The sequence below is a fragment of the Pituophis catenifer genome, unplaced genomic scaffold (genome assembly GCF_029215685.1).
Source record: "Pituophis catenifer annectens isolate HBS135680 unplaced genomic scaffold, rPitCat1.0.hap2 SCAF_1, whole genome shotgun sequence".
NCBI classification, from domain to species: Eukaryota; Metazoa; Chordata; class Lepidosauria; order Squamata; family Colubridae; genus Pituophis; species Pituophis catenifer.
Window position 1 is genome coordinate 155,783,369 of NW_027256881.1, and position 59,270 is coordinate 155,842,638.

A 59,270-nucleotide genomic window follows, 5' to 3' on the forward strand; every position below is an offset into this window, starting at 1 on the left:
TGTCGGATCCAGGGACGGCTTCTTGAGGAGAGGCCTCACCACCGCCTCTTTCAAGGCGGTGGGGAAGTAACCCTCACTCAACGAAGCGTTGATAACACCCTGGAGCCAGCCTCATGTAACCTCCCGGGAAGCCAGTACCAACCAGGAGGGACACGGGTCCAGTAAACATGTGGCCGCACTAAGTCTTCCCAAAATCCTGTCCACATCATCGGGAGTCACAGCATCAAACTCCTCCCAGATAACATTCTCAAGACTATTCCTCATCACCCTGCCCTGATCTACCCAGTCAGAGTCCAAATCCCCCCGGATCTGGGTGATTTTGTCATACAGGTATTGTCCGAAATCCTCCGCCCTACCTTCCAAGGGATCCTCCCGCACTCCCGGATGGAGCAGGGAGCGGGTTACCCTTAACAGGGTGGCCGGATGATTCCCTGATGACGCAATAGAGGCGGAAAAGTAATTAAACTTTGCCGTCTTTATCGCCACTAGGTAGGCCTTAATATGCGACCTTACCAGTGTTCGATCAGATTCAGCGAGACTGGCCCTCCGACCTCTCTCCAGGTGTCTTTTCCGGTGCTTCATTTCCCTCAGCTCCTCCGTGAACCAAGGAGCCGCCCGGGATCAGCACCGTATCAGAGGCCGCAAAGGCACGACTCGGTCCAAGGCCCCACCAGCCGCCCGATCCCAGGCAAATACCAGGTCCTCGGCCGAGTCATGTGCTAGATCCTCAGGAAATAGCCCAAGCTCCATTTGGAACCTATCAGGATCCATCAGGCGCCTGGGGCGGATCCATCTAATTGGGTCCGCCTCCCTGCGGCGAGGGGTAGCAGTTTGAAGATCCAGGCGGAGGAGCGAGTGGTCAGTCCATGACAAGGGTTCCATATCTATATCCCCTATAACAAGACCACTCAACCACTGGCCAGAGACAAAAATCAAGTCCAGAGTGTGACCTCCCCTGTGAGTAGGGCCATGAACTAATTGGGTCAGGTCCATGGCCGTCATGGAAGCTATGAACTCCCAAGCCACCTCAGACGTTTCACCGACGTATGGCAAGTTGAAATCACCCATGACTAAAAGCCTGGGTGTATCTACTGCCACCGTGGCTATCACATCGAGTAGCTCAGGTAGGGCTGTTGCCACGCGGCAGGGAACCAGGTACGTAAGCAACAAACCCATCTGAACCCCACGACCCCACCTCACAAGGAGGGACTCACATCCGGCTATCTGAGGCACAGTGGTCTCCCTCGCACCCAGATCCTCATTAATAATAACCGCCACCCCCCCGCCCCTCCCCTGGGCCCTTGGCTGATGGAATGCTCTGAAGCCTGGTGGGCACATTTCAACCAGAGGGACCCTGCCTTCCGGGCCCAACCAGGTCTCCGTAATACCCGCCAGGTCCGCTCCTCCCTCTTGTATAAGATCGTGAATGAGGGGGGCCTTATTTATCACGGACCTAGCGTTGCATAACATCAGCCGAAGGCACAGATCCTGAGTGTCTAAGCCACCTAGTCTCCGAGAGGAGCCGTGGGGACCGGGGCAAGCAATTGCTCTCAAACAGCGAGTGCGAGCCCCCAACACATGATATGGTCCCCTGCTCCCGCCATATCTGCTCCTCCCATCTACCGTGCTGATGGTACAGACCTCATAGGTATCGTCCCCCATCCCTTTCCCAATCCCTCGACCAGCACCCCCCGAATCGTTACCCTGTGCCGGGCTCGGCTCCGACCCTGGTGGATTTCCCCCCCATCCCCCAGAGTCTTCTTCCCAATTTCTCTAGAAAGATCATTACAAACCCCCCTCCCAGAACCCCTTAAAATCTTTAAAAATTTCCCTAGAAAACCCCACAAATTCTTCCTTGCTCCATGCCATCTCTCTGGACTCCAAAGTCCGTCATCGAGATAGGCCCTCGATAATGTGGAGGGCCAAACCTGCGAGAGGGGAGAATCTCGCAGGGCGAGGAGTTCCGACACCGAATACATATAATCATCAGGGGAGCCAAGGTCCAAGGGTAGGGGGACCACCGATGTTACAAACATAGGGAAAATTCCAATCCATGGTCAGGCCGCCAAGCTCCATTGTCCTCTCACGACAATGGCAAAGGAGGTGCGTATCATTCGACCCCGGACGTTTCCAGGGCAGCCATGCTCTCACCTAGGCCACCCATGGAAACTCTGATGGAAACCCGGGTGTGAAGATAGCCATATTCCGCCTCCAACGTCCTTACGTCCATAGAACCAGTATCCCTCCTGGGATTAGTAGCATCCGGGAGTCCAAGTATCCTGCTCAGAAGGAGGTTTAAGTTCGTAAATTCACGTCAAAGAGATTTTACATGGCAGGGAGTTCAGACAAGCTTGTTAGAAAAGGGGGAAAATTAGGAATAATTCAGCAGGCCAAGATAGATGGGTAGCTGTAGCCGTAATAAGGCCCATAGGCCTAAACTCGGTCCAAAGGAAGGAGGAGGGAGGGGAAATTCAAACCGCATAAGTTTGTAGTCATTTTCCGACCCCTGTAAATCCCTCAACCTCCCAGTCTGATGGATAATGCTGCCCTATTTCATTCCCCCGCATCCAGCTCGTCCTGGAGGGGGGTGTCTCTGGGTCTCCATGGAGGTAACCCTTCCCCCGAGGGTCCAACACTCTCCAATCACCCAGGACTCGGTCTAAGGCTGCCGCTGAAGAATCCTATGCTGTCAGTATTCAGGTCTGCAGGCCTTTGGGAGCTGCCCCGACATCAGCCGCCATCACCGCGGTTGCCGCCGCCATCGCCATCGGCCTCCCCACGGACATCCCCAGCCACCCCCTGCCTCTACAGATCTTCCTCGAGGCATCCAGGAGCGTGGGGAACCCCCGTAGGGGCCTCAAACGTCGACGTCGTCCAGGGGCCGCCACCACCGCTACCACGACCGCCCGTAGCTGCCAGTGCTAGCGCCGCTCCCCACAGGCCGCATCCATTCACGCCCTCACCCGCCAGCGTTTCGACGTCGTCCTCCTCGGAGCTGGGGTGGTCCGGAGAGCTAACAAAGCTCTCAACGGGATCTCCAGATGCTCTTTTACCCGAACGGGGGGTCATAGATGTTCAAAATGACTGCCGCGAGGTCCCCCAAGCCAAGGCATCACCCCCCGAAGATCCAGGATTCAGCGCTGGGGCGCCATCTTGGACATGCGCAGAAGATGGATGTCAACAGATGTCTATCCTTCATTAAATTTATTATTCATTAAATTCCTTCCTGTGATTTTTATTTGTTAAAGATTTTTACAAAAATAAAAGATAAACAAGAAAAAATATATGGAGTTTTTAAAAGAAGATAGATAAAAGAAAAACAACAAACTTGAATGTTAAAATAAACATAAAACAATAACTCTTAGGAGAATTGATTCCTATGTGATTGCAAGGACTGCCCTATCTTGGTTTCAAAAGTTCAAACAATCATTAGATAGCAGAAAGATAGAAAATTGATTTTTGGAGCTCAGATGTAGTTGCCCTCCTATTGCCATATTACTACAAGATAGAAAACATGACTTGGATTTATAGCTATAAATACAACATACAGTTTAAGTCAGGGGTGAAATTCACTTACCTTCCCTACCAGTTCACCAATGTGTGCGCTCCGCTCCCCCACACTGTCATCTGTGCATGCACAAAGCCTTCTACACACGTGCAGAGCTTAAAATGTAGCAAAAAAGTGACATCATGACGTCTGCGCAGGTGGGCGGAGCCTTCCGCAGCAGCCACTACCGGTTCGCCCAAGCCGGATAGAACCTGCTGAATTTCACCCCTGGTTTAAGTATATAGTAAACTATTCTTGAGTTCCTTGTCTGCCTTTATTTTCATCATTTTGGGATTTTTCTTTCAATATTAATTTCCATCTCAATTGAGTAATTATCTTAGCTGGTCATGAAATGGTACTTAGCCTCTGTAATTTGAAAACTAGTTTTTTAGAATGGTTTCAGATCTTATTTTTGAGGCGAGTTTATAAGTAGACTATTTTTTTTCAGAAAATCAGCAGGGATCACAGCTATAAACTCATACAAGGAATTAAGTTTGATGTCAAGAAATGTTTGAGATAATAGTTTGAACAAAATGTACCATAGTTTATTAAATAATTTTATATATACATTGATGGCCCAAGAATTAATTCTTTCTTAGAAGATATTTGCAACACATACAGGTAGTCCTCAATTTATGACCACAATTGAGTTTAAATTAAAACAGCTGGAGAGTTTTTTGTTTTTGTTGCAAAAACCCAAGAATAATAACTGCAGAAAATGGAGAAATGGAGATTTGCAGCCCAAACTTTTCATATATATTAAAATTCAAATCCCACTTATTAGAACATAATCCTGTATGATGAAAGACTGCGGTCTTTTACTCTTCATGTTTGCTATCTTATTTATTTCACCATTTTTTCTTAGTTGTGATAGTAACTTCAGAAACATCTTTCACAAGCAATCCTATGATATTTACTGAAAGGACAGTTTAATTTGACTTTTTCTCAAGAGTAACATTGTAACATGTTTGTAAGAATAAGCTAGCAAATTAATTTTCTCTGTTTAACTAATTCTGCAAATTTTAAAAAGTAAAGAACCATTGAATTTTCATTGTTTGAGTCATCTGTGATAAGGAAACCAGTCCTTCTATATAGGGCTCAGTTCAGAGGTGAAATCTGAACCAGTTTACTACCGGTTCGTTGGCTGCACATGCGCACTGCGTGTGCATGTGCAGTGTACATCATGCAAGCCAAAAGGAGGCATGGGGAAAGTAGAACAGCACGGGGGTGGGTGGGTGTTGATCAGCTGTGGCGCGCAATTTTTTTTTTACTTTTAAAAGCATTTTTTTACAACCTATTTGGCTGAATGGGTTGTAAAAAAATGCTTTTAAAAGTAAAAAAAAAGGCTCTGACGATCGCGTGGCTCAGCTGAGCTCGTCAGAGCTTTTTTTACCTTTTAAAAACATTTTTTAAAAGAAGCGGCAAGCAGGCAACCGGGCGATTGGATGGGCATGGGTGAGGGGGCAGAGATTTTTGCTACCGGTTCTCCAAACCACCTGCCGCCATCGCTACTGGATCGGCTGATCCATTCCGAACCGGGAGCATTTCACCCCTGGCTCAGTTTAAATTCTTCCCTTAGGCCTTTTGCATCTTGACCTGTAACTCTAGCCACTTTTTGTCTAAATGACAAATCAAAGTGCCTGAAAAGAGGTTCTGGTATTATGAATAAAATCTCTGCATGTTTTAGGTCTTCACCTTCCTGGTACTCCATGAATATTGGCACCAGGGTTTTTGCTATTTTTCCAGGTCTCATTGTGTCAGTAATATCTATATGATCCAAAAAATTCTACACCGTTGTATTTGTTTTTGTTGAACAAGACATCTATTTTTAAAAAGGCCGGTATTACGCAGTTTCTATTTGGCTATGCCCTGAGTAAAAACAAAAGAATCACTCATTTATTTTATTGTTTTAGCATTCGCAAGTTAAGTTGTGGTTTAAGTGTTTAAGACTCTCCTCATGAATTCATGAAACTCGTATAAGAATTATAAAATATTTTCTGTAAATAGTTCTAATATATTTCTAGCTATATATTAATTAGAGAGTATTCCTGCTTTTCCTTTTTTGCTGTTTTCTAAATAGATTAGTATCTTGTGTTCAAACCTTTTTGAAGAAGGATCATGTAATTATTAAATTTTGTTAATTTTTTCATGGTTATAGCTTCAAATATATGGGTTATTATTTCTGTTTAACTGCCACATGGTGTGTATATGAGCTCTTAATTGATCAGGAGACCCATTTTACACCAAGTCTAAAAATGAAGTCTTTATGGTGTTTTGAGTAATATAATTTTATTATTTTTATTTAAGAGTTACAGATGTGTCTCAACAGATAATAATACCTAATTGGTTTTGCCTGACCTGAGATGCTAAGCAGGTCTGTGCCTGGTTATTACTTAGATAGAGATAACCTGAGAATCCCAATGTTATCTTTACAAAGACAGAGACATTTTATAAGTATTTGAGTGGGGGTAATTGGATAATCTAGAATACGTATACTAGTTGAATTAACCAAGTCATATTCTATCTACAAATCAGATGTCTTTGCTGTATAATATTTAACCTGCTTGTATTGGCCTTATGTTTAAAAAAATAAATCATCATGACAATTTAGTATGCCAACATTATGAAATAGAGATAGTCCTTGACTAATAACCATTTATTTAATGACCGATCGAAGTTATAATGGCACTAAAAAAAAGTGACTGTATGCAAATTATCCCTATAGCCAAGTGATCAGACTTTGGGTGGTTGGCAACCAGCATGATTGCATCATCCTGGGGTCCTGGGATTGTTATTTGTCACATTCCTATTTCTGACAAGCAAAGCCAATGGGGAAAGCCAGATTCAATTAATGACTGCATTATTCACTGAACAACTGTAGTGATTCACTTAACAATAATAGCAAAAAAAAAAGTTATAAAATGGGGCATAATCCACTTAACACCTGTCTTCCTTAGCAAAAGAAATTATGGGCTCAATTGTGGTTATAACTTGAGGATTTCCTGTATTACATTGACTCTTTTATCTTCCAGGTGCTAAATATTCATAAAACAATTTATTTGGGCCATGAAGGAAAATCTTAAACTGTTGTTATTTCTAGTCTAGCTATATTTAGTATGATTGGTTGAAACACTATCTGGAATTGATTTTCATTAATAAATGTATCTATTTAAATAAATTGCTTTGAAAATGTAAAATTCACATGGAGCATGATTTTATCCTATATTTACTTAAAAGATATTAGTAAATAAGGTGAACTGATTTCTGGTGCTTAATCTTATAATGCAATACATAGCATATGGTTCAATTCAGTGTGCTTTATTCCTAAATAAGTGGGCAAAGAACTGACTCTTCAGGAGGACTCTGATTTGAATTCAAACTTAAGTCATTCTGTTTTACATCAGTTGACATTTATTGAGTTAGGGCTATTCATGACTAAATTTATGCCAGATTGATTTTAGTTGCTCTATTCCAAGTATGAATAACCTGGATGCAACTTGTAGTAAATATCCAATTGAAAAATAATTTTATACAATTGTGTTTTAAACCCTTTGTCTTAGCAACAGTGGAAGGTGCTGCTCTCTGGACATGTCCATACCAGCGGAACCGGCCTTCTCTCATCTTCTCTGTAATTGGTGCCACACCAAAATGCTGTTGCATTTGTGATGTGGTCAAGAAGGGAGATGTTTGCTATCCAATGGAGCATTCGCATTTCCATGGCATGGAGATAGCTTTCGGTCCCTGTTGTTGCTGCCCAGGATTCAGTGCCATACAGTGCAATAGGGCAGATGGTTGTCTTGTAAATCTTAGATTTAAGACAAATTGGCATTCGTCTGTCACATAAAACATCCATGAGTTATCACCAACGCATCCAGGCTGCATTCACCCTTGCTCGCACCTCGCCATTGATGTCGCCATTGCCTTGGAGATGGGATCCCAGATACCGAAAAATATCCACCTTCTTTAGGTTTCTCGATTGATTTGAAGCATTTGAGGAGTGGTAACAGTCTCTAAGTACTCAGTTTTCTTGATGTTGAGGCAGAGTCCACAGTGGTTTAGATGATCATTCCATGTTTGGACTCGCTGCTGTAGTTTGTCTCTGGTGGTGGAAGCGAGCATAACATAACATACAGCATAGTCCAGGGTGCGTTCTGCTGCAGGTCATGTGTGATGGTATCCATAACCAATATAAACAGAAGTAGTGACAGTGAAGAACAATGTCTGAATATACAGGTACATGGAAATGCAAGAATATGCTGGAGTGGACTAGATGATGTGCTAAAACCCAAAAAAGATCAAAATATGACTGATGGATCATCAGGACACGGAGTTCCATGATCAAGAACTACCCAAGAACAGTTAGACCCCTCCTCAAATTGTGTTCTGTGTATTGTGTATGTGTATTGCACTTCATGACAAGATTGATTTATACCAGCTGTTCAGAGTTCAACACTTTAAAGGTACAGAATAAGAGATTAAGAGTTATGTGCATCTAATCTAGAAGTGAGTGAAGTATGTAAGAGTGTAATAGTGTATCTCACTATTTTATTGCTATTTGCTTGCTATTTTGTTTGCTATTTTTTCCCACATTGGGAAATCTTTGTGGAATCATGAAGCTACAAGATATCTTTTGGTAATTATCTAATTATTAATGTAGATCATCTCCCTGTTAAATTGTGATGAATTTAAAGCAATTAATGTTGGAGCAAAAAGGGAATATTTTTGTTTGGTGCTGAAAGGACAGCACCAATCTTCCTCATAGATTGGATGGGAGAAGGAAACAGAAGTTGGCACAAGTCCTCTTAGTGTTTACATTAGAGTATAGTCTTAAAATACCCTCTAAATTTTGTTGTTTTCTAAATGTTTCTCTAGGCAACCTTTCACTTAACTTTAATCTAGAAGATATCATGAGCAGGTAATATCTCTCATATCCTGCACCATCTCCATTTCTCAAATGCTATTCTTCCCTCGACCATGTAAGAAGACAACCTTCACCACAATCATTGGGTATGTCATTCCACAGGAAGACATGTAGTTTAGTGAAGGCTGTCTTCTGGAGATGGTGCTGGATATGAGATCTTACCTACTCGTATCTTCTAGATTAAAGATAAGTGAAAGGTTGCTACAGAAACTACATTTAGAAAGCAACAAAATTCTGCCTCCGAAGAGGATGAGTTAAGAATACCCTGACATTTTAAGATATAATTACAGTTTGGCACTCTAGGGAAATTTGGATTGTTGATAATTATGCATGTCTGTTGTTACTTGGACGCTGCTTTTGTTCTGTAAAGCAAACATGCTATTATTTTTGGGTCAACAGCTATTTCTTCAACCAGCTTTAAAATACTTTCAAAAAATTACCTTGAGTATGTGCCTGCACATTATAATTACATTTATAATGGCATATATTCATTTGCATTTGTTTATTCTGATGTTTTTCAGGAACAAAAACTACAGTTCTTTCTGCTTTTGTTAGGTCTATTTGTTCATGAGACCCATATGTTGAAATCGGTGAGTGTAAAATTTGGAACTTGGAATTTGAGCTCCATAATATTATTGCTAGAAACTGCCAGTTGATAATAGCTTTAAAAGAGTGCTGTCCTATTGGTGGCTAACAAATTCTCTGCTATTATATCAACATTAAATGACTGTTGCATTCTTAACTATAGTGGGTATTCTATAGGACTTGCAAATTATGACTGTGTATAACCTCTCAGATTATCTTGATGAACTGAGTGAAACTTATCTCATTAATATACTTCCAAGAATATGATCTTTAATGCTTGCATTTTAAACTATTTTGGGTTTCTATCATTCTATCTGTCTACAGTATCTACCTGTCCAGATCATTCCACTTCAGGATGGAGGCATCTTCACAATTTATGGACTGTAATCTACTATATTGATCAAAGGCAGGCTAATAGATAGGTAGCCTTTTTTTAGAGCTAGGAGAGAATGACTGGTTCTAAGTTGCTCAGCCAATATCCATATGTCTCCCAGCTCCTAACTCACACACATGTGCACACCCATATGCACACATGTAATACAGGTAGTCCTAAACTTAAAACAGTTCATTTAGTGACAGTTCAAAGTTACAACAGCACTGAAAAAAGTGACTTATGTGTATGATGTTTTTCACATGATTATTGCAGCATCATTGCAGCATGATCACATGATCAAAATTCAGATGCTTGGCAACTAGTTCATATTTATGACATTTGTAGTGTCCTGGGGTCATGCTGATCACATGACCTTCTGACAAGCCAAGTCAATGGGGAATCCAGATTCACTTAACAACCAAGAAAAGTCATAAAATGGAGCAAGGCTTACTTAACAAATGTTTCACTTAGCAACATAAATTTTGGGCTCAATTGTTGTAACTTGAGGACAACCTATAATTTACATTTAAATTCAATCTTTTAAAAAATAGGAACTATTGCATTAGATGCAGGGAAATAATGGTGGATTGTTGTGATTTTTTTAAAAAATCCAATTCATATTGATTTGATTTGATTTCTATAGCTGCAGTGTACATCATAAAAACCTAAAACAACAATACAGTACAAACTTAAATATACATGGCCGCTGAGTATAATTATTGCCATAGATGTTAATATAACCAAGAAATGGAGTCCTTAACATATTCAGGGCTCCCTCCAGGCCCAAGCACATAACCATGTCTTCAGAAGAGTTAGGATCATCCTAATCTTTGAAGGGAGAATATTCCAGAGGGTAGGGGCTTTAGCAGAGTAGGTACATCTCCTAGTGCCCTAGTCCCTGCCAGCCGACATTCCTTGGCTGATGGGACTTATAACATGCCCAACCTGCATGAGTAGAAACATCTCTAGAATAGGCAGTCATTTAGATAGCCTGGTTCAAAGCCATGAAGGGCTTTAAAGATGACAACCAGCATTTTGAATTATACCCGGAAGCTCACTGGTAGCCAATGCAGCTCATGTAGCACGAGTGTTAAATATGTTGAATATCCAACACAATTTACCACCTGTGCAGTCACATTCTCCACCAGCTGAAGCTTCCGAATGCTCTTCAAGGGCAGCACCATGTAGAGTGCATTGCAGTAATTCAGATGAGAGGTCACAAGGGTATGTGTGAATATGAACAAAGCCTCCTGATCCAGGAACAGGCACAACTGGCTTACAACACTCTGTGCAAAGGCCCTCCTAGCCATAGCTGCCACCTTGCAGGAGCTGTGAGTCCAAAAGGATCTCCAGATTGCACATCAGGTCTATCTAGGGCAGGGTCACCCCTCCAGGACCATCTGTGAAAAAACCTTGTCACTAGAAGATGACAAATACTCAATGCCACTCAGTCTTACTTGGATTGAATCAAATTTATTGTGCTTCCTCCAGACAAGTGTAGCTTCCAGGCACTGGAACAGACATCCACAGCATCAATCAGGCAGGCCAGGATGGAGATGAAAAGCTTTATATCATCAGCATACTGATGATGTCTCATCCCAAACCACTGGATCACTTCACCCAGAAGCCTCATGTAGATGGTAAATAGAGAGAAGCCTGAGACATCTTATTTATACCAACTAAAAACCAATCCTGGCAAGAAGAGGAAAACCAGCACAATTCAGTGTCACCCATTTTTAAATATGAAGATGCATCATTTGTACATTATCAAAACCACATTTGTTTCAACCACGGTACTTGAAAATGTTTTGGCAAAAAGGAATTATGGAAGACTACATATTGTAAATAACTTTGTAACCATCTATTAATAATACACAAGGTGCAGGGTAAGCAAGCTAATGGTATTTCACCAAGGGCTTAGGAAATGCTTGTGGGTAGAGATTTTATAGTTGCCAAATTTTCGACATGTTAGTGTGGCATTGCGTAATGGAATCTCAATTATTTAAAGGCAAACAGCAGAGTACTATTAAAGTTTCAGTTTTATAATCCATTCTAAATTGCGAAATAATAAGGTCTCTTAACCACCTACAGAATGCTTATCAGTCCCCATCTGGCACAGACTTAAATCTGCTGGCAGTATTCACACGACGTTTATCAGATGAATACTTTCCCTTTACAGTGACGTTGGACTCGAAACTCTGTCCACGGGGCACTTTTTTTTAAAAAAAAAAAACCTGTGTTCTAATCGCTACGTCTAACCTCAGTTCAAATTCCAATTCCACGCGATCGCTCCGCCCACAAAATAGCTCGGCGTCGCTTTTTCTCTCCCTTCCCTTCGCTGCTGCCCCGCCTTCTCCCGATCCTGTCTTTGGAGAAATCAACGGCTCGCCCAAGCTGCCACGTTTCCCTGCTGACGTTGCCCGGCCGGCTGAACCTGTCAGCCAATCGGTTACCAAAATCTCAAAGTTGAGTCAACCGGGAAACACGAAAGAAAGAGCTTTGATTACGCACGCGTCGACCCGCCCGTAGGTTTGCTGGGAAAGCGAGTTTTTTGGCGGACTCCGCTCCAAAGCAACCCGAAAGCTGTCGCGGGACTTGGGAACTCAATTCCCCAGCATTCCTTGCCAAGGATTCCCCACCGCCTCCTCACCATCATGTAAGACCCAGCCCTCCACCAGAGGCTTCTCCGTTTCCTGGTTCGGAGGTGGCAGCCATTTTGAGTTTTAGGTGCCAGAGCGGAGACGGCTGCAGTCGCCGCTTGTGTGGGGAGGGGTTGTCCCTGTTGGAAGGAGACGCCGCTGTTGCCCGTGTTGTCTGTCACCTTTGGGTGTTTGGTTGGCTAGGCAGTCCGACCGTCCCAGGAGCCGCCGGTGGTGGGTCTGACCGCCGCCTGCTCCGCGGAGAGAGCTCATTCTCTACAGGCCGTGGGGGCCCCCGCTGACATGTCCAGTATGAATCCCGAATAGTGAGTACTGGGTAGCGGCTTTCTGGTGTGCGTGGGGACAGAAGGGAGCGACAAGGTGGTGGAGGGAGCGGGAGACGGGGACGACGGGCGGGATGACATAAGTGGTGACGGGATGCAGCAATTGCCACCTTGCCGAAGGAAAACAGGGAGGCAGAGGCGGCTCTGGGGCCAACAGTCCTGGGGAAAACAGGGGAGTCTGCCGTGGCTCTGGATGGATCTAGGATGGTTGCAACTAAACAGAACTGGTGGCTTTGGCTTGAGGATGTTTTCAAGGATGCATTCCAAGATTAAACCCACCCACCCACCCTTTGAAAGATAGGGTTTGGCCCGAAACTTTTCTGTGAATCCTTTTTGTAAAGTGTAAATAATCAGCTTTGGGGGTGCCGGGGGTGGGGGTGGATCCCAGCCCTTCCGATAGCTAAGCGAGTCGGTTCATTATTTGGTGTATTCTGTAGCTGGGCAAGTGGGAATCTTGTTCTGTGTCTTCGTTGCTCTCGGAGAGCCGACGGTAGGTTCCCATCTACTTTTCTAACCACGGTTTAGGGAAGCAATCCGGGATCAAGATCGCAGCTTCCTGTTATTAAAGTTGTTAAAGTGGGGAAATGGTGTGCCAATTAAAAAAAAAAATGCATCTAAGGTAACTTTTGTTAATAGAAGTATTTTAGGTTAAGTGAAGGGGGAAAGTGTGGATTCAACCAAGGAATTTAGGGAAATGTATACAAGGTTTGGGGTTGGTGTTTTTTTTTTTTTCATTTAATTCTCCCAACTATGAGGATGGATGTACTGGAAGATAATCAATCAATTAATTAATTTATTTATTTATTTATTTATTTATTATTCAAATTTCTATACCGCCCTTCTCCTTTCGGACCCAAGGTCATTTACTAAATGATGATTGTGATACTTCAGTGTGATTTTTTTTTTCATTTAACCTGTTCAATTCACCTTGTCTTAAATAGGTAACCATTTAACATGCATACATATGCTCTCCATTGGCTTATAGATTTTATTTTTAAAAAAATTTGATTTATATGCCGCCCTTCTCGGGAGACTCAGGGTGGCTTACAATGCGTTAAGCAATAGCCTTCATACTTTTGTATATTTTATACAAAGTCAGCTTATTGCCCCCACAATCCGGGTCCTCATTTTACCTACCTTAGAAAGGATGGAAGGCTGAGTCAACCTTGAGCCTGGTGAGATTCGAACTTGCAGTAATTGCAGGCAGATGGTGTTAATAAAAGTGATTTAATCTGCTGCGCCACCAGGGCTCTTCCTTAGAAGTCTTTCTCTAATGGTTGTCCTGTTCTCTTTACATGCACTTTTTTTTCTAGTTTGCTTAGGTGGGCAGCCTTGACTAAAAAGTTGTATTTTTAGTGGGGTGGGTGACAGTGGGCTTCGGGGAAATTTCAGTTGTTTTCAGTTGCTTTAACTATGATATGAGTGCAGTAGAGCTTAGTTTTCATTTGTTCCCCACAATTAATGGCAGTTAATTGTACCATTGAGGGCCAACAATCAGGGCCAGAGGCATTGCCAAGAATATACAAAGGGGGATTTAATGTTGACAGTTGCCTGCCTCTGTATATTACGTTCTGTCTTTACCTTTATCTCATCTTTTTCCTCACCTTTATCTTTGCTTTATAAACATATTTACCCTTAACTCTAGCCATTCCTGTTCTAGTTCATTTCTTAAACTTAAAATACAGCCTAACTCTGGACTTCTTTTCTTCTTCATATGTATGTAGCTTATTTCTCTCTATCCCTGCTTTATCTTTACTTGTTATTTTCAGCTTGGCAGCATTGGTACTCCAAAGCACTGCTCTTTGAATAATTTATATTGAAGGATAATTTGGCTGCAAACGTTTGGAAAATAACTCATGTGAATTTATATATAATTAATTTTCTGTACTGCAACAGTAATAAAAATAGGGATATAGTATTCTGATTGTTGGTGGACTTAGTGTATGGCGACCAGAGTTAAGGCAGCTACAGTTTTGAGGCCTTCTTAATAGAAGAGTAAATGAGTACTATCTGCAAAGTGTAAAAAGAATGACTTTGAGGAAATGGCCTCCTAATGCAAGAAAAACCAAAAATTTAAACCAGGAATGACTTGCCTAAAAGCCTATACTGTAATTTGTTCAGAACAGCTACTATTTGTGGAGTTTTTCTTCAAAGTTTACTGAGAAACTGAAAAGAAGTTCTAATGTTGTCTGTAGGGACATTTTTGTGACAATACAGTAGTATTTGTCACAGAATGGAGGTGAGAAGATTTTATGAGATGTTATAAAAAGTTAACATTTGGTTCTTCTATACTGAGAACTGATTGCTTATGTACTAGGTTGCAAAGAAGTCCCCCCCCCCCCATTGCAAAGTACATGGTATTCTCATTTAATTCTTTGGTATGTGAACATTCAGTAGTGTTACTTTACAATGGATAAAGAAATCTTTACCATTTGATTTCTTTGTAGCTGATTCACACTTTCTGACCAGTTGCTATTTACTGATGTGGATGTTCATTTTAGCTGATGGTCATGTGTTTGCCACATGATTCTTAGAATGCTCTCTGGGCTTAGGTTGATTTTGCAATGTTGCTGCATTGCAGTGAAACACTTCTAAGAAATGAAAAGAAGAAATGTAGAAGCAACACCAAATGATTAATGATGATTTTTTTCTTATTAAGGACTTTTGATTGCTCAATAACTTTTCTCATCATCCACCCTATAGCTTAAAGGCTGAGTATCATCAAATCTTGTTCTACTGTTTCCAGGCAACATTAGCAGTGGCACTTTGGAACAGCAAGTCTAATTTTATCATGAGTTAAAGTTGCATGTGGTGAGAACTAGGGCATGAAGATTAAATGTGTGCTTGTTTTTAACATCCAAAACAAATAATATAATAATAATAACAATAACAGCGTTGGAAGGGACCTTGGAGGTTTGATATCATACCTGTGTTATAGCTTAACAAATAAAACTATAGCTTTCTTAGTTATATAGGATTCTGTACATTTTAAACTCTGAAAATTTAATAATTTTCTGGAAATTCCCAAATGAAATAATTGAGTAACATCAAAGGTTGACCTTTTAATAGGACCCTAATCCATGATAAATATAAGGGGCATTTTCTTATCTATTGGATTGGAATCAGATTATGTTGGTATGACTGATATTTCTGAAGAATAAACCAAGAGGTGATGCTGGTGGCACTTGTGTTGTCCCACTGGCTTTTTAGGATTCCATCTTGCCCTCGGCACTTTGAATATCTGTATGAAACTTTTGAGAAATACCTTTTACAGGTTTGGACTAGAATATTGTTTTAAAATCATGAACATGAGAGATTGAGTTGAAACTGAAATTAAATTAAAATAAAATAATGCATAGATACTGATTGTAAGAGAAGCTGATTTGTGGGAGATGTGCAACCATTTCTGGATTGGTTTGTATTCCTTCTGGAATATTACATTTGATGATCCTGGATTCAGTGCACAGCAAGCAACCAAACCAAGGTTCCATAATAATTTTCAAATTTTACTGATAAGCCTGCAAAATTTTTTAAAGTTAATACTTTTAAATTTAATGCTTCAGTTTAGTAAAAGAGCAGAACAGCATTTGATTTAATGCTTCAGTTATTTATAGCACAGAAAAGTACTAGAATGCAGTTGTAATTATTAAAATCAACCTGTAATTTACATCTGTGGCAACTTCATTGATTTCCTTTATGAAGTAGCACTAAGTTGTATTAATTAAAAATATTAACCATTTTATCTTGCAGTAGTGAAGTAAAATGTAAAATATGTATCTGTTTTGGATAGGTAAAGTGTTGAAAAGTAACTAATTCAAATAAAGAATTCTGTTAATAAGGATGCATTTTGGCCAAGGTATTTGTTTGACATAGCTTGGTTTTGGAAACTATGCAGAATTGGCTCATCTGATTAGAACCTGGATTGGCAATTTACAAAGAATACCAAGGATATAAGCGAGATTGGAAAGTTGAAAAAGCATCCTGAAAGGCAGTGGCAAATTACTGCTGTATTACTGCTAAAACAAATACAATAGTGGAAGTTTGTAAACCCTTTAGAAATTATTCATAATCCTAAATTACTTGACTTACAATGTAACTGGAGTTTCATCTCACCTATTAATAGCGAGCTTCTGGTTAAACAAAGTACAAACCAATATACTGTGTCATGTCTTTATTGAACACTGTGCCACCATTCTCTTAATGAGTTACATTGAGTTAGATGAGCCAAAGTATGATAATCACATGTAAGTTTGAGGTGGGGTCCTTCTCTTAACACAGACAAGTTGATTGCTAGATTGAGTCTGCTTTTCAGGACACAATTAATGGAATTGAATCTTGCCCTAATCAGATGAGATCTCTCTGAACTCTGAAAAGGATTATCAGTGCTCAGGAAACTGTACTATGAATTATGAAATCTTTTGTGAGCAGTTTGCTCATGCCATGGTCAGACACATAGTATACAAATGGAGAAATATAATGACATTGTTACCCTCTTCCCAGATGTAGTTGTCAAAAAAATCCCCAAGGATTCCAAGAATAAAGTATACAATACTCTGAGGTTGCAAGGTTATGGATTCTGATTTGGACCAATACATTCTAGAGAACATCAGTTTAGCCAGCCATGAGTTGAATGTGAATGATGCAGTACATCAATGGTACTAGATATACATTTACAGCAGAGTCACTGAACTAGAAAAAATTCACATTTTTGAATGGCCAAATCTAAGGCCTCAATTTAAATCTGTTGAAGTGTTGTGACCTGAAGTAATCAACATGCAAGATGGCTCCAAAATATCTGAATTGAAGCAGTTTGTAAAAAGAATAGACTTCAAGTAGCATTGATCAATACATACAAAAGACCTTTGGATGAGGTATTTGCTGCTAAAGGAGATGCCAAAATTAAAGTAATCTTCACATTATTTCTCTAACAAAAATAGTGATTATTAGTTCAATATATACAATGAAAAAAATGACAAAGTTTGTTTTTAAAGTTTGTATAATGAGAATCTCTTTAATTAGTAATAGAATTCAGATGAAACTCAGATCCACTGTAGGTTACAGTACTAGGATTATAGTCGCCAAGCATCTAAAATTTAATTATGTGACCACAGGGATGCTGCACCAGTCGTGTGAAAAATGGCCTTAAGTTACTTTTTCAGTGTTGTTGTAATTTTGAATAGTCACTAAATAAAAGTTGTAAGTTGAGTACTACTTGTAATTTAACTTGGCTGTAAATTCAATAAAGAATCAATGAAAAACCCTCTAGTGCAGGGGTGTTAAACTCAAGGCCCGGGGGGTGCTTAGATCTGGCCCGCAGGCCTGCCCTACAAACAACTAAGGACCAGCCTGCAGTGCCTCTGCCAGTGGCCCTCCCGAGCTCCCTTTTCACTGACAGAGGGTTGCAGGAGGCAATCACGGCCCGAAACGGAGCCTTGATGACTGACATTGAGCTGGCTATGCCCCCGTGGCCCCGACCCCCCCTGGCCCCCTGAGGTCAAACACAACCCTCATGCGGCCCTCAATAAAATCAAGTTTGACACCCCTGCTCTAGTATATAAAAAGAATTAGAATAACATGAAAGATTCAGAATATCTTGAAAAACATTTCCTTGGACTGAGATACAGTTCCTGGCAGAAAAGTATTGTAGTAATATAGGCATAAAACAACTAAGGCATTTATTCACCAATAAAATCACAGGCTCCTCTGTCAGAAATGTCTATCAGAAAACAAATGTGAGTTTTTTATTCACTCCACTCCTGTAAATGTTTCTTGAGATTTTTCTGTAAGAGTTACCTTGCAGTAAGATGGATGGCTATAAATTTTATAAATAAATAAGTGTACATAGGGAAGAAAAACATTTTTTCAACTTTGTCTTAGATTGTACATCTTATTTAGAAAATCAGTCTGATAAATGCCTTGTGCATTTGAAGAGTTAATCTTTTTCTAAATCAAGTTATTCTATTAGATATTGATATGCAGGCTGTCAAAATACTAAATTTGTAAAGCGAGCCAGGCTGCAAGATGAGCTAGACAACTTAATTGTTCTAAGGAAGTCTTGGTGTTGCAATAGATGTCCAACTTTTTATAAATTTTTCAAGTTCAATGTTTTAAATAACATACCCTTTTAGTACTGAAAAAATGAAAAATGGTTTGATTTCAAAAATGCATCACTAATATTTGTCAACTGCTATGTATTTATGATGGGATTTTTTAAAAGATTATTTGCAGTCCAGAGTTAATTGCTGAGAAAGGGAGCTATACAAATTAGTATTGATGACCATAAGTTACCTGAAGATTTCATTTAATACAATGCACAGGACTTAAATTATTTCCGGCATAATCAAAAGAGAGAGAGTACAGTACAGAATTCTATGTGAATCTTTTTGCTGTTCTCTTATCTTCATGAACTTTAATCCAAAACCAATCCCATTGAGAACTTTAAACCATGTATTAGAAAGTGTTTTCCATGTTACAAAGTGTTGTAACATGATTTATTTTCAGAGCTTTTCAGACAGTTATAGAAACATGAAAGTCTTAGCATAGCTGATACTATTCTTTCCATAATGTTTAGATGTCTCGCTCATAGCTCCTTACTGTGACTGTTACACCAAAACCCGCAAACATTTGCATACTTTGTATGATACTTTTGGTCTATTTATGGTAATAGGTAGTGATAGATGGGAACATATGAGTAAAAAGCAGAATATTGAATCAGCTGAATAGTGCCAAAGGGATTGGGAAAAGTCTCAGTAGTAAATATTGATGATTTGTAATTTGAATATTTTAACATTCTATTTGGATTGAGAAAATTGTACAAAAGAATTTCATCTACTTGTTTCAAGTACTCTAAAATTAATTTCCTGTGAGAGCATATAATTATGACTGAGATAAATTTAATGTTGTTCTGTAAGTTTGAAATCTCAGAATCATTAGTATTAAAACTGCTTAAATTTAAATAAAGATACACAATACAAAATTGCTTCTGAAAATTATTTCATTACTTGTTATGTCAGAAATTTCCTTGTAGTGAAATGCAAAGATAAGGAGTTCAATTTAAAGTCCTTCCACTATTGGTGACTTCTCTATTTAGATGTCAGGGCATCTGGAGAAGGGTCTTGGGAGGATAATGATATTAAGCTAATTGTATGCTTGATTTACCACAAAAGACCGTTACTTAAGAATTCTATTTGGAAACAAATGGAAGTCAGTGGAAGTTATGTAATACAGGCAGGATGTTCTGTCTGGTCCCAGTCAGCAATCTGTGAGCTTTATCTTAGACCAACTTAAGTTCTAAACTGGTTCCAAAGAAGTGCTATGTATACTGCACTCTGTTGCCAAACTGTTTATGATGGTGATAATACTGCTAATGCCAATTTTAAGAGAGAAGGAAAGAAGAGATAAGAATAGATTTACAATAACCCTAGGCTGATTTGTTTGCCTCTTCACTGGTAAGTGTATTGTTTAAAGAATCCCATACATGAGCTGATTATCAAAAGTAGTTCCATCTTCTGTGGAATGGGTTTTATTAAAGATTGTTTCTTTCCAGATCCCTTATTCAAGGCAGATTGCAAGAGTCCAGCAAAGACTGGAGGAGCAGTTATTTCTTACCACCAGAATTCTCTATCAGAAAATACCAATTACTGTATTGACTAATTGATCTAGAAAGATAACAAAACTGAAGATTTGTAACAGTTTTATCATTTTCTAATTTTCATCACAATTTTGTTTCCAGGTAGCCACAGAATTTAGATTTAAATTTGGGTTTCATTATAAAATCCATTTATATAATTCCTAGCATATCTCGGCAGGAAGAAAATTGACAATTTCAATAAAGATAAAACAAAATAATACGTTATATAAATAAATAGCTTTAATCCATCATAATATTGTATGTATAATTGTGGTTTTCTCTTTGCAGTGATTATTTATTCAAGCTACTCCTTATTGGAGATTCTGGTGTGGGAAAATCTTGCCTGCTACTTAGGTTTGCAGTAAGTTGTCTTGTGTTCTCATCTTTGGATTAATAATAACAAATGGTATTAATATCTAGGTGTTTTAGCCTGCATAATGTTTATATTTGCTAAGTATTTGTAAAATAAAATTTCAATTAGCAAAAAAAGTTAGAAGAAATGCTAATCTTGTGGGTGCATTCATAAGACATGGAGTTAATCCTTTAGAAAACTAAAAGCCCTTAAGCACATTAAAAAGTTTAGAGTTATTAAGTTGGAAATATGGCTAAATTTGGGGGTATTGAATTTTGCTGGTCATGTAATTGGATGAGGCCAGGTTGTATGCTAAGCCAAACTAACAGCAATTAAGAAATAAATTCTGCATTTCATGCTCTGCCCTTCATTACAGTATCACTTATTGAATCATTACATGTCTTTCCATGTCTATCTACAGATAGTCCTCGACTTACAACCATTTGTTTGTAATTGTTCAAAGTTATAATGACACTGAAAAAAGTGACTCATGACTGTTTTTCACATTTACAACTGTTGCAGCATCATGTGATCAAAATTCAGGCACTTGACAACTGGTTCATATTTATGACGGTTGCAATGTCCTGGGGTCATGTGATCACCATTTGCAACTTTCTGACAAGCCAATGGGGAAGCCAGATTCACTTAACAGCTATGGAAGAAAGGCCTTAAAATGGAGCAAAACTCTAATCCTGTAATTGGTAATGTTTGTGTGGTACACTAAACATATAAATGGCTTGGATTGTATTAATCATTAGCTTAAAGTAAGCTACTCTCAACAAGCAAGAGAAAACAGCTCTAATTTGTTCTTTTTCTGGCTCCAAAATTGACTTTTACGATTCAGGTAGTCTTTAGCCTATGGATTTTCAAGTGACTTTTGCAAGTCACTTGAAAAAGTGACTTGCAGAAAAGCATACTCACCCTTAGAGCCATTGCATCACCCCTATGGTCATGTGATTTCAATTCAGGTACTTGGCAATTGGCTTGCATCTACGATCGATTGCAGCAACCTGTGGTCATGTGATCATGGTTTAATGGTTTCCCCATTGGGGAAGCTGGATTTGCTTAACAACTGCATGATTTGCATAAGAACCACTGTACAAGTTATCATAAAATCAGGCCTGATTCAATTTACAATCACAACTACTTACGACAGAAATCCCAGTCCCAATTGTGATCATAATTTGAGGACTACCTATATGATCAATTAATGGCAGCCAGTTTGATAATGTTCACTGAACCTTCCCATCATCATCTGAGCAGTCTCGACTAGAAGCTGTCCATTTTGTTGCTAAACATCTAGCAAACTTATCCATCATGGTTTTAGTTTAATCAAGTATTTGTTTATTCTGAGACAGGTTTTTCCTTTTCCTGTGGTGGTGATGCTTTGGAATACAGTATTACTAATGATTCTAAAAATGTTTCCTCTTTCTAGGATGACACATATACAGAAAGCTATATCAGCACAATTGGGGTGGACTTCAAAATCAGAACTATAGAGTTAGATGGCAAAACTATAAAGCTTCAGATAGTAAGTATTATCCATTGTAAATCTCAGAAGTTGCACTATCTAGGGCATTGTAAGCTTCATAGGGCAATTATGCCATTAGAAAATCTGCACTGTGGCCAGTTCCAAACTGTCAAGCAGCAGCAAATGTGAATTGGTTTATATGTTAAGCATATATAACAAGTGTTGCTCTGTATTTTGTAGCTTGAAGGTACTTTGTGGCAACTTTACCAAAACGTTCCTATTGACTGAGGGTATACCCAGGATATGCCAGAACAAAAAAATTCCATTTGTTGACAAATGAAATCTGGATCCAACAGAGCCTCCTAGTAATGCAGAATTCAAAATGCAGGTGGCTAAACCAGCTGCCTTTTCAGAAATGAGAATTGTGTGGAATGCTTGCCCTGAAACATCAGAATTAATTTCTATTTAAAAGTTTAAAAAAGGTGGCAAGAAATGACCTTTTACTGGTGCCTCCCGGTAATCCCATGACCTTAACATTAAATCCCCAACAGCGTTTTATAGTTGATTTCAGTGAAATGGATTCTGCTTCATTGTTTCAGGTATTTTATTTCATCTGATCTTTGGTAGGTATTTCAGAATAGTTAGTTGACTAGAAGTATTACCAAAGTTTTTTAATTTGTCCAATTAAGAGCCCTGATGGTGCAAGTGGTTAGAATGCAGTATTGCAGGCTAATTCTGTTCACTGCCAACTACCAGCAGTTTGACAGTTCGAGTCTCACTAGCTCAAGGTCAACTCAGCCTTCCATCCTTCCGAGGTCGGTAAAATGACCCAGATTATTGAGGGCAATATGCTGACTCTGTATACTCGTAGAGAAACTGTAAACACTGTGAGGAGGTATAGAAATCTTATTGCTATTGCTATCAGATCAGAACGGGTGCAGTGTTCTAAGCACTATTCAACTTTTTTTTTCATAGTGGGATACAGCAGGACAAGAGAGATTTCGAACAATTACTTCTAGTTACTACAGAGGAGCTCATGGCATCATAGTTGTGTATGATGTTACAGATCAGGTAAGTATTTGTTAGTTGGGCATTTGAAGGAATTGAATGAGCATGTCTTAGGGAAGTGGAACTTTGTATATAGCAGCAATTAGGTGAAGAGATGATTGAATTCAGTGGTGACTGTACATCCTCTCACTTTTGAGTCATAGTTTTCCTTGTAAAATGTTGTGTTTTAAATCATCTCGCCACCTCTATCACAAATTATTTTTAAATTTATGGTGTATCTTTGCATAAAAGAAGACTCTTGAGGCACAGAGAAATCTTCCTTAATTCAAGCCAGAGATTCCTGATTTGTAAAGGAAACGAGAGATGGGCACTATTGGGATTATATTTAAAATGCAATGGGATTTGTCTTAGAATCCAAATGCGCTATATTAAATGGCCGAGCTTAGATTTAATATATTCTTTTATTTTTTAGGAGTCGTTCAATAATGTAAAACAGTGGCTTCAAGAAATAGATCGTTATGCCAGTGAAAATGTTAACAAGTTGTTGGTAGGAAACAAGTGTGATCTGACTACAAAGAAAGTCGTAGATTATACAACAGCGAAGGTATGCCTATCTTTTAAACAACTTTAATCTTCAAAAACAGAAAAGTATTGTTGAATCCATTGCAGTATTTATAAACTAAGAGTTGTATAATGCTGAGAATGAGTGTGGTATAGTGGTTAAGACATTTAATTAAGCATGGGAAGTCCACATTCAAGTCTGTATTTACTAGTGGAACTTCATTGGTTGAATTTGGGGTAGTCACTATTTCTTAGCCTAGCTTTTTGACAAGGTTGTCAGCATAAACTTGGAAGATGAGAACTGAATATCCCACCCTGAATTTCTGAAGGACAGTCTATATGAAAAGCAAACTAATAATAGTTAAATCTAAGTGAGGTTGTATAAAAGTGCTTTTGATGCTTCCTCTTCATAATTAGCTAGAGAGCAATATATTTTTTTGCAAATCTGGGTAATGGAACTAATAGTGATGTCTTTATTCTACAGGAATTTGCAGATTCTCTTGGGATTCCATTTTTGGAAACCAGTGCAAAAAATGCAACCAATGTAGAACAATCTTTCATGACCATGGCTGCGGAGATCAAAAAACGAATGGGTCCTGGAGCGACAGCAGGTGGTGCAGAGAAATCCAATGTTAAAATTCAGAGCACTCCAGTCAAGCAGTCCAGCGGAGGTTGCTGTTAAAACTTTCCTTCCCAGCTCTTTCTCAACAATGAATTTGAAATCTGAACCCAACTGAAAAAAATGCCTGAATTGTACTGTATGTAGCTGCACTACAACAGAATCTTATCGTCTCCACAAAGGTCAGAGATTGTAAATGGTCAATACTGACTTTTTTATTCCCCGATCTCAATAAAGCTAACTTCATTTTCAGAAATGTGTTAAACCTCTTGTGTGCTGGTTTATAAATGCGTGTAATCTTTGTTACTTTTTCTTATACCAGATTGTTTCCTGTGGTTGGCTAAATTTTGAACATTATTTTGTTCTGATCATATTGGCACATTTAGATGTCGGGTTTAGGCTTCTGAAGATGAAGTTTAGTCTTTGTTTTTGTATTCCACAGCACAATTGTGGCTGTCACTTTTCCATGCACAAAGTTCATAAGGCATTCTGTATAAAATCTAATTTACTAGTTCCATGTAGAGCTCTAAGGAAATGGAAAGAACACACACTACTTGGGATCAGCACTAAATAACGGTGTGCAGCCAAAGCAGGTTTGGACTCTTGAGCAGCACCTCCTTGGCAACCCCTTTTGAAATAGCAGGGCATTTCACTAAGGGGAGGGGGATTGCCATTCAAAAGAAAGTTGCAATCCCATAATAGGTCTTTGGATCACAGATGCTGATTTTTCTTTATACTCTGCATATAATTTGTGGCTGCAGACTCTTGTAATTTGTTGCACAAAATGTAACAAACTGAAGAAATGTTTAATAAATATTGTACTTATTGGAAGTAATATCAAACTGTATGGTGATAAGTATTGTCTTAATTCTTATGAATAAGGGGAAAGGCTTGCATTGTGCCCCAGTGAACTTTTTCTGTGCGGTATTGGCACTTTAAAATCACTTCCTTATAGACTATACCTGCCCAGCCCAGCAAATGACTAGCAAATATGACCTACATGACAAAGTGTCGTGTGTTTCTGGCATGTGCGCTGTACTTGGAACACAACTTATACCATTGTTTATAGAACCATAATCACTCTAGATGTACCATTTCTTTCCCTTTGCATCCTAATTGTGTTTGAATCTATTTCTGAATGGTTCCATTTAGAAATTATTTGTCTCTTGCTCTGTCATAGAAAAGGAAACAGTATTTTTCCTAAAGTATGAATGACTTCAAGCTAACAAGGTGATGTTAACTCTAATGCTATGTTATGTCTTTTCTAAATAATGTTACTTCCATTCTCTCACAATCAATACTGTTGACTTTAATAAAATTTTGTGCAATTTATTGGTCGGCTTGGTTATGCACTAAGGCACAAGAAAGTTACAGTGAAAAAAAAGCATAGTAATAGGCAGCTGACCAAAAGACAAATAATACATTTGTGCAGGGAGGAAACATTTAAATACATATGTGAATTTGAGCAAAAATGTGGCTTGGTTATTGCTTTAGTGACCATATGTATAACTTTTGTATAAAGAAACTAATCCATTAGTGCCTGATATCTGGGTTTTAAAGTTACCAACTTGATAATATCTTATTTACAAAATAATTTGAAAGAGTCATTGACACTTTTTGTAAGCAAACACTCAGATGTGGTTGAGAGGCAAATGTATTAGCAAATCTCTGAGAAAATTTCATCCCCACTATGGGATAGACATTAGTGATCTGCAACTGGAACACACAATACCTTAATTCTTCATAGTACTGTTGTTAGAAGATTGAAATTATTGAATTTCTGAATTTGCTCTTTAACTTCAACAATAAAGTGTACTTCAGAATAAGAAATGTTTAATCAGTTGATTCATAATATGCTTTTAGTATTGTATCAATTCATAAAGAAATGTTACATAGAAGAAAATCAGCTACAATATTTAAATGATGATTTGGGGTCATTCTGAAAGTGCTGAAGCTCTTGGCAATAATAAACTCTAAATGTTATAACTGAGCACACTTTTTTAAAAAAATAAAGTGTACTGTTCTGACCTTCAGAAGATGCTTAGAATACTAATGAATACATATTTCAATACTTTTGTTTGCTAAACTATATCCGTGCTTTTTTTAAAATAATAGCTTAACATTCTGAACAAAGTGACATACTTTTTTTCCCCATTTGGCGTGTCAGTTCTAGTATGTTTTTAAATCTGGGAAGCAGCCTACAAAAGGCAACAGATTTGGGAAAGAGTAAATCTGATTTGTAAACGTCTGAAAATATTTGAGTTCTAGGTTTTCATGTATTGTGGAGTAAGTTTTCATGACCTCTTGGCCCTAATGTGAGCAAATTATACTTGAGGGCACACCCAAATTCCATTGTTTTGGTCTTCTAGAGTCTCCTTCCAACTATTACAGCTAAACCCTGCCATTTAGAAGTAGGAAAGAAATATAAATCCCAAAACAGGCATACAAGTATATTTTTAAAATGTCTAAAATCCAGCCTTACTCACATGTGAGATGTGTTTTCATAACCCTATGGTTTTCTGTCCCACTTCCCTTGGCTACCACTATCACGGAACTGTAAAAATTCAATCTAAACTATATATGGAATCAATCTCAGCTTTTGAACTACATGTTGAAATACCACTGTTGCAAATTAGAACAGTAACTTAGTGCCTTAGATTGTATCAGTCACTAGCAGTTTCCAAAAATGCATTAATTCAAAGTAAATTTTGTGGAAAAGCTGATTTATGCTGCAGTATCTATGTCATCCAGACATGTCATAGCAACACTGACAGTGCAGCTCTTATCTGAGGAGACGCACTTAAGAGCATGCAAAGGTATCTTATAGGCTACTTGCACATCATGCTAGGCTAAAATGTGAAATCAGTATGTATGCAAACTCAGGGTACTAGATTAATTTAGTAAACTCTCACTCAGGTTTACCTGTATGAACAAGGCTAAGAGATCTGATACTATGTAGTCACTTTGTGGTGAGATGGGTGGCAAACAAATGTAATAAATAATTTTTTCACCTACCCCTTTAAAAAATTAATTTCTTGTTTCCAGTGGAAAGGAAAGTTGAACATCTTAGGAAGGAAACATTATCTTTAGCCTATCAATTGCTCTTGATAGATACGGCTTGGAAATTGCAGTTTCAAAAGTTGGGTTTTGATTGTGAATATGGTAAGCATTCTTATTATTAGCCAATTGTAAAGAATAGGAAGAGTTTTATCTCTGAGTGCACAGAATTCTTTTTTACGCTCTAATATGGATTCAGGATTATGGGCAATTAGGAGCTAGCATCCTTAACTACAAAGTTTATGGAGGCAGCAAAAGAAGGTATATGCAAGTCTACTCATGCTACAATATTAAATTAAGGTTTTCTGTTACAAGCTGAGTCTCCTGTATTCTATAATGAAAACAGAGAACCAACCTTCATCCAGGAATTTACAACTAAAGTATTTATCAATTGCACCGAAAAGTTCTATTACAATCTAATGGTTGGTAAGTAAAGATGAACAGTGCCTGAAGCTTTCAAAAATTTTATAATTTCTTTAGCATGAATCTTGCACAAATACCATACTAGTCATGTAATTGCAGCTTTAACGGATGATTATTTAACTGTTACTGAATTCACTTACCTCCAGTGCATGTTTTAAAATAATAAAGTTGCTTTATTTGAAATGTAGTTTCCATATAATTTGTCACATGAGATAAACTGAAGACTTACAATTATTCACTGAAAAAAATACAACACAAATAATAGGGCTATACATTTTTCAATTATTATTTGGAAGCGCTTTGGATCTCCCATAAAAAAGTATTTTGGCTGTTTTATACAACAGCCTCTATTTTGTTTCAGGCAGCAACACAAACCTGAAAATGAAGGGTTGCTGCTTTAAGAAGTCCATTCATGATCTGACTTTCAAACCAACTGCAACCTTTTTTTGAGGCTCAAATGGAATTTGTCTCTCACATAAACACTTCTGAATAATTTCTGAAGCACGTAGACCTCTGGCAAATAGATACCCATATTAGAAATGCATCATTAAATCTTCTGTCACTCCAACATCAGAAGTTTCCCTTCCACACTGTTCCTGAACATTTTGTTGCCAGATATAAAGCTCATTGTTGTACCTTCTGAACTTGGAAACCAAGCTTGATGTCAATGCAGCACATCAAAACTTAGAAGAAAAGTTCTTGTTTCTTGATTAGGGAGCCTCCAGCATACTATTTATGGATGTAGTTAGTTCATTCTTCCACATCAATAGTTTTATCTGAAATAAAATCATAAACAGCCATTCTATTTCTATTCTTCACACATTTTGAATAGAAATTACTGAGCATCACATAATAACTATTATCTGAAATGGAGCATATTATTCAAATTAGTCTTATACCCCACATAAATAAAGGGACACTAAATTTTAAAAAAACAACTTAAAATGCTGATGCAGCATTTTAAAAGTAATATGGGTAGTCCTGGATTTACAACCATTTGTTTAGTGACCGTTTTAAGTTACAATGGTGAAATGACTGTTTCTCGCACAACAGTTGCAATATCCCCATAGTCACATGTTCAAAATTTGAATGCCTGGCAACTGGGAGAGCCAATTTGGTCTAGTAGTTAAGGCACAGGCTAGAAAGCAGGAGACTGTGAGTTCAAGTCCCGCCTTAGCCATGAAAGCCAGCTGGGTGACTTTGGGTCAATCTTGCAATCCAACTCATCTCATAGGATTATTGTTATGGAGAAAATAGGAGGATGAGGATGTGTTGGTTATATTTGCTGCCTTGAGTTATGTTTGAATCAACCTTGAACCAATGAGGTTCGAACTGCTGGCAGTCAGCAGAATTAACCTGCAATACTGCATTCTAACCATTGCACCACCACGGCTCCTACTGTAATAACTATAAAAATTCACTTAACAAATGGGGCAAGAAAGGTCGTAAAATGAGGCAAAAGTCATTTAACAACTGTCTTGCTTAATAATGTAAATTTTAGGCTCAGTTGTGGTTGTAGGTTGAGGACAACCTGTACTATACTGTATATATAAATATATAATCTTACATTTACTTATGAAAAACCCTGCTTATCCTACATTGTATTATATAAATCCAGAAAATAAGGAAAAAAAATCCAAAGAGCAGGGCAAAATAAAAGAATTAAAAAATAAAGGAATACAGAGAAAGCCAGTCATTCATTATTCTTAAATCACTTCATTCTTCTTTTTCTGTGAAATGTTGAGTATTCTTTCTAATGCTGAAACTTGCCAGAAACAGATGTACCATATTTTTTGGAGTATAAGACGCACCTTTTTCCCTCCTAAAAGAGGCTGAAAATTTGGGTGCGTCTTATACTCAGATTGTAGCTTTTTGAAAGATTTTTTTCAGCCCTAACGAGGCGCTAGCGAGTGAAGCGATCTCCCCAATCTCCCCGTGCTTTGCCTGCTTTTCTCATTGGTGCTTCCTCTCAGCTGTGCCTTAGAAGCTGTTTTTTATCCCCAAGCAGGAGATAAAAACCAGCAAACTAATGTGCTGAAGCTGACCAGACTAAGGACGCTAGCCAGATGAATACCTGGTAGGCAGATTTTTTTTTCCTATTTTCCTCCCCAAAAACTAAGCTGTGTCTTATACTCCGATGCGTCTTATACTCCGAAAAATACGGTAGTTGCCTAGTTCACTCTCACCAGACAAATGGCATTCTTAGCCACTTTGGCCAAAGCCACACAGGCTGTGCATTTTGGAGAGTGGTTTTACTGTGGAGCCCCTGGTGCTCTCTGAGCTTATTTGTTTGTTTGCAGAATTTCAATTCCTGACAAGGTAACATCCTAAGTGCTAGTGAGGGTGGGGGCTTGCTCCCTGTTTATATACAGTAGTTTTCTCTTTCTTTGTCAGTGTCAGTGGGGGTGTGTGATTAGAATACACTTTTCTGCTTGATTGTCTAGTGTTAATCCCTGCCTATCCGGATGTTGGCTGCTGGAGAGGATGTGTATCTAGTCTTTTTGTTTGCCTTAGAGTTTTGTTTGTTTTTTTTTTAATTTGATTTATATGCCGCCCTTCTCCGAAGACTCAGGGTGGCTTACAATGTGCTCAGCAATAGCCTTCATCCTTTTGTATATTTATACAAAGTCAGCTTATTGCCCCCACAAACTGGGTCCTCATTTCACCTACCTTAGAAAGGATGGAAGGCTGAGTCAACCTTGAGCCTTGGCGAGATTCGAACCCTGCAGTAATTGCAGGCAGCTGGTCTTAATAACCAGCTTAATAACAGGGTGCCTTAAACCCCTGTACTACCAAGGCTCTTATTTTCACCATTTCTGGAGGAACAAGATTCAGGAAGGCAATCCTAAGTCTTTTATCTGATTCACTTGGTTAAAGGAGTTGAGGACAGAAATGATGTTTTGGTAGTTCACAAGATAGAAAATTCTACATGGCCTAAGCATGAGATCCAGAAAGATATGCTTCAACAAAAAAAAAATGTATTATTTAATATCCACCCTTCTCAGCATCCTTTCCTTCTTGCTTACTCAGATGTATCTTTGTGGACCGCAGTTTCTTGAACATCGCATTGCTTCCTCAAGCTTTCATCAAGAGTATATATGGCTGCTAAAATAGATTCATACAATCGTTCACCATGGCTTTTAAGCATATCCGAATGTTTTGCAATCAAGCCAAGAGTTTTCTGTAAAACTATTAAGCAAAGAGTAGGATACAAATTATATCATGCAACAGCTGAGTAGCAGGATATAAGCAAGCTTTTCTAAATGCTTATGCTAGGGTTACAAAAGCTTAAGTGCTACAGAATCTGGCTCCTTTGTTTAACCATGTACTGATGAGAAGCAGCAAATATTCTGCCTCTTTCCTATACCTTTACAACAGGACAGGTCTGGTCTGAACATTAAGTCATAATGTGTTTTCTCTCAACTTCATCTGATGTGTGAAGATAACCAGCTTACTCTCTCTTAAAGACTATTGTAAGATAACATTACAAGGAAGGGGGGAAAGAAACTTAAGTTGCTTGAAAAAAAATGGAATATCAAAATAACTTAATAAATGTGTGCTACAATGTACGGGTTAAACTATAATGGCCACAAATACTTTAATGTTCTGCAATTTAACCGTTTACCAGTAATGAATTAAATTTTGAGAACACTTAAGTGTGTCCAAAGCACCCAAACTTGAATTGGTTCGGCTTTCAGAGAAAAAGTATATGTTTCAGTTATTTCATCATGTCCTGAAGCTATAATCCTATTTCCTACATTCCCAATTACAAGGGAATGAATCCTTAATTTGATTTGCTTCTGTATAGTGCTTTAGATCGTATCACAAATCTGTTTATTGAAATTTGTGTAACTTAAGATGAAATCCTTTATCAAATTACTAGAAGTAAGTCCTACTGACAAACACCCTAAGACTTAAATCTAACTTGCCACTTGCAGGCTCACTATTTCTAAAATAAGAGAGTTAAGAAATCCTAGTGTTTAAAAAAAATAACAATTTTCCTTAAATGAGGCCGGCCCCCTTTTATAGATCCTCCCTTAACAATAACTCATTCAGCATTCATGTTTGAATTTATGATGGCATTTGAATAAATTATATTACCAATCTTTGAAGTTCTGGCTATCGTAGCATCCCTAGTCACATAAATCGTGATCTAGGTGCTTGGCACCCAGGTAACAAATGCATCTTATAGCATCCAACAGTCATGTGATCACTATTTGTGATCATCTTTGCCAGTTTTCTGGCAAAGTCAATGGGAAAGTCAGGAGGAGGTTACAAATGGCCACTACATCTAATCCTCACTTTGTAAACCTATGGTTATTCACTTAAAAATGGCAATTGGAACTGCTGGAATTTCTGTTACCAGATAGCATGTTCACATGACATCACACTTCACAACTACTTGCTTAGTGACAGAAATTCCAGCCCCACTTACAGTTGTTAAGTGAGGACTACTTTCAAATCCTGTAATTGCTTCCTTACCTGGTGAATTTGTTGATATGCATTTAAGAAGATTTTCACCATCGTGCAACACGCTTTCAGTCAATGCTTGGTGTTCAGCTAAATCTTTTTTGAATTCCTGTCAAGAAATGTTGTGAAATGTAATGCACAAACCAGGAAAAATCATAGTAATATGGTTGCTTGCCTAGATCAGGTCCCATTCGCAAGAATTAACTGACTTGTTTAAAAAAGATCCCTTATCACATAAATTATGTTAAAGAATCTAACAAATTATCTATTATTCAAACTAGAGGATACTTAAGTTCAAAAAAAGTGAGTTAAATCCACTGAGAGCTTTAAACGCAATAGATTAATTAAATTTTGACATATAACCCTCACAATCTTCTCTGAAGTTAGAAAATGCACTAAAGCAGATTTAGTTTAGATCTGGACAGAGCAAAGAAAAGAGGAAGGGTCACTGCATAGATTTCTTAAGTATTTTATATACCATGTTTCTCCAAAAAGATGACCCACCTTGAAAAGAAGCCCTATCACGTTTTTGAGTGCATGCGATCAAATTAAGCCCCACCTGTAAAATTAGCCCTAATTAAAACCCCGCCCACCCCCAGGTAAAAAATAAGCTAGGGTGGGGATACGGGGGTGGAGCTGCCCTACTTACCAGGCCTCACACACCCCGACACCTGCCTTGCCTTCTTCTGAGGCCGCTTGCCGCCACTTGCACACATCGCCCTGGCCTCTGTTTCACCTTCAGATGCCTGCTGGCATCTGTTATCTGCAGCCAATAACAGAGCTCTGGATCAGTCTGGAGCTCTGTTATTGGCTGCAGATGCCTTCCGGCAGACATCTTAAGGCAAAACAGAGACCGATGCAATATATGCAAGTGGCAGCAAACTGCCGCAGAAGAAGTGGACCAGCAGCGGGCTCCTGCTGGCCGGGGCTGTCGGTGCCACCACCGAGAGGTGAATCGATAATTAGAACTCTCCAAAAAGAAGGCCTAGCCATTTTTTTTTTGGGGGGGGGGATCAAAAGAAAATAAGACCTGGCCTTCTTTTTGGAGAAACACAGTAAGTGAATGTTAGCCAAATATATTTCTAAATTATAACACAGGCTTAATAAAAATGTGCTAAACATTAATTTTTGATACTTCAATTTAGTAATGAGATTGGGCCCCAATAAAATCCCACTTTTGCTTTGCAAGCATGTTCTCTTCAAATGAATGAATCCTCAATTAATCTGCTTAATGCACTGCACAAGTTTAATATCCCCCCACCCCCAATCCTAGTACTGTTTAGCAATCTTGTTGCTTAAGTAGAGAAAGTTTCATGAGAGAGTTTATTTATTCAAACTTTTTCTCTGTGCAAGTCACCATTGAACAAGAGTTGTTCTGACTGCATTAGTATAGGAATATGTGTAATATATAATGAAAGAAAACCTCTTCAACATTATAGCCAGAGAGCAGTAGTTTTGTCCAGTTACTGGCTAAAAGCTAAGTGGTTTCATGTGATAAAATGAAGTACTTTTTGCTTGTTTATGTTTTAATCTGCTCAACAACTATTGTTTTCTAGGTAGACAGCACATCTAGAATTAGAATCAGCATCCAGAATAAAGTATGTAACAGATCAATAAAGCATTATCACTACTGGCAATAAAGTAAGATTCTGCAAATGAATTCCAATTTTTATTTATTTATATTTTTTGTGTGTGCCACTGAGTCAGTGGAGTCCTGGTGATTTGCTTGGACTGGTCTTTACAATTTTCTTGACAAGCTTTTCAGAATTGATTAGTTCTTGCCTCCTTCCTAGGCTGAGAGAGAATGATTCATCCAGTTGTTTTGGGCCTAAGGCAGAACTAGAACTCACAGTCTCCCAGTTTCTAGCCTAGTACCTAAACCACTGCATCAAATTGGCTGTTACAAATTCCATACAGGTCATTAAAGGAAATCAGTGTTTATCTATGTGGATTAAGAACTGAACTGAAGACATTTAATACTTCTGATAGAGTTCACACAATTTTACAGCTCTCTCTCTAACTGCCACTTTCATCAATTCTGCCAATGCAAAGAAATACATGTGAAGACTTAGCATATCTTTCCAATGGCTTTTACAAAGGGCTGCAAGAAAGGGTTAGTATTACAAGTGTAATAAAAATGAACTCCACTACTGAAATTCAAGGAGCGAATGCAGTTAGTTACCAGGTAGTTTTGAAATGATGCTTTAACACTTTCAACATCTGGCTTGGGAGGAATCCATTGATCTATAACTTCTGCCACTTTATGCAGCCAACGAATGAGCTCTTCCAACTGACAGCAAAACACCTAAATAGATAATTCAGAAAAAAAATATTCATTCAGCTATGTTCAAATTTGGAACCAGCAGATTTGATTGGCTTAAACTGCATCATTTGCCACAAATTATTGTATGCATCAAATGCAAGGAAACAGGAATATTTACTAAGGATATCACAATGTTTATAAGACTCCAGAGAGCGCTAGCTTAATTCTACAGAATACTTATTTAGATACTTCAAAACAGTAAAATCCAAACATCTCTGAAATTAAAAAGAAAAACACAGAATGGAACTAGATTTTTAGATTTCTGTCAAGAACTTTTTTTATTGAAAAACCATACAGGAAATTATGGGGAAACATCAATGGATTCCTAATTACAGATGAAAGCATTGAAGTTGGCTGCCCTTCATACATTCAAATTTCAAAAATGAGACATGCTGATAGGATCCAACGGTAGAAAGTGAAAATGGTCAGTGATAAAAACTTTCTAGAGAACCACACAATTCTTCAGGGCAGGGTACCAAGAGAGTTGTTTTGCAAATGTATCACCAGGACTGGGCAACTCATTCAAAGCAATATTTTGTAAAGGGTACTGGTGCAAGCAGAGTGCTTCTTTGAAGTGCTTGGGGGCTTGAAGTTCAGTGCACCTACTTTAAGAGTTTCCTTGGGACTCTGCACGTTTATCAACAATGTTTTGTGTTACTGCCCCCAAAATATATATGTAACTACTGTATACAGTATCCCTACACAGCTGTTTATTATATTGTCATATTAATTTGTGATAAGCTAAGGATATAAAAGATTCCATAGTCCATCAATGGAGAAAATCCTCAAATTTAAAAGAACAGGATTTGGACAGAATGTAATAAGCAGTTGACCCTCTTGCTAGAATCCATGTATTTATATCCCTGGGAACTCAGAAGGTACCACAACACTGAACAGTAAAATGTTCCCATTTAAACTAAATGTTTAACGCAGGGTCTTAATTCCTGTACAAAAGAATACATAAAAGTCAAAGGAGGAAAAGATATATTGTCCAGCAGACAAGGTGAAATAAGAGCCTCGGTGGCGCAGCAGACTAAAGTGCTGTTAAGTAACACCAGCTGCCTGCAATTACTGCAAGTTCAAATCTCACCAGGCTCAAGGTTGACTCAGCCTTCCATCCTTTTGAGGTAGGTAAAATGAGGACCTGGTTTGTGGGGGCAATAAGCTGACTTTGTATAAAAAAGAACACCGCTTGAGGGGGGGGCGAAAGCTTTACTAAGCAGGTATATACAAAAGTATGAAGGCTATTGCTTAACGCATTGTAAGCTGCCCTGAGTCTCCGGAGAAGGGCGGCATATAAATCGAACCAATAAATAAATAAATTGAACCAATAAATTAATTTATAGTAGTGTGAAAAGCTTATTAATTCTTCTGAACTATCTATATTCATGCAATTTGGAGACTGACAGCATGATCTGAGCTTCCACAAAGACCATGAACCCCAATGAAAATGGGCATTGGTCTTACCTTAAATGCCAGATTTCTTGAGTGGGGTGACATTGTCCAGATGAGGGTTGTATCAGTCGGATCTGATGCTGGCTGAGTCATAATTTTTGACCACTCCCCTTGCTCCGCCCCTTTCATGCTCAGTTTTGACGAAGGAAGGCCACCAGAAGTATCTCCAACAGGAACCACCGTTATCAGGAGGAAGTAAATCGGTCCAACGGGACAACTGGAAAAAAACTACTGAACAAGAACAATAAACTGTACAGGCACTGAGACAGAGGGAGGGGCTGGACAATGTCACCCCACTCAAGAAATCTGGCATTTAAGGTAAGACCAATGCCCAATTTCCTTGATGAGGGTGTGACATTGTCCAGATGAGGGACATACCAAAGATTTGGCTGTCTCAAGGGCAGGATGTCGAAGGGCCTGGAGAGACCCTCGCACGATGCACCTGCTGCAAAACCCTCCTGCCAAATGACGCTTCAGCAGAAGCAAAGGTATCTATCTTGTAATGACGAATAAATGGCGAGGGGGTAGACCAGGTGGCTGCCCTACATACCTCCTCAAGGGAGGCCTGAGTCGCCCAAGCTGCTGAGGTAGCAGCACTCCTAGTGGAGTGGGCAGTAATGCTATTGGGAACAGGAATCGCCTGGGCCCGATATGCCGAGGCGATGCAAGCCCTGATCCATCTACCAATTGTGGCAGAAGAGACTTTGAGCCCTAGGGAGCCTGGCAAAAAGGAAACAAACAAAGCCTCTGACTTCCTGAAGGGAGCAGTCCTTTTGATATAAATCTTTAGGGCCCTCCGTACATCTAAGGTATGCCACCTTCGTTCCAAGGCATGAGAGGGCCGGGGACAGAAATTGGGCAAAATAACCTCTTGGGCCCTGTGAAAGGGGGAATTAACCTTGGGAATAAAGGAAGGGTCCAATCTCAAAATAACTGTGTCCGGCCGGAAAACACAGAGATCCTCCCTAACTGAGAGGGCTGCCAGCTCCGAAATGCGACGGGCTGAAGTTATGGCTATAAGGAAAACCACCTTAAGGGTGAGAAAGCGAAGGTGAACCGTGCGGAGGGGTTCAAAGGGAGTCTCAGTTAAAGCGTTAAGGACCTTGGGCAAATCCCAAGTAGGGTATCTATGAATCGAGGAGGGCCGCAAGAGCCTGGCTCCTCGCAGGAACTTTTTTATCACAGGGTGCTGAGTGAGTGGTCGGCCGGATGGACTGGACAAGGCCGTAGACAGAGCCGCCACATGTCTCCGAAGGGTACTATGGGCCAGACCACGGTCAAACCCATCTCTGAGGAACTCCAAGATCTGGGCAGGTGAGGCTGAAACAGGATCTATCTGCCGGGAACGGCACCACCTATAAAAGGCGAGCCAGGAGATATTGTAGAGTCTGACTGTGGATTTACGTCTGCAGGCTTGAACAATGTGAATCACCCTATCTGAATAATTGTCCTGCCTTAGACGGGCCCCTTCAAGCGCCATGCAGTCAGTTGGAGCCACTGAGGGTCCGGATGAAGAAGGTTCCCCTGACGCAGGACAATCTCGTCTGGTGGAATTCTCCAAGGGTGAAATGTGGAGAGACTGACCAGATCTGCGAACCACGGACGACGTGGCCAGTGGGGAGCCACGAGGATAATTTCTGCTCTGTCGGCGATGACCTTCCGAATCAGGGCCGGAATCAGAGGCAGCGGTGGAAAGGCATAGTGAAGACCCGGCGGCCAGGTGAGACGGAGAGCGTTGACCCCTTCCGCCCCTGGCGTCGGGAACCTCGAGAAGAAGCGAGGAAGCTGATTGTTCAGGTGTGTGGCGAAGAGATCTATGGCTGGGATGCCGAACCTGTTGCAAATCTGATGAAATATGTCGGGATGAATCTGCCACTCGCTGTTGTCCACCTCTGTCCTGCTCAGGAAATCCGCCTGTGTGTTTTCCGACCCCGCAATGTGGTCCGCTCTGATGGAGAGGAGGTGTTGTTCTGCCCACTTGCCCAGGCGAAATGATTCCTCCATGAGGCGCTTTGAGTGGGTGCCCCCTTGACGGTTGACATGTGCCTTCGCCGCTATATTGTCTGTCAACACCAGAACATGACGGTGTTGCACGAACCGGTGAAAGTGCGTGAGAGCGAGACGAATGGCCTTCAGCTCCAGCCAGTTGATAGGGTTGGCGAGGTCTGATGCAGACCAACGGCCCTGAGCCACGTGTGATGCAAGATGAGCCCCCCATCCGTGAAGGCTGGCGTCTGTAGTGAGTACAAGTCGGTCGTGATTCATGAAGAGACACCCCTTGTCGAGAGAAGGCGATGTCCACCAACCTAGCGATCGCCTGACTGAGAGTGGAACTTTGACTGTTGACATGGTGTGAGCTTGGCGTTTCTTTTGAAAAGGAAGCAGGAACCACTGCAAGTGGCGAGCGTGAAGGTGTGCCCATGGGACGATCTGGACGCAGGAGACCATCTTGCCTAAGAGCTTGGATAGAGTGGCCAATGGAACTGATGGAGTTCTGCGAATGAGAGCTACTAGGTCCCTGATGTCTGACCGTCGTTCCAAGGTTAGGTAGACGGTCCCCTGGGCTGCGTCTATGATGGCGCCAAGATGTGTGATCCTGGTGACTGGCACTAACTGACTTTTTTTGTAGTTGACCAAGAACCCATGGTCGTTCAGGGTTTGAATCGTGAGGTGTAGGTCGTGTAAGGCTTGCTCTTGAGAGTGAGCCTGAATCAGAATATCGTCCAGGTAAGCCTGGATTCTTACCGGTTGTTGTCTCAGGTGAGCCGCCACCACCGCCAGGACCTTTGTGAAGACCCTTGGTGCAGATGCCAGTCCGAAGGGAAGAGCCCGGTATTGAAAATGCTTTCCTGCATAGCTGAATCGGAGATACTGTCGATGCTTTGGCAGGATGGGAATGTGAAGATAAGCCTCCATGAGGTCTATGGAAACTAGAAAATCGTTGGGACGAATCCCTTGAAGAATAGAGGTTAGTGAACACATTTTGAATCTGCGATACACTATGTATGAGTTGAGATTTTTTAAGTCCAGAATGGCTCTCCACCCCCCTGACCGCTTTGGAACTACGAACAGGATGGAATAATACCCCTGTTTCCATTGATCGTGGGGGACCTCCTCTATGGCGTGAATCTGTAGTAGGTGCTGAACTGCTTGGTTCATTAATTGACGTCTGGATTCGCTTTTGGAAGTTGGACATTGAAGAAAGCGGGTTGGAGGCCTGGAGAGAAATTCCAGAGGGAGGCCGAATTTCACAACTGAAAGAACCCAAAGGTCTGAAGATGACCTTTCCCACCTGTCCGCAAAGAGGGACAGGCGACCCCCTACTGGAGGATTTGGTAGTGAGTCACTTACGACTGCGGGACTGGCGGAAACCAGAACCCCGAAAGGACCGTTTGGGCTGGAATTGTCTGCTCCTGTCCCGAAAATATTGACGGTCCGAGGATCGATAGGATCCCTGAAGATATTCCTGCCTGGAGGGGCCTCCCTGGGGGTAGGAACGAAAGGAAGGCCTTCTGTAATATGGAGAGGGTCTTCCTTCAGCCCGTTTGTATGTTGAGGGCAAAATTTTTCGCTTGTCCCGTGTCTCTACAAGAAGAGGGTCAAGTGATTCCCCAAATAGTTTGTTTGCAGAATATGGAGCTGCAGCCAAGCGCCATTTGGCCTTAAGGTCAGCAGGCCATTGGCGAAGCCAGAGCATCCTGCGGGCTGAAACTGTAGAGGCTAAGGCTCTGGATGCAAATTTGGCTGAATTCAAGGTTGCATCAGCCGAAAATTGAGTGGCAGCAATGATTTTATTAATATCCTGATGAAGGCGAACCTCACTGGGGGGTACCCTTGCCTGTAACTGGTGAAGCCAAAGGATGGTAGTTCTATTAAAAAATGAGGCTGATGAAGCTGATTGAATTGCCCATGCCGAGGCCTGATGGTTCTTTTTAAACAGAAATTCTAACTTTTTGTCTTCTGGCCTTAGACCTTCAGAAGTATCCCCAGTTACGTATGAAGAAGAAGAGGAAAGGGCCGCTACAGGACTGTCTACAGGTGGAACTTGCAGGAGTTGAGCAAACTTTGGAGCAACAGCATAATATTTCTTATCTGAACCATGTGCAGATGCCATGGTTGCAGGCCCAGCCCACTGTTTCTTTACCACATCTATGAACAGTTGTGGAGTTGGTACATAACAAAGTTCAGGGGGGGGCTCAGAAAAAGGTCCCTGTAGTCCACCCTTTTGAGCCTCCTGCATCTCTTGAAAGTATTCATCTTCCTTTAAGGCGGCTGTTAAGCGAGCCTTATGCAATAAAGACTTGAATTTATTGGGGGGAAATAATCCTGTAAAGGCAGGTTGATCTTGGATTATCCCCTCATCATCTGATAGGTCAGAATGTCTCTCTTCCTCAAACACAAAGGCTTCACTAACTCTGGAGGCTGCAGGAGAATGAGAGCCAGTAAGACTGACTGCAGGAGAAATTCTAATACGGGCAGATCGCTCTGAAATAGCAGAGCCAGAGTGGTGACCATGAATATTGGCTGCCATTCTAGAAGCAATGGCCTGTTCAATCAGAATTCTCAATCCTTCTGGCACATTTTTTAAAGGATCTTCGGGGGTTAGCACAGGCATAGAGGATTCACCTGTTGAAGCAGCTGCAGCTGCATGCCCACCAAATACAGGAGTTGCAGGGGTCATTAATTGACTTGCAAAGGGGTTTTGCAAATTGCTTTGGTCTTGTTGAAGAACATTACCCTCTCCCTCCGAAGACCAGGCCTGGCTAACAGTTGAAATGGGAGGAGGGGGGGTAGATGGGGGGGGGTCCCCTTACCAGGCTCAGTTGCAGGCACCTCACTAACTTGCTTTTCTAGAGATTTATGCCTCTTTGTTAAATCCTTCTCCTCAGGTTTAGAAAGGTGCTTACGTTTGGAAGTTGATTTCTTCCCAGTGTACATAGTATTTCCTCCCCATGGGAAGAGCGATCTGCCATCTTTAGTATACTCACTGCGACCACGATGTCGACTGGAGAAATAGCTTTTGGTTTCAGTTTCGCCACGTGGTTGAAATTTGAGATGGCAACGACTCTGGCGTTAAGCACGATGGCTGCCAGGTCACACTTGAGCAGGAGGAAACTCTGCTCCGGAGGTATCTGTCTAGGCAAGCCTAGAAACGGACCTCCTCAGCGCCCCCACAGCCACGATGAGAAAAAAAAATAAAAAATACTGGCTGGAAATGCCACAGGGGGAGGCAAGAAGAAGCTTGCTGCCCCCCCCCCAAACTTGCAGACTCGTTGGTGGCAAAGCGGCAAAAATTTTCCTTTTAAAATTGCCGCGGCGCTTCAATTAACCGCTCTACAGCTGATCAGCGGTTTTGGGATCGCTGTAGCGTGGGCGGCGGCCCGATTTGGCGATTTCCCTTAAAATTAGGGAATCGCTATTATTGTTGGTGGTATTGTGGTCTAGGGCCCCTTAAACAATCGTTGGTGGGATAGATCAAAAAAATCCCCCCCAAAAAAGACAGGAAAAAGAAAAAGGAAAAAAGTTCCCTTTTAAAATGGGCTTTCAAAATGGCCGCCGCCAGGAGCGAAGCAAAGCCTGCAGCTTAGGACGCTCTAGCAAGGCAAAACCGGCAGGCTACAATAGAAGGGGGGAAAAAAATTTAAAGGGGAAGTAACAATTTTAAACTAGAGAAATAAAAGGTGGTCAAAAAGACTTACAATTCTGTGATATTGAACAGACCTGGGCTGTATAGCCAGATCTGTAGGAGATGTTTCTCTCAGGCCGACTGAGTCTAAACTGAGCATGAAAGGGGCGGAGCAAGGGGAGTGGTCAAAAATTATGACTCAGCCAGCATCAGATCCGACTGATACAACCCTCATCTGGACAATGTCACACCCTCATCAAGGAAATCTTTAAAGTATACGTAACATGTTCAATTTTAACACAAGATTTAGATTTTTTAAAAAAATTACCTTAATATACTGTGCAAGAGAGTTATGGTCCATCTTTTCCTTGGTAGAAAGAAACTCCGGGCATCTCATTTCAAGAAAATCAGTGCTAGCAGTTTCTCTTGGCTCGCTTTCCTGCTCCTTGCTGGTCCAATCCCTTAGCATGTCCATCTCATCAGATTCTTGGAAATTACATGTATGGAATGAGTCAGAATACAATTCCCACTGGCTCTCATTGCCATCACTATCTCCTTGAACCTCTGGCAGAAGCTGCTCCTCCCCATTCACACTGATGCAGGGGAAGTCATCTTGTACCTGTCCAAGTTCAGGTTTCTTTATAGTCAGTGTAAGGTCAGTTAGTTGCTGCGCCAATGTCTCTAACTCCTTGAGTCTTGGTGGTAAGGAGAGATATTCATCATCACTGGCACATTCTTTCTGTAAGGGCAGTACACTTGTGGAGCGCAAGAAGTTTCCACTAGCAGCTTTTCCCCTCAAAAGGCACCCGTGTCTCTTTTTGTGGCATTCCTCCTCAATTACAAAAGTAGAATTGGACGGCTCAGGGCACCCAGGAGATAAACTAGGTGACATCCCTCCAGAAATGCCAATTCCACCATCCCCCAGGGACATTTTCCCAATGGGTGATATTCTGTAGTGAGAAACTAGAACTGAGCATTCAGGTTTTTTCAAGAAAGGACTTGAAAGTCTCTGTGCGGTAGGGCTCTCCCTGGTTTGGTGTTCTTGGTCCCACATACTCATAGACTTCAAGGTACTCTCGGGGGAAATGGAGAGGCTATCGAGATCAATTCCAGAATCATGGACAGTGGAATCTTTGAGATTTTTTGGAAGCTTGTATTTTGGCCGTAAAGGGTAAGTATAATCAAGCAAGTCCTCATATTCTTTATTAGGATTCCAAAGGGGGGACTGACGATCTGGCGATGGTGGTAGAGAATCGGGTATTGCACACGCCCAGTAATCAGCCTGGAAGGTGGATATCCTTCTCATTTGACCCGCTACAGAACAGTTTCTTGCAGGTATTAGTTTCTGCATGCCCAGTTTGGGACTTTCTTCATAGTCAGTCAGATTGTTTTGATACCAAGGAGCAGGCATTTCATATGATGGACAGGCCCCAGTAGCTGAAACACTTCTTGATTTTTTCAGTTCTTGTGATTCAAAACCAGGGTCCTTAGGAGATTGTAAGGAACTGAAACTTCTAGGCAATACAGACATTTTGGCACTGAAATGTGGGCTTCTTTTAGCTGATAAATGCCTCGGAGTGGATGAATAAGGGATAACTAGTGCTTGTCTCCTACAGTCAGTATCAAGATTGCTAACGGATCTGGCGGCAGGACTAAGAAATGTAGCACCTGGAGCTTTTGTTGGGAGAACTCTTGGAAATTCCAGCATACTGTGAAATGGCTTAGTTCCATCAGAGCACTTCACCATATCGCTCTGAACGGTTTGTTTCATAAAGGAGAAAACAAAAAAGAAACGTCATATTCCAGGACATTTAATTCAGAGTAGCTAACTGCCTTTAGCTTAACTCACAAGAATTAAGTCGATGTTTACATGGATTTAAGCAGTGAGCAATGACTTCTATATCCATCAGTAGATGGATATCTATTTTATTTTATTAAATGTATATGCCATCTGAACTCCAGAGATGCATAAGGTACATCAGGTTTCATATAAAATCTGCATTATTTTATCCTTCCTTATGATTTAAACATAGCACCAATCTGCATATCATGTATGACAGAAAGCTAAGAAAATGCAAATATACCCACTCAAATCCTGTTTGACAAACCAGCTGCAGGAGTCGTGCAACAAGGGACAAACTATTCTAAAGGACAAAGCATAATGTGCTTTACTTAGCTAATGGCTTCCTTCTCTGGTACTTTCAGGAAAATGAAATCTAGATCTGACACTTTCACATCATGCTAAGCTTGGCTAATCAAAACTTGTCAGCCATTCTGTTTCACTCAGAGCCATTCAATGCATTCTGGAACAGCATAGCTGTCTCCAAGGTGTCTTAGACCTTAGCATGATGTACAGACGGAGCCATAGCTGTGAACAACGATTCACACTTTCTTTGGGAAGAACAGACCCCCCAATAGTCTTGTAATTAAGGACTCTGAAGAAGGCTAATGTCTTTTATTAAAACAGAAAACTGTACTTCTTCCATTTAAATATGTATTGGAATAAAGACACCCATAAATTAAGAGATTTTTCTTATATTTCTGCATGAAACAGAAAACCAAAGGAAGAAAAAAAACACAGAAGAATCTACCTGGATGGCAGAAGGCATAGGCAACCTGCTTCATATTAATTAAGCTATCATTATACATAGTATCATATAACCAAAGTTTCCATTTTTCATAGGGAGGAGATATAAAATAAACATGGGCATAACTATTGCTCCAACTATTTATTCCAGGTATTTTATCAGGGAGTTTACTGTTTGACAAAATTTCGCATGACTTTATTTTTCCAGCATTCTCCTTTTTGCCATTAGAGACTACATGAGTTAACAGAACATTATTGATCAAAAGTCTCAAACAGTTGTATCTATGGTAGAAACCAACACTCGTCTTAAACATTCATAATATCAGTCCTGTAACATCAAATAATAGTGCAAATGCAAAATGAGAAATACAATTCATCAACTGGCATCATTGTTCATCTAGGTGCAGAGTGAAATGTAAGAAAGATACCCTAGCCAAATCCTTGCTTAGAAGCGGAAACAAATTTATTTCTACATCTTTACTTACAGATGTGTACAAGTCAGGGATCATTGAAACCTTATCATGGAAAGAATACATTTTTTTAGGTAAAACACACAAGGTACGTCAAAGAAATACTGATCCTGCTAAATATCTAAAGGGTACACACCCCTTTTATGATCCTCTATACATTACACCAATAGCAATGACATTTAATTTAAAAAAAAAAATCCATACATTCTTTTGCAGTAAAATGATTAGCATAATTAAGAGAAAAAAATACTCTTACCTGCTCCTTTTCAGAGTACAAATCACTTCTGCTAAAATGCCGCATGTCACTGCCATTAAGGATTTTGTCAATTAGTAGCTTTCTTTCTAAGTACTTTGGTTTTCTTTTGTACAATCTGTTAAAAAGCATCAAAAATATTTATGTTTCTGATTCCTCACAAAAACACTAGAAATAATGCAGTTTCCTGTATAGCTATGGAGTGTTCGTACTCCATTCTTTTATAGGTAGTCCTTGCTTAACAACCATTCAAAATTCTGACAGACCTTCCCTTCCCCTCTCCCCCAAAGTTACCTGTGACCTGGTTCTGGAGTTCTGACAGGATCCCACCCCACGGAATATGATTGCACTTTGGGCTCTTGGCAACTGGCTTACATTTACAGCATCTGTTTGCAGCATCCCACTGTCACTTGACTGCAATATTTGGCATTTACTTTGTGTTTCTGGCAAAAAATGCTCATTGGATGAAATGGATTCATTTAAAGGCCACAGCATTTGTTAAGGGCCACTGCAAAAAAGCTCGCAAAATTGATCACCGTCTCATGGCGACTTGCTTAATAACCATTATTCCAGGTTTAATTGCAGTTGTAAATTGGGGATTACTTTAAGTGCCAGCTCTTCTTCTTCTGCATCCAAGAGTAAATGACTTTTCCTAATTAACTCAAGACAACACAAGTCTAGTCCTGCAGGACTTTTACCTACTATCACACCTGACCCTCATACAGCATCTAAAGGAGACTTTTTAACCTCTGAAGTCATGTATAAAACAGATTTGTTTAATTTCAGTACTTCAATCTGGATAGACAGGAGAGAGAGAGAGAGAGATGAAAAGGAAGCTGTTATGGAACAGATCTGGACGGGGTTGGACTCTGACTGGGCGAGATCCGACGAGGAAGTGGGAGCAAGTCTTGAAGGTAACATCTGGGTTGACTTTGACCCTATGTCCATTGTTGAAGTGGACAGGATTGTGGGTAGATTGGGGTCTGCCACCTGTTTGTTGGATCCATGTCCCTCCTGGCTTGCTGTGGCAACCAGGGAGGTGACTGGAGACTGGATCCAGGCAATTATCAATGCTTCTTTGAGGGATGGGGTCCGCCGTACTCAAGGAGGCAGTGGTTCATCCCCTTCTCAAGAAGCCTGCTCTGGATCCGGCCTCCCTGAACAACTTTCGTCCTGTCTCCAACCTTCGCTTCATAGCGAAGGTTGTTGAGTCTGTGGTGGCGTACTAACTCCCACAATTCCTGGAGGAAACGGATTACCTGGACCCGTACCAATCGGGCTTCAGGCGCGGACACAGCACGGAAACGGCATTGGTTGCCCTGGTGAATGATCTCTGGCAGGCCCGGATGGGGGTTATTCCTCCATCCTGGTGCTACTTGACCTCTCAGTGGCTTTCAATACCATCGACCATGGTATCCTACTGCGATGGCTCCGGGGGCTGGGGGTGGGAGGCACTGTTTTACAGTGGTTCTCCTCCTATCTCTCGGGCCGTACACAGTTTGTTTGGGCGGGGGGTCAGAGATCCTCCCTGAGGCCTCTCATTTGTGGGGTGCTGCAGGGGTTGGTTCTCTCCCCTCTGCTCTTTAACATCTATATGAAGCCGCTGGGTGAGATTATTCGTAGTTTTGGGGTGAGGTATCATCAGTATGCTGATGATACCTAGCTCTACATCTCCACCCCGGACCAACCCAGTGTTGCCCCTTCCGTGATGTCCCAATGCCTGGAGATGGTACGGGTCTGGATGGGTAGGAACAGGCTCAGACTTAACCCCTCCAAGACTGAGTGGCTGTGGATGCTGCCATCTCCTGATCTAGTACCCCCACCACTTCAGATGGGAAGGGAGTTGTTGACTCCCTCTGAAAGGGTTCGTAATCTAGGCGTCCTCCTTGATCCTCGGCTGTCCCTGGTGGATCATCTGACGGCCGTGACAAGGGGGGCTTTTGCACAGGTTCGCCTAGTGTACCAGTTGCGCCCTTTCCTAGACAGGGATGCCCTTCGTACAGTCACTCACGCTCTCATTATTTCTCGGCTGGATTACTGCAATGCCCTCTACAAGGGGCTGCCCTTGGGGTGCACCCAGAGGCTTCAACTGGTTGAGAATGCGGCCATGCGGGTTGTTACGGGAGCCTCCCGTTACTCCCGTGTAACAACTCTCCTGCGCGAGCTGCACTGTTACTGGTGGCCCTTCGGATCCGCTTCAAGGTGCTGGTCTTGACCTATAAAGCCCTATATGGCATGGGCCTGGGGTACTTGCAGGACCACCTCCTACCGGCCTCCCACTGCCCAGTGCGGTCACATAGGACTGCCCTCCTCCGGATGCCATCAGCCAGACAATGTCGGCTGGTGGACCCCAGGATGAGGGCGTTCTCCGTGGCCGCACCAACCCCCTGGAATGAATTACCCACCAGGCTTTGGACAGCCCCTGACCTCCGCGCTTTCCACCCTGAACTAAAGACATGGCTTTTTCAGCAAATTCCCTGATCTGTTATGAGATTTTAGTTGTTGGGGTTTTTACATTTGGATGTTTTTAGTTCTATTTATTGTTATATATTTTTTATTCTGTGAGCCACCCCAAGTCCTACGGGAGAAGGGCGGCATAGAAATCTAAGAAAATAAATAAATAAATAAATAAATGGAAGGAAATTATTTTAGAGCTGCTTTCACCAATTTTTAATTAATGCTATAAAGGCCTGGCTTAGCACATAAATCCCTTTAAAACAAGAGACCAAATCAAATGAACCTTGTGCTATTCACATAAGGATTTTTTATCAGGCATCCACTGAACCCAACATATGTGAAAGTTACATCATGGTTGGCTATAGATGTAACTATTTCAAATACATAGTCTAAATATAATGCATGGTTGAGTACAAAGGCTGATCATAGGTTATTCTTAAAAATTATGCTAAAACCAATTCCAAACTGACTAATGTTTTCTCAGAGCTGATGTCCATATCACCACCACACTGGTGCCAAAACCACACCAGCAGCCTTCAAATCTTTTTCCTGCTTCCTCTTACAAGTTGTAGGAACATCCTCAACTTTGCCCTCCCTATCTGCCATCTCCTGCTACATTGTCATCAGACAGGAAACACTTGTTTCCATGTTCTTTCAAACAGGGATCTCTGTCAAAACCAGCAACCAAAGGAAAAGGAAGGATGCAGAGAAGGGGAGAGAACAATTGGAGATATTCAAAAAGAAACAAAGGAATTGACACTTGCCAAAAAAACAGCCAATCACATTTTCTGGTTCAAATTAAATAATTCACTTCCGAAGGCTGTAGGTTTAAATTCAAATTTCATTTCTTAAGAAGAAGTGAACAACTGGGACTATTAGCCTGGATCTTAAGGATGAAGAAGATACTGCTCAGTCATGGACTTATTTCTAGGGAAACTGCTGTGTGGGGTCTCCACTAATCAGAGAACGGTACACTAGTCACCAGTGTGGTCAAAGGCAAAGATTAGAAACAAAAGGCCTGGATTTCATCATAGGTAAACATCTTCCAATGTATCTTTTTATGTGTGCCTTCTGAAAGAGCAAATCTATCAGGAAGCATTAAATACAGGCTAATTCCTCATGTAAACAGCCTCTGTTAACATTTATTTATTTATTTAATGTATTTATATGCTGCCTTTCTCCCGAAGGACTCAGGGCGGCGAACACAAGTTAAAAAGCATGCAACAATAAAATCCCCTTAAAACCAAATAAGTAATAAATAATAAAATATTAAAACCCAGAATCATAGTCAGCCCATTTGTTTGAACAGCCAAGTCTTCAGGTCACGACGGAAGGAGTGGAGATCAGGAGCCATACGGAGCTCGGTAGGTAACTCATTCCAGAGTGTGGGAGCGCACACAGAGAACGCCCTCCCTCTAGACGTCGACAGACGGCATTGGCTCGCTGATGGTACCCTGAGGAGAGCAACCCTATGTCAGCGAACAGGACGGTGGGAGGCAGGCAGGAGAAGGTCCTGCAAATATATCGGACCTAAGTCATGAAGGGTCCTATAGGTGAGGACTAGCACCTTGAAGCGGATCCAGAGGACCTCTGGTAACCAGTGTAGTTTGCATAGGAGAGGTGTTATATGGGAGTAACGAGGGGCTCCCGTTACAACCCGCGCGGCCGCGTTTTGGATCAGCTGGAGCCTCCGGGTGCACCTCAAGCATAGCCCCATGTAGAGGGAATTGCAGTAATCCAAGTGGGAAGTAACCAGGGCATGAGTGACTGTGCAAAGGTCATCTCGGTCTAGAAAAGAGCGCAACTGGCGCACCAGGCGAACCTGTGTGAAGGCCCCCCTGGTCACGGCTGTCAGGTGGTCTTCAAGGGACAACAAAGCATCCAGGAGGACACCCAAGTTGCGAGCCTTAACAACGGGGGCAAGTTTTTCCTCACCCATCATGAGCATTTATGTTTTGTTCAGGGTGGATTTGATTTAAATCAAGTCGATTTAAATCACTAGTAAAAAGGCTTGATTTAAATCAACTCGATTTAAATCATAATTTTTAAAGAGCAATTGTCATCTCTGTCCTGCAGCAGCTCCTCTGACCTGCTGTTGACTCACCGACAATCCCATTCACTTTAATGGGACAGCTGGTGATGTGACACAACAAAGTGAGGGACATGGCAGGCAGCAGGTGAGTGGATGCCCACTAACAGGTGCTGCCATGATGGATCTGAAATGATGGGTGCTGTCATTAATATTATACTGATAAGCTGCTTAGAAGGTTTCACTTTCATTTTTACTGCTTGTCCTTCCTCTTCACACTTAGAGCCTGGTGGTACAGATGCATTTCTCTTCAAACAATCATACAGTTTGTAGTGTACATAGATTTTCAAAGCAATGGGATAAAGGAATATTCCTGAACTTCGTTTTATGATTTATCTCATGGTTACTGTGAAATTGTGCGAATACATCAATCCATACATGTTATCTCAGCTTGCAGAGCTTGGATTCATTGAATGAGTTTACCAAAAAATGTAAATATTGCAGAATATATAGCCTCATGCTACATAACCAAGCTCCATTTCATGCTGACTTAACTAAATTATTAATGCATCTTAAATAGAATACTATCTTTAGATTTTTATTCCAAAAGCATTTTATTAAAATAAATTTGATAAAAATAAAAAAAATCCAATTTAAATTTTAAAAATCTGATTTGTAATTTTTTAAAAAAAATTATTAATTTTTTTTTTAAAAAAATTTAAATTATCAATTTTTATCCACCCTGGTTTCGTTCCAAGCTATCTTCATGTCCTGCCTCTGTACAATCAAAGCTGCAGTTTTAATTCCCACCAAGTTCCTCCTCAACAATGATCTGCCTCACTACCACATAACACATCTAAACTGGCTGGCAAGCGGCAACTAAACAGTTCTCATGCCAGCCCTGCTTATAAAGCCCTCAAAGACACCTCTGCTTCCTGTAGGACTAGGAAGATATCGGAACTAAAGCTCCCACAAGTCTTTGCCATTAGCCAGACTGTGTACTGGGAGGCATCAGAATGCTCAGATCTGTGTTAAATTGATGCAGGCCACATGGACTCCATTTAATCCCCCAGGACTTCATCAAAGTAGGTCTCAGCACATACTCACAATTATTATGCGCCTCAAGGCAAAGTTTCGTCTTCCCTGATATGAGCAGTAACAATGAGTCTTTCTGAACAACAACCTCCTCTTTATGTATTTGCCCATTCCTGCAAGCAAGATCAACAGCAACAAACAGCTCAAATGCTAACCAGAGATTAGCATTCTGTGAAAAGTTCAATTCACATTTGAAAAGAGTTGGCAAATGAGCTCTCTGGGGAAAGCCACCGGGCAGTGCTGCCTTGTTTCAAAAGAAGGACCCTCTTGTATTACAAGCCTTCCAGATTCTAGACTCTTTGCCCTCTACTTCTTCCTCCTACTAATGCAAAGCTCTGAATTAAGTGAATGTTCTCTAGGCATTCAACTCAGCTTTTGCTTTGCATCAGCACAGTTAAAACAGGGTTTTAAAAGGAGATTCACACATTCATGGTGAAAAAAACAGCCTCTGTGACTCTATTTAACCTTCAATAAATATATATCATGGTAGCAGTTGCAGAATAGAAGATATAAAACAGCATATGTTCACTATGGAGGGCTTCTACCTAACCACTGTGGGGGACTACTGTATGATGGATGAGGTGAGATCCTTTGAACTGGCTCAACAGGCCAGTCCTCTTACTATAAGCTTTGGCTGCTCACAATGATAGTTATAACATACAGAATATTTTAGGACTCTCCTTATACATGAAAAAAACAGAATCTAGATACTACATTATGATATAAGCTTTCCTGGGATCTTTTCCAGTAGTGATCTTTAAGGACCAGAGCCAGCAGAAAAAGCATCTGATGAAGGCCACCATTCTATTTTTGTTCTACTGCATCTCAAGTCCACAGCTATGACCCAAAAGCCACACGATAGATTCCATGTCAAGTAACTCAAGACAAGTTAAGTAAACAAGTTAAGATAACTGGAAGAAAATCAGCACTGAGAATCAAAACATGACAAAGCAAGATGATTTTTGACCCTCCATTAGAGATTTTACAAGGAGACAAAATATGTTAACAGGAGGGCCCATATGCTGTTTGATACTCTGTGCTGGCAGGCCTGGAAAATGAGAGAGGATGGGTCAAGGCTGGGAGAACTGCTTGGCTACTTTGGGATGACAATTCATTCCTGATCTCTCCTCCACCCACCCACCCCCACCCCGGGGCAAGGGCAATGTTGATAAGAATGCTCCCTTTGCCATTCATAATAGCATTGACTGCATGATGTAATAATATAATCATGAAGATAATATAATTTCCAAGTGGCTTTTTAGAAACAAACCGCACACTGCAATCCTAGTATTACAAAAAATAAAAGCAAATGATGCAAATATTTTGCATTGCTTGCATAATAAATCTAATATTCAGCTTAAAGAGATAGTGGCCCCAAAAGAATCAGAAAGTTATAACTCCCAATGGTGGCAATCATCTAAAAGTATAAAAAAAGTAAAGTAAGCATTTACAGACCTTTATCACAAGCAAGAAACATTAATTACATCTGAATTGGCTCCAAGACTATGTTCAATGCCCTTTTCCAAATATGCATTATTTGAGCATCTGTTATTCCATCATCGTGGGAGCTCAAGATAGTCCAAGGATAGGAATTACAATTAGAAAGAATTAATTTTTATAATCATTCAACAAAAACGTTGAGATTCCCACTGGAACACAGGATATTAATAATTATTAGTAATAAGTATTGTTTTTTTCTCCTGTGTTCTTAAAACTACAACAGGCTTCTGTTGATTAAATAAGTTCACCATCCATCACATTATACCATCACAGCCAAGGCTACAACCTTAAATGTTAAAGGGGAAAAAAACTTCATAAAAATATTTTCATCTATACAGACCTTATACAAATTTTAATGAAAATTTTAACTTAAAACTGCTCTGGAAACCTATACAAAACTCAGTTGCCCATTCATTCTGAATCAACCCACCATTTTAAATTGCCCTTTTAATCCTGGATTCACAAATGTAGTTTTGTTTTGTAAACTGAAGATGAAAAAAACCTCCAATAAGATGTGGAACAGAAATAGCTTCATACTACTGAAATGTGAATTTTGCTCACTGAAAAAAGTGGCTTACAACCATAGTAGCATCCCCACGGTCATGTGATCAAAATTTGGGCATTTGGCAAATGGCATGTATTTACAATGTTTGCAACGTTCTGGGTTACATGCCATTTTCAATCTTCCCAGCCAGCTTCCAGCAAGCAAAGTTAATGGAGGAAGCTGGTTTCGCTTAACAATTGCATGGTTCACTTAACAATTGCAGTGATTTGCTTAACATGATGGAAAAGATTGTGACTCACTTAACAACTGCTCCAATTGTGGTCATAGGTTGAGGACAACTCAAATGTTACCATATAACTGTTATTTCAGATTTAAATGTTTTGATATACAGTACTAGGTTTTCCTTTAAAGGAAAAAAGCAGCTTCAGAAATTCCTGCAATGAGCCTCTGAAGAATTCTAGGGTATAATTATTTTTTAGAAACTCATATCTGCTATTCAGCATTAAGTGATAGCTTGTGTCTTCCACAGCGCAAGTATACAAACAGATATCTCAATAAATAAATTCATAACACTTACTGACATTCAACCTAATATTTCTATCATGATCCAAATTATTTCCATGTAGAAATTATGTATTTAAAAATTACATACCCACAAGTTCTATTTTGCCATTGAGTGCCAATGATTGCAATATCAATACTAGTTATTAATGAGTATTATAAGTGTTTTGCTATTGAAAAAATACAGAGAAACCTAATTTTCCAGGTTATCCTACAATCCTGATATTTCATTGTAGAACAGGCTCAATCCCACTCAATTTTTTTCAGATCACCCATATATCTACTTGATTTTCTCTAGGATTTACCAACATTAGTAATTCTACAATAAAGTTTGACAGGGGAAGATAATTTGATACCATCCAAGACTACAATTTCCACAATATGCATTCTTTCAGCACTAGTGAATTCTGCTTCAATTTAGGGACAGAAAATAAACTACAGGTAGTCCTCGACTTACGACCACAACTGAGTCCAAAATTTCTGTTACTGAGACATTAGTTAAATGAGTTTTGCCCCATTTTATGACCTTTCTTGACACGGTTGTTAAGTAAATCTCTTGACATGGTTGTTAAGTGAATCACTTAACAGTTGTTAGTAATACGGTTAAGTGAATATTGCTTCTCCACTAACTTCACTTGTCAGAAGGTTAAGGAATATGATCACATGATCCCAGGATACTCCAACCATCATCAATATGAGTCAGTTGACAAGCATCTGAATTTTGATCACATGACCAAGGGGTGCTGCAATGGTTGTGTGAAAAATGGTCATAAGTAAGTAACCTTTTTCCATTTTGAACAGTCACTAAATGAACTGTTGGAAGTCGAGGACTATCTGTTTTTCCACTTGTCTTGGTTAATTACTTTTCCACCTACCCAAAGATGTAATAACTAATGTAAAAATTTACTAACATGTAAACAGATTAAATTAACAGCTGTATTTTACATGGCTTGACAAGCCTTAAAATCAGCTTTTGTTCCTTTGTCAATTCTTCTCAGCCAGGTTTAGAAGGGATTTTATAGTACAATTTGCATGTCTATAGACTTCTTCCACACTCCAATCAAGAATAGTCTAACTCTGTGCATAAACAAATCACATTTTCCAGTTTAACTCCACATTTTCAGCCATGATGAACAGTTCCTGCAAACTTTTAAGCCTGCATATTATTTGGTAACTCTTTCTCCAGTCTTCATAAAATATTGGCTTAATACCGTGTTGGATTTCATTTTTCTATAATTCTCTAGCACGATGAACAGCAGCTTCTTTCTTTCTTTCTTTCTTTCTTTCTCTCTCTTTCATTTAAAGACTGGCTACACAAATCGTAGACCATTCAACATGGGATAGATTGCGGGGGAGAGAAGAAAATAAACGCTTTTGCTTTACAATGCGTCTTCTGTTTTTTTTTGGTAACAGAATCGAGCTGCCAATCATTCCCACCCAACTAAACCAAGCCCTTGGATTCGTAGCGTTCCTGGAATTTCTGGAGACTTTGGACTGCCGTCGGAGGAATTCTGTTTCTCGCTGAAGATATTAAGCTCCACAGGTGATCAACTGCACGATCTGAACCGCCGTCCGAAAGACCGCTGGCACTTTTAACCAAACTAAGACAGACTCGGCCGACAAAGAAGAACGGGATACGTGGGTGTGAGCCACACATGCATGCCGTAAAATCATGTCAAACCAGGCGGAAAACCAGAACTCCCCCCTAGCTCCCTTTTCCACGTTTTGCCCACCCTGCTGCTACACTTGCAAACAGTTTTGAGATGCCCAAACCGAAGTAGGAAGGCAGGGCTGCAAAACAAAGGCACTCTCCAGTTGCTATCAACTTGCAAGAGTTGCTATATCACTTCCCGCCCGAAATAAAGAGCGGAGGTGTCTGCAAAAAGAAAGCCCGCCGGCGCCCCCCTCGACCCCAGCATACAGACGATCCAGAACTCGGGTGCGCTGGGCCCGATTCTGTCCTCGCAAGATAGAGGCACCATTTCACACGCAGTCACTGCAACTGCAATTTCAGGCCCAGCAAAACTGCTTGGCCCCGACCCGGAAAGCTGAGAAGGAGGAAAAAGCAACCATATCTTTACCGGGGAGACCAACGAAGAGCCTGCGATCGTAGGTCGCTTCTTTCACGCCTCCACTTCGAAAAACCTCCGACGACGGCCAAACCTCCCCCTCCAGTGGCAACAATAAAACGCTGCTTCGCCCGTGCAAAAGGCTCTGCGCACGCGCACTCCCGTCCTCCACGGAGCTGCTTCCTTTTTCCAATCAGCTCCTCCGGCGCTGAAATTGGATAAGCGGAGAGCAGGCGGGAAAGCCGCAGTCTCGGCCAATGGAGAGTCGGCTCCCTTGGTTAGACGGGGTGGGTTGTTGTAAACTCGGATAGCCACCCTGGGGTCTGGCCTAGGGGAGATTTTGGTCTGGGCGGTTTCTCAGGGGAGTGGTCCTTGGCGCCACGAAAGGGAAGGAGCGACCCCCTGTTAGCTGACGAAGAAGAAAGAGGAAGAGGAGGAGGAGGCTGACTAGGTGGCTCAAAGCCTGACTAGGTGGCTCAGTGGCTAAGACTCAGATCAGAAAGGTCGGCACTTCAGCGGTTCGAATCCCTAGTACAGGTCTGTTGCGTCAGCAGGGGGTTGGATTAGATGACCTCCAAGGTCCCTTCCAACTCTGTTACTGTTAGGCGCAGCAAGGAGAACATGCATGGTCCAAGCGCTATCCCTCTCCCTCCACTTTTTCGCCTTTGCATAGTGAAGGGCGCAGAGACTGATCAGTGAGGACGTTGTGAAGGCTGAAACGGCTGGAACAGTCGTCCGTCAGTAGGGGACTGTTCGGGTGTAGGATAAGAGAGAAGGACGCAACAAGGGGCAAAAGTTTAAAGCTTTGAGGTCCAGGTTACATAAAGGAACGCCCGTACCTGATTGACCCTTCAATGAAAGAGAATATTTGTAGCTCAGCGTTGACATGAGGGGGTCCTTGCTGCTCTCTGAGCTTGCTTGTCCCAAAGGCGTTTTTTTTTTTTTTTCAAGAAGCAACTGGACTTTCTGATTTTTCTTTGAAGGCGTTTTGCTTCTTATCCGAAAAGCTTTATTTTGGACAGAAAATAAAGAGGGGTCAAAGAAGCCATCTATGTCAAAATTGGCATAGAGGGGGAGGGATACAACATCATCTATCTCCAATCTACAATGCAATCCTTTCAACATGGTGGTGCAGCAGACTAAAGTGCTGTTAAGTAACACCAGCTGCCTGCAATTACTGCAAGTTCAAATCTCACCAGGCTCAAGGTTGACTCAGCCTTCCATCCTTTCGAGGTAAGTAAAATGAGGACCCGGTTTGTGGGGACAATAAGCTGACTTTGTATAAAAAAGAACACCGCTTGGGTGGGGGGGCGAAAGCCCTATTAAGCAGGTATATACAAAAGTATGAAGGCTATTGCTTAACGCATTGTAAGCCGCCCTGAGTCTCCAGAGAAGGGCGGCATATAAATTGAACCAATAAATAAACAAACAGTTCCAAGAAGGCGCCACACCAATTTGCACCACTCCAGGTGACCTCAATGACTCTAAAAGAATGCAAATGACCAGCTGTCTGCAAGGAGTCTAAATCCATTCCCCACCATCCAGTCAGAGCTGGAGAAGCAAAACGTCTTCAAAGAAAAACCAGAAAGTCCAGTTGCCTCTTGAAAAAGCACCTTTGGGACAACCATGAGCTGGATGACTGAGAATCCCATAGATGCTGAGCTTGCTTGTTTTCTTGCAGACATTTCATTACCCAAACTTGGTAAAGTAATAAATGCTAGTAAGGAGTAGGGTTTGCTGTCAGTTTATATTCTATCTAGTGGCTTTATATTCCAGTGTTGGTGGGTGTGGTCTTAAGAGATTCTTTTAGAGTACCAAAAACCCCTCACAATTCTTTAATCCAGCGATCTTGGCTCCAACAATGGTGGGTACCAAATGAATAAGGCCTTTTGTACAAGTCTCCCTATCTTTCCAATGGGCTTTATAGGAAAAGATCTGTACTGCCCTTTTGTCGTACTTTTTTAGATCCAACTTGGCATGTTTCACATTTTGTGCTGCTGTGCTTGGAGGACCTTTTCAACTCATTTGGTTCTGTGGGGGGAGAAATTGTCCCCCTCAGAGCGGGCTCACAATTTGGGTGTCCTCCTAGACTCACAGCTAAGATTAGAGCAACATCTGACAGCTGTGGCTAGGGGGACCTTTGCACAGGTTCGCCTGGTGCACCAATTGCGACCCTACTTGGATCAGGAGGCACTCCTCACAGTCACTCATGCCCTTGTCACCTCACGGTTAGACTATTGCAACGCGCTCTACATGGGGCTACCCTTGAAAAGTGTTCAGAGAGTGCAGCTGGTCCAGAACACAGCTGCGCAAGTTGCTGTGGGTGCACCTAGATACACCCACATAACACCAATTCTCCATGAGCTGCACTGACTCCCTATTGGTCTCCGGGAACAATTCAAGGTGTTGGTTATCACCTTTAAAGCCCTACATGGCTCAGAGCCAGGTTATCTTCGAGACTGCCTTCTACCGCATAGCTCCCAGCGACCGGTAGGATCCCACAGAGTTGGTTTCCTCCAGTCCCGTCAGCTAAACAATGCCGGCTGGCGGACCCACGGGGGAGAGCCTTCTCTGTGGCTGCCCCAGCTCTCTGGAACCAGTTACCTCCTGAGGTCTGGACCATCCCCACCCTACTGGCCTTCCAAAAAGCTGTGAAAACCTGGCTTTTCCGGCAGGCCTGGGGCTGTTGATCTTGCTTTGCGATCTGGCGAGATCTGGCCACAAATGGTATGAATGTGTTCTAAGGTTTTGAATGTTTTTTAATCTTTTAAATGTTTCTAGAATGGTTTTTTTTCAAATGTATTGTGAGCCGCCCTGAGTCTCCGGAGAGGGGTGGCATATAAATTTAGTAAGTAAGTAAGTAAGTAAACAAACAAACTCTTCTTGCAGGTTTTTTCCCCTGTATGGTTTTGTTTTAGTAAGTGCCATTCCTCTGTTGGTGGTCCTTGGGAGAGTTTATCAAAGAAATATTTAATAAACTTGTAAAATATCAGAACACCATTATTGTGTATTATTTTTTGTTTATTGCTGAAAATTGTCCAGAAATAGCACTTTAGATTTTGTTAGTCTCCCAGAAACTCATTTGGCTGCAGATTTCAATAGGTGCTGAAAACTGCAGAAGGAAATAGGAAATTCTGCACAATAGTTGGAAAAGTACATTACTACATTCATTTTCAAACATTCCCACTTTTTCGGAACAGTTAGTCATGTTTAGTGTAGTCAGCTGTTACTGTGTTTGCAGTATGAAACAAAATATACAAACTCTCCAGACCAGTTCGTTTCAATTTTTTAAAATTTAAACCTTATTTAACATAATATCAAGCTGTGTTTATATAAAAAGTGTCTATTTTCACTGTATTTCTTTTCTTTTCTTTTCTTTTTTGCCTGCCAATGAACCAGTGTTTTTCTCTTAAGGGTGAAGACAGATATAGATAGCACCAAAATATTATATTTTTAAAACTGAAAACTCAACCACTTTGTTTCTCTGTTCCTGCAATCATATTGCATCCTGGGTGCAGCCAATACTCATATCTTTATCAGGTACAGCCCCCATAATCCAAATATCTGGAGTTTTCTCTCATAACATTATAAATATATTTATTATCCCTTCACATGTAACACTTGTGCAATTCGTGGATTTGCTATATAATGATCTAAATCAGTGGTTCTCAACCTGTGGGTCAGGACCCCTTTGGGGGTCGAACGACCCTTTCATAGGGGTCGCCTAAGACCATCGGAAAACACATATTTTCAATGGTTTTAGGAATAATTTTATGGTTGGGGGTCACCACAACATGAGGAACTGTATTAAAGGGTCGCGGCATTAGGAAGGTTGAGAACCACTGATCTAAATGCTTCCATTGCCACTGAGTGGCAGCATCTGGTCCTTCAGCGAAATAAGAATCCCTGCAAACACAATTTGAAGCAAAACAATTGTCAATTAAGGACAGATTATTTCCCATTGGTGGGAACTCCTAGTCACCCTATTCTTGACCGTCTTCTGTGTATCTTTTAAGTCATTATACTAATGCTGGCCTTCCAGAATCAGAGGATAGCTTTGCTGTTCACTTTCCCAGAAACATGTTTCTCTTCAGTTCACCATGGAAAAATGCAGGATGAAATTAGGACAGGAACTGAGGTGGATGCTTAATGTTGAATTTTGTACTGTCCATTTGATCTCCCAGAAAGAGTCCTGATCAGTTTTTCTGATGTGTCAAGCATTAGTAGTTTAAATTCTGAAGTGGTTTAGAGATTCTGGGGAGTGAAAAATGGTGGTTAAGCCAGGAATGTAAACAGAACTGTTAAATTAGCAGTAATATGCACTGGTTGCTGATTATTGC

The 59,270-nt window shown here is 40.7% G+C and overlaps 2 protein-coding genes across 2 annotated transcripts; one reads left to right on the forward strand and one right to left on the reverse strand.

The window, feature by feature from the left end:
- The first annotated feature begins 12,112 nt into the window (after positions 1–12,112).
- RAB1A (RAB1A, member RAS oncogene family) lies at positions 12,113–27,673 on the forward strand. The gene is made up of 6 exons (XM_070933075.1): positions 12,113–12,391; positions 20,328–20,400; positions 21,827–21,922; positions 22,838–22,933; positions 23,343–23,474; positions 23,916–27,673. The coding sequence occupies exons 1-6, from the start codon at positions 12,369–12,371 to the stop codon at positions 24,111–24,113; spliced, it is 618 nt and encodes a 205-aa protein (XP_070789176.1). The 5' UTR covers positions 12,113–12,368; the 3' UTR covers positions 24,114–27,673.
- A 7-nt stretch (positions 27,674–27,680) lies between these two features.
- On the reverse strand, positions 27,681–55,023 carry CEP68 (centrosomal protein 68). Its single transcript, XM_070933074.1, has 7 exons — positions 54,943–55,023; positions 44,718–44,832; positions 41,733–43,157; positions 34,183–34,305; positions 32,013–32,109; positions 30,527–30,719; positions 27,681–28,306 (listed from the first exon to the last, which is right to left on the reverse strand). The coding sequence occupies exons 2-6, from the start codon at positions 44,760–44,762 to the stop codon at positions 30,553–30,555; spliced, it is 1,857 nt and encodes a 618-aa protein (XP_070789175.1). The 5' UTR covers positions 44,763–44,832; positions 54,943–55,023; the 3' UTR covers positions 27,681–28,306; positions 30,527–30,552.
- Positions 55,024–59,270: the final 4,247 nt, after the last annotated feature.

Bases quoted from the DNA above. Each gene is read 5' to 3' on its own strand.
- RAB1A (XM_070933075.1), top strand. From the start codon at position 12,369: ATGTCCAGTATGAATCCCGAATA. The intron at 21,923-22,837 runs GTAAGTATTATC...TTTTTTTCATAG, and splicing joins AAACTATAAAGCTTCAGATA to TGGGATACAGCAGGACAAGA. The intron at 22,934-23,342 runs GTAAGTATTTGT...TTTATTTTTTAG, and splicing joins TGTATGATGTTACAGATCAG to GAGTCGTTCAATAATGTAAA.
- CEP68 (XM_070933074.1), bottom strand. From the start codon at position 44,762: ATGCGGCATTTTAGCAGAAGTGATTTGTACTCTGAAAAGGAGCAG. The intron at 43,158-44,717 runs GTAAGAGTATTT...CAAACCGTTCAG, and splicing joins TGTACTCTGAAAAGGAGCAG to AGCGATATGGTGAAGTGCTC. The intron at 34,306-41,732 runs GTAATTTTTTTA...TTATCTATTTAG, and splicing joins CTCTTGCACAGTATATTAAG to GTGTTTTGCTGTCAGTTGGA.